Below are 57,417 nucleotides of genomic sequence, written 5' to 3'. Positions count from 1 at the left end.
CAAAGTTTAACTACTTTGAAGAATAAAATGTTAACAGCGTAAACATACATAAACAGCGAGATGCATCAATGGCCAAAGACATTTGTAGCATAGAGTGAATGCTAGAATGTGTCATTTGTGAACTAGATTGGGAAATTGGGCAGATTGACAAACCCAGTTTCTAAATGGATTGATGTGAACTGAAGACCAATGATGGACTTATGTTCAATGATATTGAAATAAAATATATGACACTTTTACAAATGTCCAATCAATATTTTACTCGCCAGCAAATTTTTTCTTAGTAAATATACTGAAATGGTTATGAGATCGAAGAACCAATGGGAGGAAATACAGCATGTAGGCTAAGGGTTTCATGATGTTTCTCAAATTCCATATAGTACAGAGCACTCTACTTGCCTTGCCCATTGTACCAACATTAACACTGATGGGAAGAGACTTGGAGGCACTCTAATGAGCATTTCATGTTAGGTCACAGAAACTGCAGTTTTGTTGCATTCATTCTTGGTGTTCTAGTTGTGCTGGTATTAAGTCCTCAATAACATTGTGTCATATCTTCTCAGCTATTTGCGGCACTATGCAGCAAGATTTGTCACCTCTCATCTCACAGCCCCGCTGCTTACGCTACATTTGATACTAATCACTGATGTAGAAGTGTTATTTTTATAATTAGATGATATATTAGTAGATATAACTAGCAAATATAGAGGCAAATATATATTTTTCTTTTCTTTGTGAGTATTTCCATGCACACTGTACAGAGTGAATAGCATGTGTGCATGACACCGTAGCATTTCTGTGGCCAGACAGTCTGACGTTGAGTAACGTTATGGCAAACACAGGTCAACTGGGTGGTTTTTCCAACCATTTGTGCTCTGTAATGACATAGTTGATGAATGCATAAATATTATGTTAGATTTGCATACAATCTGAGAAATACTAATCAGATGTCTGTGGTCATTTTGTTAAAAGGATATATACACTATATAAACGTTGTTGTTTTTACAGAACAGATTCTTTAAAAAGGAGAGGAAGAATTAAATATATATATAAATATGATGTATATTTTTATATATAGCACCTCAAGCTATTTTGTGGTAACACAGGTAACTTTGTGGTTTTAATAAATATGAATTGCATATTTCACACACTTTTTTCTCCAGAGGGGTCATTTGCCATAGCATGTTCATATGGAGCTCTGACAGTATTTCATATAGTGGTTAGTGTTTTTATGTTCATATTGAGTATTTACTATGTCCTTCTCTGATCATAACGTACAGCATTTTTACATAATTTTTGAGCATGTTGTAGAAAACTGGCAAGAACATTGTCTGACAACAAGGCAATGCTTGAGAGCTTTTTTGACAAGGGAGAAAAAACTTAATGGCAAAAAAATTATGAAATGAGGAACTCTCAATACAAAATCACATTTTTGCCATCGCAACCAAAGATAATCTGTTATGTATTTTCCATAGTATCTTTATCAGCTTATAGTTATATACATTTACACATTTTTTTTTACAAAACAATGTATTATACTCTCAATGATCCTACAGTAAAACAGACACTTTTTTATGTGATAATCATTTTTATATTTTTCATTCAAGACCAAATTATTCATTTCAGTATTGGTCAGAATGATTCAATGTTTGTGAATAGTCTAGTCCTGTATCGCTTTAGTTCATTTTTACATTCATCAATGACTACCTGAGAATCAGAACATATGATGCCATATTTTTCTCACCCTGCTCAGATTATCATCTCTTGTGTTGTCAGGATCATCTCTGTAGCACAGATATGTTATGAGTGTACGAAAAGAGCTCTCTTACCCCTGGACAATATCCTGTGCATTTCTTCCTGACATGTCAGTCACGCCCCTTAAAAATACCTGTGTAAATATTCCTCTTATTGTAATATTATCGACATATTCAATATATTTGTTTTTACACACAAATATCTTGAAGGTGTAACCACTGTGAATAGACCAAAGCAAATTAACGTTTAATCTTTTTGCCCTCATGTATGTGCTTGTGTATGTTTCCTTTGTCAATCTGTAGTCTTTGTAGTCATGTATGTATATTTTCTTGTTGTATATTTCTTGTAAAAGTGTGTTTTTAATTAAAGAAAGTTGCCTCATTCTGATTCTGGTGTTTTTGAAAATTTACCCAGTTTAATTTGTTAACAATTTTCTTTTGTTCTTTGTTTTTGTCGTTCCTCCTGGCATGTTTACGTCACATCAAGGAAAACAGGTCATGGCTGCTGTTGGTGGAAGGTGTTCTAGGCCCTGTTCCAAATGGCACAGCTCATGCGCTTTTATGGTCTTGTGGACTTACAATGGTGTGCGAGTGTCCCTTAAGTCCACAAGACCATAGGGATCTTGGCAACTTGAGAGCACATACACGCAACAGGAAGTAAGGGCGCAAGACTGTAGGTCTTAAAAACTTGAATACTGCTTCGGAGCGGTATTTGAGGATAAGCGCATCCCATCATGCATCATGTTCTGGAAATAAATCATAAGACTTTTTACTGAGGTCTCGCAAGAGGTCACGGAAACATTTCCAGTGAAATATTAATAATAATTATATATTACAAATAATTTGATAGTAAAACAAATTGTTGCATGTTTTATTGGTGCAATACTGAGTGTTTATTTTGTACAACATTTGCAACTGCTTTTTATCACATAAGTAGAAGGACCACAATTACTAAATTGTATTATCTGTTATAGGGACTATACAACTGAACAGACATTTTAGTTTATTTTAAAATACAAAGTATTGAAAAATCAAAATAAAGCTCTGTAAACACTTGCATTTTTACTAAAATTTGAGTGAATCTGAAAGTCAACAAACAAAAGACTAAAGAACAGAACAAGAAAGAAGAAAAACAAATACACAGTGTGGCATATAATAATAATACTTTATCGTTGTTCTGAAGTAAAGTACAAATACAAAAAAAAAAAACCTCTAGTAAAAACGCTAAAGAGATCCTGCAGTATTATATCATCATAAATGTCTTATTGGAGAGGGTTCTTCTAAAGACCTTCAGCTTCAACTGCACAGTGTGTGGTGATAGCAGGTTTGCTTTTGATAGCTTTTCATCTCTGAACACCAGAGTAGCTGTAGTGGGCATTAAACAATATGGCGCAAGACGTGAAAATGACAACTGCGTCAGGCTGAAACTAGCAAAAAAACACCTGTGTCGCACCTGGTGCCGCATTGCGTTAGGTGTTCCTCCGCAATAACTCATAGTTATTCAAACACTAGAGGGACAAAAGTTACTTAATGTATCTTTAATTCTTGCCTCAAATGATAAAATCCAAATTATTAGAGTCGAAAGAGCTTTCACAATGGAAATGGGCAATATTTAACCTTTTTATTTATAATCACACAATGACTTTTGTAATAAAACAAATTGCAAAAATGCAGACAAGATGCTTTTAACATGGTTTCTTAAGATGCATAGAGAGAAAAAAAAAGGTTAGTATATAACACTGATCCTACAATCATCACAATGTTTAGATCTTAATTGCACAGTCCATATGATAAAAAATAATAAACAAAAACAAAAAACTTAAAGCAAAAGCATAACTTAGAGCAAAGGATGTAAAGTGAGATTTGTAATAATCCCCCAGACATTCACTAAACCAAACCAGCAATTTAAAAAGAAAAACAGACCTACTGTAATCTCAATCCATACTGTGGCTGTGTGTAATCTCTCTCAGGCGTAACTGTGGAGACTGTAGGATGGAAGGGTAGTGTTATGACTTAAATAAGATTATCATCATGTCATGTCAGTGCATTCTTATAGCTCCAGGCTTAAACCAACCAAAAATAGAAACCCACAATATCTCATGTTTATACAGGGTGTCAGATCCTTTAACATTGGTAGTGGCAAGTTATGACTGTTTTATTACATTTCATAAAATATATTCAAATTAGACAAGGAATAGATTCAAAAGCAAATAACTTTCAACAGGAAGGGAAAAGGTCAGTATCTTTGAATGGCCAATAGCACTCTCTGGAAGCCCATTTTTTAATTCTTGCTCAGGGGTTTGCCTCGACCCCCATCAGTCATGATGTCATAATCAAACCTGTCATCCGTTTATACCCTGCAGCACTAAGACCCCAATATACTTCAAGCAAAATTCAAGTACTAACTGGTATGATGTAATTTTCAATAAAAAAAACCCCGGCCAAAAGTTAGTTAGGAGTTCATTTCAGGAAATCAAAGTGGTCAACAACAATTGGTCCGTGGCAGTTACATTATAGTAACAGTACATATCTGTGCTCTGGGGCTCTCCCTTCTTCAAACCTTGTGGTTTATTTCTTCTGATCAGTCTGTCGAGATCAGACATGAGTAAAAACGTGAACACACTGGAGAGCTGCTTTTCAGTAGAAACTGAAGTTGTAATTCTAACTGAAAGTGACTGACACTGTTTATTTCATGTTTAATACTGTAAATATGCTTGCTTTATCTATTGTATAAAGTGCTATATAATTAAGCGACTTGCCTAGAGTACCGAATTGCAAAACGTGTGCAAAGGTATCCACTTCACTATGATCAGATGCTTTCTTATTGGAATAGTTCGCCCAAAAATGCTGAAAATTTTTTTTTTGCCTACAGTATGTTGCGAAAAGAGGTATCCGGCCCTACTTGAGAGTAAAACTAAAGAGTAAATCTAAAGCCAAAAAATAAAATTCAAAATTTCACTTTTGGGTGAACTATTGTTTTAACTTCTGCTTACCGCTGTCATTTTTGTTCTATGTTTATTTTGTTTATTTTGTTATTGAGACATATTTACATATTCATCTAATCTCTGCTCTCAGCAGCGTGGGCGGCATCACAATGTTCACAAACAGTTTACCACTGCTCAGGTATTTCAAACTTCTTTTTATCCAAGTGAAGAACAAAAAAGAACTTCACCATAAGTATATTGGGGCCTTTACCAAAACTCATTGAGTTTCGTGCTGTTTCAGTCAGTTTCTCAGGTTCTTGGGAACTTTGACGATAAACTCCATGGGGTCTTTGGCCTTGTTGCTGAAAGCCCTTCGAATGGCATCCACTGCGTGCTGATGTGTAACACCTTGGAGGGACTCTCCGTCTACCGACACCAGCTCGAATCCAGCCTACACACACACACACACACAAAAAGAGAGATTTCTAGAAAAGTTCAAGTGTAGGACTTGATCATTAATGCAAATGTCTGTTTTCCTGACACATCCCTGAGTATTTCTGGCAGAACGCAGACAGGCATGCACTGTCGGAATGGCAGGAAAAAGCGAATGCTGCAGGCACAGGATGCCACTCGTTTCCTTTGTTCTCCTTTGTTAATACCTGTGAATGATCTCATCTGGCCTGCTTCAGACTGTGTGTCAAAGCTCTGCCAGTGGATGACATCAGCTTATTCTACTTCAGTTTTTCTCTCTGATTGTAACCTTTGGCAGACCAGAAGCACAGATGTTTGGGTCTTTCAGGTCAAAAACATGACATAACCATCAGCTCTCATCTAAACTCATTATCATACCTCTGACAAAACTAACAGCATAAAGCTAAATTAAATATAAGAGGGAAACAGTCAAATCAGAGTGAGCTGGACCAAATTATGTACACCAGTCTCTAGGTGTGCATAACCCAAAAGTTAAACACTCACACAGATGCAGGAGCGTGTCGTTGGAATTGTGTCTTTCCTGCCAGGAAAAAAGTACAAGTACAGCTGAGCTCACAAATGCACTTTAATTCAAAGTAGGCACATTTCCTCACTCACGATCTCTTACCAGGATGCACCTGTTTAGTGAACTCTCTGCACCTATCCTTAGCGGTCAGGGTCTGTTTTCATGCTCTTCATTGGTCAGAACAAACACTGTTGTCCTCTTATAGTGACATTCTATTTCTCTTTTCATTCTCACATAAATAAAACTGGAAATGTTTATTATTTTGGCTTATTTTCAGCTAAGATTGTATTTTTTTCTGTGAAACACAAAAGAAGATATTTTGAAGAATGTTGGTGACAAAAAAAAATCCACATTTCTTAAATGTGACATTTCTCAAAATATTTTCTTTTGTAATTGACAGAAGAAAGAAAGTCATGCAGGTTTGGAACGACGTGAAGATGAGTAAATGATAACAGAATTTTCTCGTTTGGATGAACTATCCCTCTTAAGCATTGCATTTAGTTCTATGTAATGCCCAGTTATATTTCATGTTATAATTTTTCACTGAGAAATGTCACGGTAAGGATATTAAATGGGATGAGGACTGCAATTCACGTTGACATTTATGTTCTTCATACAAGTAGGCTTACAATTTAGCCCACAACTTTACACGGAGACTATTCCAGTCATAGTGAGTGAAACACAAGAACACAAGAACTACTTAAGAGCATTATTAAGAGTATTTCAAAACATTATATTTAATGCAACACACTTTGTTTGTGTCCCTTAATGGTCATTTGGAAACCTAAGGTTTGTTTAAGCTGACATCCCCTTCAAACAGCACTTACATTAAGGAGACCGCAGGGACATCATCAGTCATTTTTGTATGCCATCTGCCTTTTTGACTAAAAATAAATCACCAAAGCATTCTATGGTTTTCAGAGGACAAGTGGAGTCATTTATCAGCGGATAGCAGAGTACATCACTGTGTGCGTGAAAAAGAGAGAGAAGGAGAAAGAAGATGACTCAGAGGAGAGTAGAAATCAATGTGTTTAGTGCTCCTACAGCTGAATAGAAACATATTTTCAGATTTTTCACCTTCTGAAACATCAAACCCAAATCCACAAATTTTGGGTCAGACAGTGCTTTTCAAAAGTTCCTTGCAAGTGTATTTATTTATTTTGATATATATATATGATATATTATATGATATATATATATATATATAACTTTTTGCATGAAAAAAAAAAACAATTAGGAATTGTCATCAACCGTTACTATAGCAACTACATAGCAATGTGATAGCGTGATGTGAATGCGACCAAAAGCATCATCCTAGCAATCACTCACAACACCCCATTGGCTTAGCAAATACCTGGAAAGTTATCAAGCCAACTTGAGGTGGCCAGTTTTGCACAGACAAAAGACCCCTGAACTTTTCTCCAGAAAATGTCTAAATAAAGTTAAATCTCTTTTTAAACTGAAGCCCTCTGTATTTATAAGCTGAAGAATGGCTATCAAGATCAACACAGCAGACTATAATCAAAATGGAAAAGAGAGTGCCAGACTCTATGGAGCCCCAACACATACACAACACCTGACCTCTGTCTGCCATGTGAGTCAACAACATATGATAAGAGGGATGTGACTTCAGACAATGTGTGACAGAAACATGACCTCCAAGGTGCTGGAGCATACTTGCCGCTCAAGATAATACAGTTATCAGTTAGACAAAAGGAAGCATGTCAACAGGGCGCTCCACACTTTCCCTCTTCAGGCCTGTTAATCTGCAGAGCTCAGTGAAGATAGCCGCTCTGAAGAGCCCTTTACGGCTTCAGGGTGAGACATCAAGTGAATTGAGTGGAATGTAAATTAGTCGTTCTTTGGTATGAATGGAATAGCCACTAGTCTTTCACACCATGTCCAGGTGGATGAGAGGCCAGAGATGAGTGGATGTTCTTTGCAACTGAAGGGTTTTGAGCCTGACACCAGATCTCCTGAGTGTGGCAAGTGCTGTTACCTGATAGGCTGTAATCGACAAGGATGTGGCTTCTTTTGAAAAACACACACAAAAGTACACATACACACATGGGATTCCAAGGTTTGAACCTTTTATGTGGGGTCACAGAGGTTCTGTTGGTATCGTGCCGTCACCTGATTTGACCTTTAGCCCTTATTCTGTCTCACTTCGTACAGGTGCAAAGACCTGGATATTGTTAAGACATGGTGGCAGATGATGTAATTCATCGATGATAAATGAGTTGCGCCATTTAAGCATATAAAAATGCCTCTGCACTCAGCTAACGTAACTGAGTGCTAGCTACAATATAACCAAAACAGAAATCAAAAGGCCTACAGCTGTTGATCATTACCAGACCCTCCTAATAATGACTGGGAGTCAAACACACTATTCAACTAATAATGTCAGGATGAATCCTACCAGCAATATCCTCATGCATTATTTGCAGCAATGGTATAAAATCTATTAAAAGAGTACAAAAGTAGATGTTAAAGTAGATGCTCCTCTTTTTTTTATTCCACTTTGTCTTGTTTGATTTCAGATTCAATGAGTCTATATGAAGTAGATCAGTTACCTTCAGAACATCACTAGTAGATGCCGCTCCTCCTGGAAAGATCTTCTCTATCTTCACCATTGGCTGCACCTTTGACTCAATCCCACCTGAGATGCTTATTCCTGCAAAAAGAATAAGAATCATCTAGCCATCCACATGCTAACGATGACTTCATCTCTCTCTCTCTCTCTCTCTCTCTCTCTCTCTCTCTCTCTCTCTCTCTCTCTCTCTCTCTATATATATATATATATATATATATATATATATATATATATATATGCAAGAAACAAACACTGTATAACCAATTAATCTACATTATTTATATTCTTATATTGTTGGAGGTTGTTTACTTGTATGCATGTAAAAAACAGAGCTTTTGATCGTGCCATAAAAGTAATAGATGCTGATTCCAGTCCAGACTAAACATATTAGAGATGTCAGCAGATGTCCACCAGCTGAGCAACTGTCATAAAGACAAATAGAAATAATAATGTTTAGCTTTCTCCCAGTCCATTATAGACCTGCTTGAATGGGACAGCACTCTATTACTGCTGGGTCACTTCTTGCACTGGGCAATTCACTGCCATCTTCTGGTGAGAAAAGAAGAAGAACTGAAAGAGAATCTCTTCTTTAATACTAATCTATCAGTAATTGTATGGTCTTTTTTTCCACAAAGTTCTTATTTCTTACACTGGCAGGTACACTACATTATCAGGAAAAGAAAAAAAACTAACACTGAGGCAGTATCTTTTCAAGGGGTACATTTTGATACCTTATTTTACCTCTAAAGGGTGCGTATTAGTAACTTAAAGGTACATATTAGTACTGAAAGTGCACATATACCTTTTACAAATACCTTTTAAAAGGTAACCACCCCAGCGATAGCTTTTGTACCTTTTTATTTTTAAAAGTGTATGGCATTGTGGTTCCAGAATGAATAGAATGCTCTGCAAATCTACTACATTTATAGGCTTTAGTCATACTATTATACTCATAAACAGAGATCTGAATAATCCCCTAACCTTAAATATTAAACAATGAAGGAGGGACCTAAACCATGTCTATGTATGGATCAAAATATAATACAGATATGAGTGTGGTAACATGATTTAAAAAACTGCAGAGCAACCTGGCAACCACCCAAAACACCCTAGCATTGTGGAAGCAACTGTTGGATAGGCAAGCTATATTAACATTTCATAAATTTATAATCAAGTTATTTTAGTCAGAGATAAGTGGGATGTCTGTCATTTGAGAAACATTTCCACATAAAGTCAGGACTCAGTGACTCCAAGTAACTCACCAAGGGACTGTTTGGTCTTAGAGATAGAAACCTTGGTTAATTCATACTCTTGCTCTGGTGGGGTTTCTTGGCTGTCTGAGTGACCATTCACTGGTTCTTTCCAGTCCTGATCTGAGCTGGGCGCAAACACCTGGGTCAGTGCGGTCCTACTCCGGCGGTGTGCACTCATTACAGTATACTTTACCTCTTTACCATTCTGGGATTTGTCCGGTTTTATTCTATGTCCATTCCTATAAGGGGATCTCCCTCGCTCTGGGACAGAATCACCTCTGCTGGGTAAAGAGTCATGGTGTGATGTCCTGGGGAAACTGTTGTCTCTTCTCTGGGGGGAGCGTGTGATGCGTTCCGTGCCGTGAGGAGACTCTGAGTGCAGCCAGCCGAGACGAGCAGGACTCAGTGAACGATTACGAAGCGAGTCTGTGATGTAAGTGTCTACTGGTACATCTAAGAGAGGTGTGAAAGCGCGAGGAGGAGGAAGTCGTCCAGTCGGTAAACCTGCCAAACGCAGCCGTTCCAAATCTTCAATGAGCTGCCGTTCTCTTTCCAGATCTTGCACTGGCTGAAGGTGGAATCCACCATGGTAATCTGTGATACAAGAGGATATTAAAACCATTTCTCACACATTCTCACACTTTTCACACTGAGTTTAACCCCAGGTTATCGTCCCTCTAAACCCCGCTTTTATTTTATGATTGATTGAGATGCCGTTTGACCAATGGTGGCGTGCGAGAAGGCAGGACCTAAAGAGAAAGGTCAAAATAGATAATGCAAAATAGAGGGCTCCCGCGGGATCCCCAACACAAATCTTGCAGTTTTACCTTTGTTGCGGGCGGGAGTGGGCGCTCAAAATATATAGTGTGGGTCCCACTATCCCTAGACTTACATATTTTACAGTCACTGTTATACACATTGATGATAAACACAGCTAAAAGACTTCCCGCCAGTTGCCATCCTTCACAAAACTTAACATCTAGCGCAGTTTTAGGTATGCAAAATGATTCAATACAAGCATTTCAGTCAAATGCAATTTATGCAATATTTCAAGACTTTAACCCACAGAGAAAATCATCCCATGGCAACAGTTTAAAAGTATGGTGACTGTAGAAAGCAAAAATCCCAATCCAGAAAAACCATCCCGACCAACAAAACCCTGCTGGACGCATTTTTTAAGGTCCAAAAAGAGTAAATGTCCGGGAAAAAGAGGACATATGGTCACCGTACCTTTTATGAAACCCTTCTCCAGAGGAGTGATTGCATTGTTTTTGCACTGTTATCCCTGCATCACGGTGCCAAACTTGTGCAGTGGGAAACATTGTGGTGTTACAATATCACGGTTAGATGCTTAACAATAGTCCTCTAATTACATGCCTCATATTTGAGTTTAAAGATGGTTTTGTTCTTACCTTTATAGTCCGAAAAGTCCATTCAGGGCAATATATAGGATTCTGTTTACACAAGGTTGAAATTGACCCCGGGTTAACTATTTCAAGTTTGAAAAGCCCTTTTTACACCAACTGTAAGTGTGGCTAAAATATCTGTAAAAAATTTGGTGCTGCTGGATGTCAAGGTACAGTATAAGGCATTGCCATTTGATATCATTATTTTACCACAGTACCACTAGACACAAATAAATTTATAGATACTATAAATAAATACAGCTGAGAATTCAGAATCAAAGTATTTATCATATAAATAGTTTAAAAGCTGAATTCGTTTACATCTCCTTAAATCAGTGCAGATGTTACGAAACCTCACACACACTTTCCCTTTCATCCAGAAATGTGAGCGACAATCACACATTAATATCCATTGAGTAAGCAGCGGTGTGGCGTTGCATACATGCACATCTCGCTCAGATTTCAAAGGCCCCTAGCACAGAGAGTTTTGAATTACTCCTCTGTGGACATTACAAAAGGAGCTGCCTTAAGCCTCAGACCTGCGTGGGTGGACGCTTGAAGGTTAAACAATGCAAGGCGCCTTTCTTGCATTTCAGAAACAACTTCCATTCAATAGTCAGAGACACATTGCAGCCCGACAGTATGGACAATGACAGCGGGCAATGTGCACTCCAAGGTTAGAGGTTAGAAGGTCATGCAGTGTCAGCAGCAGAAAGAAACAGGCAGGCTATAATGCAATAAGAGGCAGATTATCTTCTTTTGGCAGTGATGCATGTTCGGCCTCTTGCAAATGATGCATTTGTGTCCTAAATTGCAGCTTACAATGGAGAAAACTGCATAGGTTTATTATCAAAAAGTGATGGTAGTGTACAGTAACAAGGGTTTTAGAATGAGAGGGATTGTGTGTGTGGATTAAAATGTGTGTGTATGTGTGTATACGGTCAGACATTAATTTCAGAATATGAAATGGCTGGTTTAGAGGAGAATTTGTATCTTCTGGTTATATAATTTCCTACAGGGATCAGTTGAAGGACAATGCACAGCACTGAAAAATGGATGAGTAAAAACAAGAGAAATGAAGAAATAAGACATTCAAGTTCCCACCAGAAGGAGGTTACCTGGTATGGGAGTTATTAGATGGCGACGGGGTGTTCCACCATGACGAGGAGAACGCAGGACAGGAGACCTTACTGGGGACCCACAAAAACACTTGATAAATAGTTCACATTAACGACATCCCAGGATGCTGTTTGACAGAAGCTCAGTTAAAGTATTGTTGTGATTTCGTTTTTGTTATAATTCCCATGCTTTTACTTGAGTTGTCTTATTACTCTAATTTATGGAAAACATTAATAATACAAAATCAGTAGCTATCTAAACTTCTGACTGTTAGTGTATACTACTCAAACATGGCAGCTAAAATTTAAAAAGCTTAAGTTTCAAGTGAAACGTTTTTTTTTTTTTTACCAGAGCGGTTTTTTAGTATGTCATAGGCTTCAAGCTCAAAGGGCAAAACCATACTGTCAAAACGACCCAGATCTGTGGGAGGGATGATCATTCTAAATAAAAGAAAGTGAATGTTAAATTAAAACATTCCACACAAAGTAAAGTAAGTGACTGCATGAGTAGTGCAAACGCATGCAGGAGATACATGAATATATGCATTTCAGAGGCTGACATTTTAACACTCCTTACCTAACCTCCCTTAGCAGCAGAAGCTTCTCAGGCTTGTCCAAGATGGCCAGCAAGGGGCGCACCAGATCCTCAACCACACCTAGAAATAAACCAAGTTCAGTGATTTAGTCCTGATCATGTGAACTAGTCATCAGAACTGAGATTAGACAGTCTAAATAGAACAGGAGGAGATGCCCTAGTTCAGTGATTTAGTCCTGATCATGTGAACTAGTCATCAGAACTGAGATTAGACAGTCTAAATCTCACCAAATTTGTCTAAAGCAAGAACATTCATTCTAGCAGTTTAGGGTTTACAAACTGTCAATAAAGTACAGTACTACACAATTTTGAAGTAATGAAGTAATATGGTCTGCTAGTACTTCAAGAGCTTTATCAGTATAACGCAATGACTCCACCCAAAAAAAAAAGTTTTATAAACAAATTTCACTAATTTCACAAATAAATAACAAATAAAACAAACAAACAACAAATAAAAAGAATAAGTAAGCATAAAAATTAAAAATTAAATATGCAAACTTATAAAAGAAATCTTCATAAAGACAGAATTACTCTCTAAAAAAAATGTACTCAAGAACCAATAATCTTCTTTTCAATTACACCAAATAAACAATTTAAAAAAGAATAAACATGCAAACTCTTTTACAGTATCTCATGACTGCCGAAAAAAGAACAAAACAAAAATTACAAAAAAATGAATAAACCAATAAACCAGAACATATATAACCAACCCTGCAGACTTTTAGATGACTCACCCTTTTACAGTGTCTCATGACTGCCACATAAACTTTTTACAGTGTAATTTGCAACACACACCATGACTGCCACCACCTCATCCGTGTTGAGCAGCTTGCAGGCCACATCCTCCAACATGGCCATGGTCTCTGGGCTTGGGATGGGGCTGTGCTCCCTCATTCCAGGCCGAGTCTCTCTGGGAGAACTCAACAGGTTAATTATGGGTCGACCCCGCTCTTTACCTGAGGACACAAGTGCTAGAGTCAGTCTATAAGCTCTGATGACAGCAATTCTAATTTTAAGAAGTTTTGGCTTCTGTGGTTCAATGAGGAATCCATTGAAGCTTTCCATTACACAAAAGGTTTTTTATTTAGGAAAAAGATTAGATTATTAAAATGTTCTTCACAGAAAGAAAAAAAAATATTTTAAGGACTGTTTACTGTTCTAAAGGTTCTTTGGGGAGCTAAATTGTTCTTCTATGGTAGGGGTGTCCAGTCCAATCCTGCTCCTGGAGGGCCAACGTCCTGCAGATTTTAGCTCTAACCAGCTTCAACACGCTTGCCTAGAAGTTTCTAGTGAGTCTGAAGACCTTCCCTGTGTTCGAAATTGCCTCTATACTCTTAAATAGGGCACACATTTGAGGGGACAGGCATTTTTAGTGGTGTCTGAAACCTTAGTGGACATTATCAAATTCACTCATTCAATCCCACAATGCACAGCAATAACAAGTGTACAACTGATGTATGCTCAACAACTAGAGAATACCCATAATGCACTGTGAGAGTCACACGGCAAATGAATTGTCGCATTTTGCCAAAAGACATATTTCCATTGTGGCTCTTGATATTAGAAGAAAACTATTTAAGTGACGACAGGCATTTTTGGCATACATTTCATACTAATTACAAAAACAAATATAATTTACACACTTAAACACACACCACAGAAGCAATCTTCACAACAATATAATAAATCAAATCTGTCAAATTTAAGATAGCCTATCTAAAAACATTTTCTTCACTCTTTTACTAAAACCCTCATAATCTGTCATAACTATGGAGCCCCGCACATGACATGCAAGAAAAATCGTTAAATTGTGTGTTCCATTTACTAATTCGTTCCCTCAATGTACTAAAACGTGCACACTATTACTATTTCATTCCCTCGATTTGCTAAATCGCACAACATTTCACGTGCGAAATAGTAAATCGAGGGAACGCTGTAGTATATCATGTGCATGTTTTAGTACATTGAGGGAAAGTGCACACGATTTAGCCTACTATTTTTTCCACCCTACAAAGTCTTGAACCTGCATAAATTAAGATCCATAATCAAAAACCAAAAAACATCAGCATACACTAAAGCCCTTTGTTCATACAAAGTCTTGAACCTGCATAAATTAAGATCCATAATGCTCTGGCAAGTAAAATGACCATGTCTTAATTTAACCTGGGAAAAATAAAAATTGAATCTACACTGAATGTGCCATTTTTAGATTCAGAAGTGCCAATCTTTTTTCAATAGTTAACCATCCAAGCTGCTGAAAGTGTTTACTTTTCACATGACTAAATCATTGTAATCCTAAATCTAATCTCACCAATTTGTTTTGTGACTTTTGTAATTTTGCCATCCACTTACTAGATACATCAATCATCTAAGAGTTACGAGCATACTCAAAATGACATTGAACAAGTCCTATATCAAGCACCCTTAAACTTTCACTAGAAAACTAGTATATCTTGCAATGTATTTGATTTGAGCATTAACTTTCTGAAACACTTTCGCAAGCCATATTTACTCTGCTTAAATTATTTTCCAAAACACAGCCACAGATAATTAACTGATGTTCTATTTGCTAGGACACAACCATCAACCATCATTTGACTGCTAAGTCCTTTGCCTTATGCAATTTATAATTTGACACAAAGAGAATGGATTCTGATTAACCTATATATATTTTCAGTCAGTAATTCCTTCATCTTAACAAGCTCCTCACCTAATTTCTCCTGAATTCGTTCAGTCTCCATATCTGCGACTAAAAGAGCAGCATCATCAGCATATAAAAACATATTTCCCTCGCATGCAGCCTGAATATCGTTTATAATAAAACAATATTGGACCAAGTACACTACCCTGCAGAACCCCATTATTTACAATTTTACCAAACATATTCCTCCCACTTCTACTTTCAGCACTCTCCCTGTTAGATAAGAAGCCAACCAAGATTTTACTCTATGTGAATAACCCAAAACACTTAATTTGTCTAATAATATTGAATGGTTAACAGTATCAAAATCTTTCTGCAGATCCAGAAGAACTATACCACACGTTTCCTCTATCAATCTCTTTTCTAATAAAATCTGACAATATAATAAGAAAGTGTCAGTTGAATAAGACTTAAGGGTTGAAGCTAAACTTTGCAGGACAGTGGCCTTCAGGAACATGTATGGACACTGTTCTAGGGCATCACTGCGAAAACCCCTGAAAAAAGTGAACCAATTGCAAATATGTACAATAAATTGTAATGTTACCAAAAAAGACACTGGCAAATCTGACTGGCTGACAAGCTGTGATTAGCTTGGAGTTTTCAATGTGTTCTAAGTTTCTGACTCTGTGTTTTGTTGCAGTAGATACTGTATAGAAGGCAGCTTCTGTATGCAATTCATTATTAGCTGAGCAAAACAACAGGGGATGGACTCAAGGCTTCTCCAAGGGAATTAATGCAGAACAGTGTACAGTAAAGCAGCTCTCTGATTTAGCCTCTTTAAAAACTCATTATGCTGCTTTCTGACAAATATCTTCCTCAGCTACTCCCTGGTATCCACAGAGAGTGATCCTCATCAAAGTCTGATAAACAATTTGTGCACTCACCCGGTTCGTTATCTAAGTGTTTCGGGGATTTGGATCTTCCTCTATGTCCGTCCCCTGTCCCTTTGTCCTTCCTGTCTCTGGAGGATGACCTTTCCCTCCTGCGTCCACTTTTAAAAAGCAAGCTGACAAAGGTTTTGGAGCGCTGCAAGGTACTTCCCTCCATCTCTACCTTGTCCTTTTGATGCTTATTTTTCTTCTGCTTGTCCTCTGATCAACATTTCAAGCATAAAAATGTCAAAGAGTGATCTTATGACAAAGAAATTTGAGTTAAATTATATACTGAATAAATAAATGTTCATAAAGAAAACTTTAACATGCCCAAGTGATAAAATACATGTATTATTGGTGGCAAAGGTTGCCAGTTCAGCCCTGAGCAATAGTGACCCAGAAACTGGAGAGTTACTGAGATCACAATCCTGTTTCATCACTACTGTGTCCTCGAGAAAGTCATTTAACCCCAGGTCACTGCAGGTCGAGAGCACTTTTTGGTTGAAAAACAGCTACTCTCAATTCTCACAAAGTCTGTATATATACGCTGTATCTACTGTATAATGTATATTATCTACTGTATATATCTACTGTATATATATATATATATATATATATATATATATGGTATCACCTACTTTTAGGACCATATTGCAATTGCTATAATGTGAATGTTCTATTGCCTTTTATTAATAGTTTTTTTTTTTATACATTACATTTTAAATGTGATTTTTTTAGTACTGAAATTTTATGAGAAAACAAACAAGCAAAAAAAATAAAATAATAAAAAAATAAATACATCAGCATGCAGTACATTAATGACAATTGAGGAAAATGTACAGAGCCCCACGGATGACATGCTGGTGAAAAAATCAAGATATTGTGGCCAATTTGTTTCCACAGTTTGTTATTTGGTTCTTCTTAAATTGCATTCTCCTATCCACAATTTAACTAAATTAAAACAAGAGAACAAATTAGTTCAACCTAACCATGATTTAACTACAACGAGAGAACAAATTAAATAAACTTGGTAAAGAATTAATGAGTTTTGGGGCCAAATTCTTATTTTGTGGCCATGATATCTATTTTTTCTTCTACATGTTCTTTTCTTTCTATTTTTGATTTAGGGTGAAATACGACCTGGACATTTTTCCGTGAGATTCACCCAAGAAGAACTTATGTTAAGTTGTGATTGAATGTATTTGTTAAAGGCCACAAACCAAATACATACGGTCATTTATCTCCACAGTGTGAGGTATTAAGCCTGGATGATAAACAGGATGATATACACTTTACTGTGTGGATTTTTGAGCATACATTTCTAAAGGCATCAGATTCTTCAGTCTGAACCGTTAATCTTTCACGGGGAGATCCCATGCAGTAACGCTGATGTATTATGCATTCAACCAAGTTAATTTAAATGCAGAGATGCAATGGCAGAACACTGCTATATATTTGACAAACAGACCTAGCAGTGTGACTCTAAATGTCAACACATTTTCTATTCTGAGCGGAGCTTCCACAGCATGGTGTGTGCATCAAATAACCTAAGATCCTCATCACTAATCTGGTTGTGACCTTGGGCCCCAGCACTACAACTGGGTTATGAGTTACATCAGTGACACAAACAGAGGACGGCCTTGTGCAGCTCACCTCATTTTGATTAAAAGCCTTCTGACAGCCGTTTTTATCTCTTCAAACCAGCCTTACTGTACCTGACACAGTGATGTGACTCTGGGATCGGCGGATTGGTTTCCGAGGCTTGCTGAGAGCCATCAGGACTGCCGTTTTAGGGGAGTCCAGAGTCTCTTTATCCCCAGCAGAGAAGGTCCTTGTCCGAGATTTGGCAGTCCCACTGCGGATCACTGTGTCTTTTAACAGGACAGTTTCACCAACCGTTCGGCTGGTTTCATTGGTTATTACCCTACTATATTGTGATGTGGCGTCAGGCTCAAGCGGGTCAGTCTGCATGGCGGTCTCTATCCGTTCAGAGCTGGGCCGGCATGAGCGGTCCTCGGTGGAGATACAGACATCCACCATCTCTGAGCCGAATACAGAAAGGAACATGACCTGAGAGAGGCCACTGAGAGAGCTGACCGGCGTCCCAGAGGAGAGAGAGGAAGTGGACGAGTAGGAGTCTGAACCCTGGGAGGAAGAGGGCTGGCCTCCATTAGCCACTAAAGGGGAAAATAGAGACTTTCATTTAATATATCTATCTATCTATCTATCTATCTATCTATCTATCTATCTATCTATCTATCTATCTATCTATCTATCTATCTATCTATCTATCTATCTATCTATCTATCTATCTATCTATCACTGGGTCCACCTAAATACATTCATTTATACAAACAAAATGGTTTTTATGCATTAAATCAGATAGAAATAGCTTTTTTGGATAACAATTGCAATTTGCGAAATAAAATAAAAAAGCATAACAAATACAGCAACAAACATGGCAGCCAAAAGCCTCATAAATATTAAAGAAAGTCCTCATGTACTTTTACATCTTAATGAACAATATATCAATGTCACTAGTGTTAAATATGGACCAGAAATATATGAGCTTCTGTCCTGCAACCTAAATACTCCTGATTCACCATGATGTTACCAACATGCACAATCCCGGACGACTTATCTGAATGTGAACATTAAGATCTAATCTGTGGCTATTTTCAGACACTGCCATCCATATTAAACGGAAAACAGAGAATCAGAGAGCAATGAAAAAATCTGGCATGACATGTGGCCGGTTGGCATTCAGCTTTAATCTGGAGATGGACCGTCCCAGTGCACACCATCAATTTAATTATGAAAATTACGTTTCAATAAGATATAAGTGCAAATAAGTGGGTCGCACAAAACAAGCAATCTCTCCATTAATACTTAACAGATAAGATGTTAAATAGTGAGGTTTGCAGGTATCGTTTACATACATTTATTAAGCCAGCTGTACTCCGCCACCATCTCCTTATAAGCAGGATATCGGCCAGCCTCCTAGGACAGGATATTACACATGACATAATCGCAGTGAGGAAAGGAGCTACAGCCTTAATTATACTGCATGCAAGTTCAAAGTCCTATGTTAGAAAAAATTAATTGTACAAACTAAGTCTAAACAGCCTAAAATGACTTCAAACAGCATTTTCCACCAGTCAAGACAGGAGGATATGACCTAATTTCTGATGCCCCAAGTGTACACTGACCTCACTATGGGCTCTCATGAAGTCACAGTTAGTTTGTTACTAAACACAAAACATCATTAAGATGATGGTAGGAGGCAGTCTGATCTGCCTTGCAGGAAAGTAAGTCACTGTGAGGACAGTGACATCATTCAGGAGCTGGATTCGAACAGACTGCAGCACAGTTCAAAAAACATCCCTTTCTCCTTTTGTTTTGATCCTTGTCTGACATTTTCTCACATTGTCATTTCACTCATCACCAGCAGAGCTCATACTTACCACCACAAAGTGGCATCAATAGCTAACAAAGCAGGCATTTAGCAACCCTATATACTTAAAGCACAACTGCAGGCTGATAGAGCCTTGCCATGGGGGCAATGTGAAAAGGCCATAAAACGAGGCTTTCTGCTGATTATAACTTGATCCCCAAGGCCTGGTGAATAATGCACACCCGCTGGCTGTTTTTCACAGGTGGAACCTGAGCTCTGCCTGAGTAAAGCGAGCAACCAGGAATGTGACGGCTAAATGCCATCTGTCTGCTTTGCTATGCTTTCTCACTCCCAGACGTAATAAGAGGCTGTGTTGTTTAACATGCTGTGGTGGCAATTAATATGCCAAAGCAGTTTGGAAATTATTTGTCTTGCTTAACTAAAAACTAAAATTCATCTTCCTGATAAACTAAGATGTACACACAGATATAACATTTTTAATTTTGTCATTCAAAATGGACATTCCATACCAATTATTTGTAAAACTGGGGGAGGGGGTCAAATTTCAAGTCTATTGCTAATGTTTTGGTTATTCTCACCTTGATAGTCAGCATCACGTGAGTGTGACTCTTAAGCACTTCTACTGCATTGCTGTGTGTGATGTCTTCAAAACTCACTCCATTGGCTGCAAGAATCTGATCCCCCATTTTAATTCCATTTTGCTCTGCCAGGCCACCAGGGTCCAGCCTCATCACAAAATTAAACAAATCATCACATTAAAAAAGTTTAACATTTGATCATAGCATCTAGGCAACCATTGTCATAAAGTTGTCAGACATGGAAATGTATCCCTCAAATCCCCAGTCCTTATGTCTTACTTTGAGACGTAGATGCCCAGGCCAAACTCTTTGCCACCGCGGATGTTGAAGCCCAGGCAGTAGTCATCTGAGGTTGTGTAAAGGTGCACTATTCTGCGCAGGGCTCCATCTGAACTGGCCTCTGAAGGTGTGTGACCATTTTCTTCCACTACCATCCTTCGGTGGATCAGATCTACCTTCATTCGTTACATATATTCTTATATTTTACAAGCAGTAAACAAATAAGTGACAGGTTTGGGTTCAGTAAGATGTTAATTAATTTATGATTTTATTCAGTGAGAATGCAATCAATTATTTAAAAGTGGCAGTATATAGACTTTTAAATTGTTACAAAAGATTTCTATTTCAAATAAATGCTGTTCTTTAACTTTCTATTCAACAAAAAATCCTGATAAAACATCATGGTTTCCATAAAAAACATTAAGAAACACAACTGTTTTCAACACTGATAATAAAAAGATAGGATGAAGGATACAAGACGCTGAAAATTCAGCTTTGCCATCACAGGAATATATATATATATATATATATATATATATATATATATATATATATATATATATATATACATCTCAATAAACTAGAATGTCGTGGAAAAGTTCATTTATTTCAGTATTTCAACTCAAATTGTGAAACTCGTGTATTAAATAAATTCAATGCACAATGACTGAAGTACTTTAAGTCTTTGGTTCTTTTAATTGTGATGATTTTGGCTCACATTTAACAAAAACCCACCAATTCACTATCTCAACAAATTAGAACAAATTAGAATATGGTGACATGCCAATCAGCTAATCAACTCAAAACACCTGCAAAGGTTTCCTTTCATTGCCAAAGAAGCTGGCTGTTCACAGAGTGCTGTATCCAAGCAAGTTAACAGAAAGTTGAGTGGAAGGAAAAAGTGTGGAAGAAAAAGATGTACAAGCAACTGAGAGAACTTTATGAGGATTGTCAAGCAAAATCGATTCAAGAATTTGAGTGAACTTGACAAGGAATGGACTGAGGCTGGGGTCAAGGCATCAAGAGCCACCACACACAGACGTGTCAAGGAATTTGGCTACAGTTGGCGTATTCCTCTTGTTAAGCCACTCCTGAACCACAGACAACGTCAGAGGCATCTTACCTGAGCTAAGGAGAAGAAGAACTTGACTGTTGCCCAGTGGTCCAAAGTCCTCTTTTCAGATGAGAGCAAGTTTTGTGTTTCATTTGGAAACCAAGGTCCTAGAGTCTTGAGGAAGGGTGGAGAAGCTCATAGCCCAAGTTGCTTGAAGTCCAGTGTTAAGTTTCCACAGTCTGTGATGATTTGGGGAGCAATGTCATCTGCTGGTGTTGGTCCATTGTGTTTTTTGAAAACCAAAGTCACTGCACCCGTTTACCCTGCCAAAAGCAGGAGAACTTCATGCTTCCTTCTGCTGAGCAGCTTTTTGAAGATGCTGATTTAATTTTCCAGCAGGATTTGGCACCTGCCCACACTGCCAAAAGCACCAAAAGTTGGTTAAATGACCATGGTGTTGATGTGCTTGACTGGCCAGCAAACTCACCAGACCTTCTCTATTGGGTATTGTTAAGAGGAAAATGAGAAACAAGACACCAAAAAATGCAGATGAGCTGAAGGCCACTGTCAAAGAAACCTGGGCTTCCTACATCCTCAGCAGTGCCACAAACTGATTACTTCCATGCCACGCCGAATTGAGGCAGTAATTAAAGCAAAAGGAGCCCTTACCAAGTACTGAGTACATGTATAGTAAATAAACATACTTTCCAGAAGGCCAACAATTCACTAAAAATGTTTTTTTTTTTTTATTGGTCTTATAAAGTATTCTAATTTGTTGAGAGTGAATTGGTGGGCTTTTGTTAAATGTGAGCCAAAATCATCACAATTAAAAGAACCAAAGACTTAAACTACTTCGGTCTGTGTGCACTGAATTCATTTATTTTATAGTTTCACAATTTGAGTTGAAATACTGAATAAATGAACTTTTCCATGACATTCTAATTTATTGAGATGCACCTGTATATATATATCCATGCTCAAACAAACAGAGCCATATGTTGAATATGACACAGAACAACAGTGTTTCCACCTCATCCTACAAATGGTTTATAATTGTCTCTCCAGATTAAGTTAAGATAGTAGAAAATATTTTAATATAAATAATTACTCAGTAAAAACCCAGTGTTACACACAAGCACACAAAAACTTTCAGGAGGACCCACATATGCTTCTGTAATAAACTTGCTCACTCTACTAGCAATTAATGAAATGGCTGAGAAGACCACTGAGGTAACTCTACCACTGCTGTATGCTGAAACAGAAGCTGAAGGAAAAGATAACAAGTAAAGGCCAAGAGTCACAGGGTTTCCACCCTGTTAGTCAATGCAGGGGGAAAAGAGCCCAACACAACTCTCTGCTTATCTTCTTAGTTTAAATTAAACTCCATCATTCAGCAAATTTGCAACAAATAAATGCATAGAAAAACAGCATTTCAAACACCAAATGAAACTCTAAATGTTCAAGGACAAAACAAACTTTTCTATTATGAGTTGTCAAAGGGTATTTGGACAACCTCCAGGAGGCAGGCTTGTGGGAGACAGGTCAAGCTGCCATACAAACAGCTACTTTTCTTGCAGACTACTAAAGGTCATGTTGATGCTTTTAATTACTTATTTGTATAGCTATGAAAATAAAAATAATTGATTTTTTAAAACTTTTATATGCACAGATATACAATATCTCATGAGGTATGAGATATAAAATACACAAAAAAACTGTAATTGTGTTTGACAGCATACAGGCCTGATGATGCATCAGCCACAAAATCATCAGCATAGAACAATGGTTCTCAACCAGGGATCTTCAGCAAACTTCCAAAGGATGACTTAAAATTCTCTATAATTTAAAGTTTTTTAAAAATGTAACAACCTGGAAAAAATAAAAATGTAAACTGAGAACAGATGTATTTTACCCTTTAATAAATATTGTTTTTTATTGAAAAACAGTAATCAGATTTTGAATTAAAAAAATGAATCATGATTAATTCATTTTATTAACAGTTCATGTTAATAAAAAAGTTTGAAAACAAACAACAGTAAAGAAAAAAGCTTAGCCAATATCAGTGTCTTCAAATAAATGTGAACAGTGGTGCAGAAATAACATTAAAAATTATGTTCAGCCTGATAGAATGTGCTTAGCCTGATATAAAAACAAACAAAACAAAAAACTCCAGTTCAAATGAGCACATAAAATCTTTACCCACTTACCATGTAGTCTTCTCTTTTGAATAGCGGATACCAGGCACCTTCCCCACACGTCTTACTACCATGCGCAGACGATTATTTCCTGTCAGGACTTTTACTGCACTGCTCATAGTGATGCTCTCCAGACTTATGCCATTCACCTCGACCAGCTTATCCCCAACACACAGGCCTGCCAACTCTGTAGTGTGGAATGAGGAAACATTCACTTGAAACTCACCAATAGCTTATACATATATACCTTGTTGTAAGATGTAATAAATCTTAAATCTCAAATGCAAATCTCAGTCCTGTGAACTCATCAGTTGTACCTGCAGAGCTGTCATCCTCCACCTTGCTGACAAAGATTCCCAGGCCATGTTCAGACCCTCCCCGCACACTGAAGCCCAGCCTGCCATCCTCACTTTTGTCCACAGTAATTGTGTGGATGTCTTCACTGTCATCCCCACCTATAGTGCCCCGAAATCAAACACAAATGGAAAGTTCCTCTGAAAATAAATTCCTGCAAAGCACAAGTTTATAAATGGATTCTGTCAATGTTTTTGCTCCTTAGCAAAGTTTTAAATTTTTTTCTTTTTTTTCTTTATATAATATAATATAATATAATATAATATAATATAATATAATATAATATAATATAATATAATATAATATAATAATACATTCTTATGTAAGAATTTCTTTAAAAAACTAAACATTATTTTTTTTATTAGGTGTTTTACATATTTTTAAATGGAAGGAGAACTATATGGCATTCAGCAACCCCTTCAATTTTGTTTAAAAAGCATCACAGGATCCTGTTTGTGTAATTTCATTGTTTGATGACACTGTATTGTTATAGATATGGATCTGGTTGATATAGTCAAGCAGATCATTTTCATGCTATGGCTGATAACAGATACTATATAGTTTATAACTATATATATTTTTTTAATCTAATAAATAAATAAAACACTAAGAACTACAGTTAACCATTTTTAAATATCCAATATCAACTGATACTACTTACTTTTTTAAGTCAAATATTAGCCAATAACAAATACAGTACCATTATATTGTAATCCTTAAATGGAATAAATATGCTTTAGAAAATATTACATCAGCCCGATCTCATACAAAAAATATTTTATGATTTGGCGAATTTGTGTGTATTTATATCATTTGATTCTTTTGACAAATTGCTTTGTTCCTCTTTTGTATGACTCTTTGGATAAAAGTGTCTGCTAAATGCATGCATTTAAATTTACGAAAACATATCATTTTTTTTAAATAAAAAAAAACAAAACTAAGCCTTCATGTCCACCCCTTAACCTAAAGTGGCATAGGCAGATTGTACAAAAATGTACAAATGAGAGCGTACCAAATTAAACATATTTCCCACCAATTTGCCAAAACATAAAACAGCACTGAATTGCCATGAGAATGTGTTGGTTACCCGCATCTAGAACATGTCAAGGTGCAAATTATTGTAGAAGACTCACCATCGACAGGTGCATTGATGAGGATGACCCTGCCCATAGGAGAGGAAGATCTCACTCCTCTCTGGCGCTGCTGCTTCTTGTGCAGGTAGCGTGGTAGTGAAGAAGTGCCTGAGGGCCCTGGCTGGGCACTGGGATGAGCCCCATTCGTCATGTCTTTGTGTGCCGTGTCAGACGAATGAGCCATGGCAAAGTGCCGACCTCCCCTCTAACCCTCATCCAGGGCCCGAACTTCTAAAGGGAAGGAAGGTGGATTGGGAAAACTAGAGGTCCAGTGGGTCAATACCAGTCACGAGGATTACACTGCTGCAGCGGAGCAGGAAGAAGCTGCTATAGATCCAGCATTGTTCATTTTAGATTACAAGCCATATTGTGACTTGATTTCACAAGTAAACTGATCCAGAGGACACCGACATAATTATAATCATTGCATGAAGTAGCTGACAAACAAATTCTATTATCCAAGAAGTGGAAGAGCAAAATGTATCCTTATGTGCATTGTTCGGAAGAGAGCCTCACAAAAACAAAGGATGCATAATAGTGCCTCAGGTCTTTTTTTTGAGTTGAAAGTCTGCTGGTTAGAATGGTCCATTGGGCCGGAGTCCCTCCTTACTGCCAGTGGAGCTTTGCTTGGCAGAAGTCAGTCACTGGTCCTCCCAGGCCTCAGTGTCTCACCTTTACCTGCCAGTGATCCAAGACGACAGAGAAAGATCTGTGAGAACCCAGACGCCCAATGACTAATTTCCCATGGGAGGTAAAGTGATATCAGCAATTATTGCTTTCTGGAAAGCTAAGGGTTGCACTGTTTCCACAGCAAGAGATACTGAGCCGATGTGGAACACTGATGTGTTAAGATCTACTTATTAAACCTTTGAATGCATAAAGGGTGTTGCCTCACCAAAGTCTTTACATATATTCGATTACTGGTTCAGAAAAAAAAAAAAAAAAAAAAAAAAAAAACCTGAAAGTTTTTCTTAATGGATTAATCAAGAGAATTACATTAAATTTGGTTTGTGATTCTTTTATTTTCACTTTCAATTCAATTTCAATTTTGTTTTGAAAAGACATTTCTATATGACTAAAAGTGTGTTCCATCACATAGAGCATCTCTCATGTGTTACCAATACCAGTAGCATTTTTTTTTTAATTGCGATAATAAAGAGTCAACAGGTGTGTCCAAGTGACCAGTATGAAAATCTATTTCGCTCAGAAGAAAGCAGTACAGAATCTCTTTTGAATGAGATCTGCTGGTTCTGTCTAGGATCATAGTTACATATTCTGAAAAAATTGCCAGCACATTGAAATTTCCCATGTAAACAGATAAGTTATAGTTACCAATATAAATTTAATTTTCTACTGTATTTGTACATGTAAACAAACCAATACAACTATTAAAAAAATCGAAACGTATATAATCAGATTCTTCAATTATTCCTTTACCCTTAAAATAACGATAGAAACAGGATCCATTTTCTTTAAAGAAATCCATTGAATCAAATGCGCGTCCCCTTGACCCCTTATGTGTTCGTCAAGGGTTTTGGGTCAGGCATTCTATAGTCAAGATTAAACTGGTGTTGTCCTTTTAGTCTAAACAGGAAGTTGGCGCTGCCTCGTCATCAGCACCTCGGACAGCGCTCAAGCAACAGGTTGCATAAAGCGCGCCGAAACGCTTCAGTGAACAACATAACAAGACAACATTCTTAGAGATGAAGTATTGTCTCATTTCTCCAGAATAAATAGCCTAGTTTAAATGAATCAGGGCGAGAAGATCTCAAAACTATACAAAGATCATCCTCTATGAGATCCTTAAAGCACAGATGCAGTCAACAATTTAGTAGGAAATTACTTGCATAACCAGTAAGAATCATCCTAAATAAAAGCTATTTTACCTTATTTACTTATCCCACTTAGGCTGCTGTTAATGAGATGCATAAATGCAAGAAAAACACAGTTTGATGAAGTAAAATGCCTTTACCTGTCTCCATGTTGTGCCGCATGACCTCACCTGAGGCAAAGACAATATTAGACTCCTTTAAGCCCGCCTCTCAGAGCATGTGATTGGATTATGTGGAGCAGCTCAGAAGCACACTGCACAAACTCATTTGGTCCAGTGGTGGACAATCGTCACTCATAGCATAAGAGTATTATATGAGCAGTTGTACAGATCCAATTAAGTCTCACAACTCCATCAAACACTAAATGAAGCGCATTTCAACAAGATGCAGCATGCTTCTCTTCTCATTTGGGGTTATATTGTCTATCATGATTAAATGGTTGCAATTAGAAGTGTGTTAGAATTTATTTTGACCAAATGGTGACTGTGAATTCGTCTTCAATTGAACATCTTTCATGACTATGACTATACTGCCATGTAGTGGTCATTCAACGACATTTCTTTTCTGTGAATTTGGTTTTTAAGTGCACTAAAATTGCAAATTGAATCCGCCACTGAAAATTGATAATTAACTACCTTTAATGTATCTATCGTACATGTAAATTTCAGCTTTAGGCATCTTTTTCACTATAGTCATATTCCTTTATTATAAATGCAAACAAGACCAATAATTGTTTGTAACATCCCAAACTGCAGCTTGATATTTAATGTTGCTCATCTTAAAGGTCAAAAGTGCTGAAAGCGTTTATTTTGATACTACAGGTAGCCTACATATTTGATATGACGGAGATAGGTGTTTTTCACATATTACACCTGTCTGTGGTAATCATATGTTTTGTAAATGTATTTAAAAAGAGAGTTAGCAGAGTGGATATCTGGCTGAAGTTTTGCAAAATGGCTGATATCGGCTTAGAACACCTTTAATACCTTTTTCAAAAAGCTAAAAAAACCCCATTAGAGCAACTCAAGGCCTGTAATCACCTATCTCAGGAAAATCACGAATCAAATAGCCAATCATAATGCAGCTCTCATCTAAGCCACACCCTCAGAACGAGCCACCAATCACAGAGCAGCTCTCGTCCACGCCCAGTCTCACGAGCCAACTGTAGATCTGTGTACTCTGCTCTAAACACCGCCTTTTCACACAAAAAGTGCGCGTTCATCATTTCAACCCCCTTCACTCAGATTTTCAAGAGAAGACCGGAAGTGCGTTCAATCCTGTCATCACGCAGAGGAAAGCAGTCTGCACTGAGGTCATCTGCTTCAAGGTGTACCTGAACACTAACGTTACCTGTGGCGTTTTAGCAAGGTCTGTGTCAGATATTTTACTGAATGACTCTTCAAACAAAAATGCACGTTTGTCTGTTTTGATATGGTTGTTGTTTTCATGTAACAACGTTACGCGAGATCACGCTGAGGCTAGCAAACGGTATTTTAGCCCGTTGAAGGAGATTTGAGTTTGCTTGTAATTAAATTGCATACTTTTATATGTGAAAATAGCACATACATCTCAGCTTAACAAGGTGACAGCTTCGGTCAAATTAAATTAAATGAATTTCACGTGAAATGTTGGTATTTTGCATGTCCTTGTCAGTTTACATCGCTCCAGCAGAGCAGTTAGCTTTAGCTACAGTAGCAGTAAATATGCGGTTTATATCGCTCGCTCTCCATGGTAGATAAACAATAACATTTTCTTTTGTTAATAAACAGTTCAGTTACGTTACATACTTTCTACAGTAAACAGCTGTGCAATCTCAACAGCCCCGGCTAAGCTTGTCCTTCCTCTTTTGATATGCATGGCTAATCTCACATGTTCATCTGTCTGGAAGTAACGTTATTGTTTACAGGCGTTTATTACAATAAGCGAATTAATAAGCATGAACATAAAGAAAGAGGGTCCTTCCTGTTTATTAGTGAATATGGTTTAAGAACTGTTACTTTTAATGATCCCAGTCGTTCATTTTCTTAGTTTTACTTTCACCTTTGAAACCATTTCCACTGTTATGTCACGCGCAGCTATGTTGGCATAGATGCAGTTCAACATGACAGAGATGTCCTGAGAGATGATCATTTGTTTTTAAGGCTACCAATTACCTTGTTCCCACAAATCGGGTTTAAACAGCTACTAAAACATCTTATGTTTCTCAGTCTCGCTATAACCCAGACTTGTTTATGATCTTCACAGAAATCGAATAGGATGTCTGGAGATTTGCCTCTGAATATCAACATTAAAGAACCACGATGGGACCAGGGCACGTTTATGGGCCGAGCTCAGCACTTCTTCATGGTGACGGACCCCAGAAACGTGCTGATGTCCAGTGAGGTTTTAGAGGATGCCAGAGTTACTGTGGAGAACTACAGGTCTGTGATCCCTCTGGCCTGTTTTTAATGCTGTATCTGTGAACTTTAGGAGTGAAATCCTGTACTTTAATATAATGTAGTAACTGTAGCCATACCAATCACCAGCGTTCTTTTGAACACACTTTTGAACAGTGGTATGAGGTATTTTTATCATAGAATCCTCAAAAAAAAAAAAATGTGTGTGTGTATGTGTGTATATATATATATATATATATATATCCTATATATATATAATAAATATGTATGTAATGTATGTGTATGTATGTATGTATATATATATATATATATATATATATATATATATATATATATATATATATATATATATATATAAATATATATATTCATTAAGCCTTTATATTAAAACCATTACGCCTTTAGAGACTACCCACAAGGACAGTAAACCAGACTGTGTGTGTGATTTTTACCTCTTCTGATGCCCTGTGAAGTCTTATTAATGTCTGTTTCCAAACACTCCCCCATCTCCCATTGGTCAGTCAGACAGATGCCAGTCCCACCCCAAATGCCATTGGTCAGTGTTGCTGGTTGAGATACTCAAACAAAAATAGCAATGTTTTGAAAGTGCCACAGAGCTTTTCAGAGGAATCAACCTACGAATGGCTTTCTTATGTCTCTCCAAATTAAGCTGGGATAGGAGAAACTATTTTAAAATCCCAAAATTACACACTTCACCTAGGGCTGGGCGATATGGCCAAAAACTCATATGTCTGTATTTTTTGGCTGAAATGTGATATGCGGTATATATCTCGGTATTCTCTACATTTTCTATTTGAATTTTATATATATATCTCATTGATTTATGTCCAATAAAACAATGTTTATATTAAAGGCAATGAAAACAAATATAGTGGAAGTAGGCTATGTTATCCATTATGTGCAAAAAAGGGTCTAAAATCACATTACATTCTAACATTGATTGTAACATTACAATCTAATAACAAAAATAGAGCTTTTAAGGCAGAAGTTCAATTCATTAAACTAAAAAAGAAAGTATACTGTATATACACATGACCACAGATTAATTGCATTTTATTTTTGATGACCCCATTACTGCCATCTGCTATCATAAAATACACTTACTTGTAGGTTTAAAATTCTACATATGACAGTTATTGAGCTCTTATTCTATTGTGCTCCATCTGTTTGGCGTGCATGCGCAACTCTATAAACCGCTCAGCCCTAACTTTACCTTTAAATACTATTTCAGCTCTCCATGCTGTTGTCAGTTTATCATAGGATCAAGCTATTATTGTTTTTATGTGTTACTGTACTGCTGTGCCCTCCTTTTCAGGTTGGGAATCATGAAGCCTGGGCTAACAGAAGATCAACTATGGAGGGCCAAATACATTTATGACTCTGCTTTCCACCCAGACACAGGAGAGAAAATGCTTCTAATCGGACGCATGTCTGCACAAGTGCCCATGAACATGACCATTACGGGTTGCATGCTTACCTTTTACAGGTAAGCACACTGCCAAACTGGATCGCTTATTGTTCTGGACACCATATGGGCAGGACGTGTATATAGACCTGAAAATGTCATACATTTAAAGCCAGAAAAGGAAACTGAGTAAATCTTTCCATGGCCTGGGATAAATATCCCCGCTCAGTTCTGTGAATATTTCCTAAATGAGTCATCATAGGAAAGACAGCACTTCTACTGAATAGCTTAGTTTGGAGGTTTGAGTCAGGGTTAGGAGGTTGACTGTTTTATGGTAGTATTTTGTGCTCTCTTAAAACATTGACAGTAAAAGAACATTATGACTAAGATTGAAAAAAATATATATATATTTCTCTTTTACTGGTTTTGTGGACACTTTTTTTTTTTTTCTTGGATCAGTGAGTCATCTGCAAATGAGTCATTTTGAGCAAGAACAACATGCAACTCAAATTACAGCCTTGTGTGGGAGATTCTTATGATTACAGCATTGTTTATCAAAGGGTTTTAATTAGAAATAGTCTGAAATAGTTAGAAAAATGCTTTTTTTTTTTTAATTGAATTTAAGTCTCTCTCATTGTTATCAGGACAACCCCAGCAGTGGTGTTTTGGCAGTGGGTAAACCAGTCCTTCAACGCCATTGTCAACTACACTAACCGCAGTGGAGATGCGCCAATCACCGTGAAGTATGAAGGCTAACATCACTACTAGAAACAATCTAGATGCAGGTTTCTATATGGAGGCCTCATGGTAGCCCCTTTCTTGATGGTGTGATGTGTTTTGCCCACACTATGTTGGTATATTGCACAATTTAGTTTCCTGAAAGCTGTTGCATGAGCCAAACAGTCATGATGACACAAGTGGTGGAACGTTTCATGGAGCAGAGATGTCAGTGTTTCATGATCACTACACATTCTGAATACAGGCAGATTCTGACCGCATGCTCAATTATTTATGCTTCCATTCGGATCATGTGTTTATTGACAGTTTATCATCTTACATCCTAAGTGTCTGTATACAGGTCATGCAGTGAGGCTTGTATTGTTTTAAAATTGTTTATGATGCATGCTTTAGGGATGAACACAATACTTCAACATCATAGCTTTTTCTAAACCCAAGTCTTGAAAAAGGAGAGTTGTGCATTCTGTAATATCAGTAATTATGAGCTCCATGAGAAATATCAATGGTACTGATCTGCTCAGTAATAATTAAGACTTATGTATTTTATTTGAACTTTTGCAGTCAGCTTGGAGCAGCCTATGTTAGTGCTACAACTGGAGCTGTAATAACAGCCCTTGGACTGAAGGCTCTGACCAAGGTCTGTCCTTTCACTAAACTACTCTATTTATAGTTAATTACAGAGTGAATTTAAGCAAACAAAACGTTTTACCATTAAGATATCAGTTTACTACTCACTATTGTTTTAATTTATGTTTTCATATATACACTTCTGTTCAAAATCAATTCAGTGACTTATGCTTACCAAGCATTTATTTGATCAAAATTCTGACATTTTATTACAATTTAAATAACTTTTTAATGTAATTGTTTTAATTAATGTGTTCTTAGCAGCCATTACTCCAGTCAGCAAACAGCTAAATATGTTTCAAAAAAATAAAAACATTTAGACAGTGGTTAAATATTTTTATCTTTATTACCCTGTGCAAAAAAAAAAAATTGCCTTAATTGTTGACTGCTGTTTTAACATCTACACAATATATACCAATAGTGACTTGAAATATCTGATCTTTTCTCAGCGCTTGCCAGCTATTATTGGGCGTTTTGTTCCATTTGCTGCAGTGGCAGCAGCAAACTGTATCAACATACCCTTCATGAGACAAAGGTAAGTGAGAAAACTGGTCTTCAACATTTTAATTACTAAAATGAGCATATGTTGGTGTTGAACCATCCATCGAATCAATTTTCTCTTGTCTCAATTCTTCTACAGAGAGCTGAAGTGTGGTATTCCTGTTACTGATGCTGAGGGAAAACGTCTCGGAGAATCAAGTACAGCTGCTCAGCAAGCCATCGTACAGGTGGTGGTGTCTCGTATCGGCATGGCAGTGCCAGCCATGGGTAAGCTTTTATAGATGTTTTTCATTTAAATATTGGAGTTCCTCTATATTTTGCTAAAAAGTATTCAACCACTAAACTGATTTTATCTACCTCTTATTCACAGTCAAATAAAGTAGTTAAAAGTCAAATTAAGAGAGTGTTGTGAATTTTTCTCAAACAGCTATTCCTCCAGTTATCATGAATGCCTTAGAAAAGAAGGCCTTCATGAAGGTACGGAATCCAAATCATAGACTCATTTCAAGTATCTCTCTGAATCTGTGTGAGAGGATGTGTTTTTAAACTGCTTTGTAAAATTTCTGTTTGTTTTTCTCAGCGGTTCCCGGTTCTCAATGCCCCTGTGCAAGTTGGACTTGTTGGACTCTGGTGAGTTTTTAAGGCAGTGTTTAATTGCTTTACAATGCAATCATTGTTTAAAACAATGAATGAATTAATGACTTATCCATCTTCACAGTCTGGTGTTTGCCACTCCACTGTGCTGTGCTCTGTTCCCACAGAAGAGGTGAGTGCTTCTAATTTAGAAAGGCTTTTGCCGTGGTTTGATTGACATGCTGATTTAGGTTGTTGTTCTGTTTTTGTCTTTGAAGTCTATGAAGGTGAGCAGCCTGGAGCCGGAGCTTCAAGAGAGGATACGACAAAACAATCCTCACATCACCACTGTTTATTTTAACAAGGGTCTGTAATCAGGTCTAGGTTGCAGCCCATGTTGATACCCTCCACTGCACTGGAGGTTAGTGGGCACAACTTGAAGAGTAGAACATATTTATTTTTGTTTTGTTGTTCTGAGTTATATATTTTTGTCAGTTTTACCCAAGTTATTGTACTATTCAAAATGACAATATGTAGTGTGAAGGTCAGAACTTGCTGCTGGATTTAGTTAAAGATGCTTGAAAGTTAACTGCTGCATTGCTTTACGCCTCCATCTAGTGTTGACTGCACACACATAGACTTATTTACCAGTATATTAATTTCCAGATTTGTGGCTCAAACGTCTGACCAACTTCACTCTCCCATGTGCGTTTTACTAAAGACAGTTACAGAAATTGGGTTTTCAACTTTATTCTGCCAGAAGGAGTATTTCCACCTTTCATGCTCCACTATGTGCCTATTAAGTGCACTTATGCAGTGAATGCAGTGTGCATGCACTCTATGTACTACAAAAGAAACCCTAAGATGTGCAAACACTCCTTCATGAGCACATCAATACGCTAATTATTGGGTGACTTTTACAGATATCACTCCCTGCAGGTCATACTTCTTTATTTCTGTTTAAGCCTTATAGACGTGTGGTTTGAAGTCATCACAAATGTCTCCGAGACATTTGGTGTGTGGATTGTGGTTTGTGTACTGAATGGTCAAAATTATATTTATTGAACTCTTCAATACTTATTATTAGCATTTGTGATTTGTATGAATAACTTCCCCAAATAGGACAGAATGTGTCTGGGCTAAAAGAAAGAAGCACTACATATCTCAGGCTGCAAGAGCAAATGATAAGAACAGAGTTTCCTCATGTTTGATAAAGGAAAAATGCTTGCTTGGAGTTTGAAGAAAAAGTTGCTTCATATGCCCTGCTTTGATCATGTATTACATCTCAGACATTTATAATTATGGGAACAACAATCAGATTTATTTATTGTTGTCATGGGGTAATCTATTATGTTATATACATACATACATACATACATACATACATACATACATACATACATACATACACACACTGTATATACGATGATGTCAGTCGTAGTGTCTGTAGTATATGATATAACTATAAGTAAGTTCAATAGCCTCTGGTCCTGTAACCTGAGCACAGAAGATCAAACTTGTTTTCCCTGACGTATTGTGGTAATGTTATGGTTCCTGTTGTTTTTGTGGATGAAGTTAAACCTTTACAGTGTTTTTTTGCCATCAGACTCTAACAACACTGTTGTTAATCTCATCATGTCCTCTAAGAGGCGGTAGAGATCAGTTGTTTTTGATTTGAGCACTCTCCATTGTAGGCAAATAATTTAGCCTTACATCGAAGCACATTATATGTTATGTAAGTAAAGTTGAAAAAGGTAGCCCAGGTGAAAGCAGTCAGTGACTGATGCTTGCTTTATTTAATGCACAAATTCCCTGTTACTATGATGATAGTACAAGAACATGTCTAGATTTGATATAGAAGTGTTGGATATGTTATGCAAATATGCCTATTTGATTGTGATTTATACAGAACTGTCTGATTTCTTCCCAGAATGTCCTGTTACACAAAGTATCACAGACTAGTGTCAAGACTTGTTCTTCCTTTCAAAATGCACAGTGCACCAGCAGATAAATCTCAGTTGGTTGTGTAATGCTCACCAGCATCACAATGCTTTATAATGATGCTCAACATAATAAACACAGAATTCCAAACTTAAATCGACAGACATTATACTGTCTGTACTGTCACTGCATCCTCAAGCACACTGACCCAGCTTACTGTCTGTAATAGCAGCAATACAACAAACTATTTAGCAAAGGTGGTGTTTCAAGATCTTACAGACATTTTATGATTGTAAATTGCACTAGACCACTGACAATGTTTATTGGATGTAAACCCATAATGTTATAATTAACAATATTATGTTAATGAACCTAAAGTGGTCATGTATCATTTTCTTTATCATTATAAAATTATGGTTGTCCATCAATTAGTCATATATGGATAGTAAAAGATTAAATCAAAAATATAGTCACACCAAATTCATTTGGCATTTTACGAAAATCAGACCACGCCAAAGAAAATTAAGACTGGCTGCATAAAACGCTTGATGCTTAGAGCACATATTGATAAGTCTCCTATAGTGTGGAAAGTGCAGACAAATGCAAGTGTAATAATTTTTGTGATGTAACGTGCATATAAATGTTGCACCAGGAAGACCCACTTCAGCACAATTATTATGGTTATTATTGGTGCTTATTGTTTTATTTTTCCAACATTTTATATTGTTTTGTTACATCCTTGTGTATTTTATCTGGTACAGTGTAATAAAGATATTAAACTATGTCTGAGACTATATTTTGTTTGTTAGCATTTGCTATTGAAGGACATCATAGAAAAATCAAAAAAAAAAATTGACCTGTAAAAGTCGATTTAAAAGAATAGTAACATTTGGATCCTCTGCAGTGAATGTGTGCCATCAGAATGAGATTCCAAACAGCTGATAAAAACACAAGTAATCCACACGACTCCAGTCCATCATTTTATGTCTTGTGACGTGAGAAACTGTGTTTGTAACAAATTCAGACATTTTTAATTTCAAAACATTTTTTTCCACCTGAAATGAAATCCTTTTCTGAATGAGGAGATATATACACAGATCAAGCAGCATTTAGAAGCGAAAAGAGTTTTAAACATTTTGACGTGAGGATAACAAGGGATGGACCTTTCCACCAGATGAAAAGTTATGGATTATTGAATAATTTGGGCCAGAACCAGTGCTTTAAAGTTAAAATGCCTTGACGAATTTACCTACACAAACAGCTTTTCATTTCACAAGATGTTAATTTATGGACTGGAGTCATGTGGATTATCATGATGCTTTTATCAGCTGCTTCAGTTCTCATTCTGAAGGCACCCATTCACTGCAGAGGATCCATTAGTGAACAATTTATTGAAGGGGAGAACATTTAAATTTTTGGGTGAACTATTCCTTTAATCAGAAATTTTCTGAAATGTATGACTTCTGATTAAACAACAAGCAAAATGCTATTATTAGGGCTGTTTCAAAGTCCTCTGCCTTTAAAATGCAAGCGTAATAGTAGGTGAACAGAGAAAAGCTCTTTGTTGCATGTGCAAATATACTAATCACAGATTAGAGCTGAATGTCTCAGTAGCAAGTTGTGTTGTGGAGAAATTCAATGTAAATGACTGCAATACATGCAGTTTCTCACGTGGATAAACAATACTCAATAGAATGTCAAAAGAAGACAAACTGAATTTTTGAAGATGACGTTTATTTTTCATTGTGTCCACCCCTAGCTGAACCTTTGGCTGCTCACTGACCAGAATCCAGCAGGTTTGTAAGCATGTGTTTGCATCAAATCTGCTCTTTCAACATGGAGTTTGGAGACAGACTTTCATTAATACACATACAACAAAAAAAAACACCAGTGTGGCAGCAGGCAGCCAAAGGAATGCAGTGAAAAAAAAAAAAACAATAAAACAACACAAGACATTTCTTAAGTTAAAAAAAAAAACAATATTACTTAATTACACTACATTAGACTTATTTGTACATACCAGAATTAAAATGTTACCAGTCAGTGCTAACAATTCAACATAACCTGAGCTTTTCTCTCTTTTCACAGCATTAGTATGAGATAGGAAGTGTGATGAGGTGGATTGTGACTCTAGACCAGGGTTATTCAAATCTTACCCTCGAGGGCCAGTGCACTGCAGAGTTTAGCTCCAACCCTGATCAAACACACCTGAGCATGCTAATCAGTGTCTTCAGGATCATTAGAAAATCAAGGGTAGGTGAGTTTGATCAGGGTTGGAGCTAAACTCTGCAGTGCACTGGCCCTCGAGGGTAAGATTTCAATAACCCTGCTCTAGATCAAGGGAGAACTTTCCTTAATCTCTTTTTTAATCAAACTTGGCAGCTTTGCTGCACCTGACAAACTTAGACAGCATCTACTTTTCTACCACAATTTTCCTAGCGGCTTCCAAAACCGACTCTATGCTGACTTTATCTCCAAACTCTTTTTCTCTATGCTCTAGAAGAACCCCCTGAAACAACAAAGAACAGGATGTGTGAGGACAAGCACGTGGCTGTAGCTCTGAAATGCACTGCAAAAGCACTCTCTTGGGTGCTATGAAATATATAAATGATTACCTGTTCACCAGATCCAATGACAAACACTCCTCCCAGGACGAAACCTTCTCCGTTCACGTTGCCCTGGTAACCTGACCTCCAGGCCCTTATAAAGTTTTGCCATACTCCCAAGCGAATGAAACCAAGCCCACCCATCTTCCTTTGTTGTGGCCCATAAAAAGCTTGCTGTGCACAAACAGACACCCAGGCAGAATAATGAATGAATAATCAATTACTGGTAGCTTTATGCTCTATTTGGTAATACACATCATGCAGGCATGACTGAGCTTCTGTTTACCATATTTGATGTGCTCTATGCATGGGCTACTTTTATTATTTTCTTTATGAATTTTTTGAAATGTCAAAGTTTTGTTTTTCGTGGACTTACAGTGGAGGCACAGAAAACTCCTAGGTTTCATTGAGAACATCTTCATTTGTGTTTGGAAGATGAACAAAAGTCTTATGGGTTTGGAATTTTCCTTTTTGGGCAAACTATCCCTTTAATGTTTACTAACCTTTTCATCCAGGAAAATCTCCCCTGCAAAGTGAGGCCTGAAGTCCTGAATCTCTGTACCTACATTCTCCTTCACAACAGCATACAGAGGGACCCCGAGCTCATCCAGCTGGGGCTTCAGAGAGGACAGCTCAGAGGCCTCCTGTAGATAAACAATCATGTTATCAGCAGCCTCACATGTTCATGTTTTCATTATTTAGACTACTGTGTTTATTCTTTTTGCAACTAATAGTAGTGTAGTATTGCTGGCTTATTTTTTAAGGAATACTTCACCCCAAAATGTAAGTTTGCTGAAAATGTACTCATCCTCGGGCTGTCCAAGAGGTACATGAGTTTGTTTCTTCATTAGAACAGATTTAGAGAAGTTTAGCGTTACATCACTTGCTCACCAGTGGATCCTCTGCAGTGAATGGGTGCCGTCAAAATGGGAGTCCAAACAGCTGATAAAAACATTACAATAATGCACAAATGTCTCCAGTGCATCAATCAGCATCTTGTGAAGTTAAAAGCTACATGTTTGTAATTGTAAAAAGAAATACATCAATAACACGTTTATAACATCACACTGGCTAACATACGAGTCTCATCTGAATATGAGAGAGAAATATGCACAGACCAAGCACCACTTACAAGCAGAAATGGTCCAAAATGGTTTGCAACAAATATGTTGGTTGATTTCGATGTGAGAGGACAATCAGGGATGGACTGTTTTTACTGGAAGAAGCATATTCCTTAGAAACAATGATAAAAGTTAAAACACCTTGTTTTTGTTTTTTTCTTACAAACATGCAGCTTTTCACCTCACAAGACATTTATTGATGGACAGGAGTCTTGTGGATTATTGTGATGTTTTTATCAGCTGTTTGGACTCTAATTCTGACGGCACCCATTCACTGCAGAGGATCCACTGGTGAGCAAGTGATGTATTGCTAAATGTCTCTAAATCTGTCCCGAAGCAAACTCATCTACATCTTGAATGGACTGAAAATTAGTACATTTTGAGAAAATTTTTATTTCTAGGTAAACTATTCCTTTTTCACAGAATTTCCTCAGAATCTGTCTAGGCAATGAATTAGAGCATCTGACCGAACTTTATTATAGACATGATCACTATACCTCTCTGCACAAAAATCATCCAGGTCGCCGGACAGCCATGACCACTGCACCAGATTTCTCCCAGAGAGTTTTTCCTTTTAAAGTCCTCTTATCTGAACGGATGCAGATGAACAAATATTCAGTAAATAATGTGATTCCTCTTAATTTTGACAGCAATTGGTAAAAAATCCCTAGGCTCACTTCCTCTCTATTTCAGTTCATTTCTTACCACTGTTGATGGTTTTCAGGTCAGCATTCCCTAGATACTCTAGAGTGGCAGGTGCCGGTTCAGTCAGCAAGAAGTCAGTGTTTGCAAGTATTAAGCCAGCAATGGCGGCCCCCACACCACCAAGGCCAAGTGACCACATGCCCATGGCAAGCGTCTCTCCCTCCAGAGCAGATGATGACACTGCAGTGAAAATATTTATGGCAGGTTACACAAAAAATTATATGTTGTAATATTCTTCTATGTTGTAATATTCTCCTCACAATCAACCCAAAAAAGCATTGAAAGAATACCATTGCATGAAAAAGTTTTTTTTTTTTATATTTGTATTAAAGGCAAGCATGTAATTGGTATAACACCTCTATACCAAGACATGTTGGGGCAGGAGCAGTGCCTTTTGTCATTCTAAAGGGAGACTGGCTGTTCTGGCTTTCCCTCAAGAAGTGGGAGCGCTACTGTCTTTAATTCCAGTCGGCATGTAATGACAGTCAGTGGGGGATACTTTGGAGGGAGGTTATGAGTTATGACTGTCTTATCAGAGGCTAGATGCTGGGGGGACTGGGACACAGAGACTCTGAACTTAACATCAATATTCACACAAAGACAAAATGTCACACCCTCTTGGTGACATTGCTAACATCCAAAAAGTGAAGTTGAGTGAAAAGCTCTGGAGAGGAAAGGAAACCTCCCAATGTAGGTATTACCTCTTTTTTTTTTCTTTCAAATTTAAAATAATCCTAAAACAAAAGAGAAACACAAAAATAAGGACTTTCTGGGTGTACACACTTGTGAAAAAGAAGTAAGCTTTTATTATTACAGAAATAAAATACTTAAAAAGAACAGTAAAAAGAATGTTTTTGGGACATTTAATTGCATGTTAGTTGCAATTAAATAAAAATGTATATTAAATGCAATTAGCTAAAGGACTTAAGTACATCTTTATATGTAATTCCATAATTCTTTGAAATATGGTTAAATTTTACTGTCGATTGTACTGACAAACAATTATGGTAAACTGAAATGTACTTGAATATATTTTCAATTAAAATGTGTATGTTATGTAATTATATAATCGTCATGATTAAGTTGCAATTTGCAATAGTGTATAACACTACAGTTAAAACTATGATCAAGTACTTTACATGTGTACATTAGTAATACAAAAATAAGGGTATTTCTTTTTAAAATTGTACTTAAGTGTGTTAAGAAACAGTCATGAAAGTGTTCTGTTTAAGTACACTTAAATGGCAACGACAGTTTTTAATTTTCAGGGTTTGAAGTACACTTCCAAGTCCACATACAATTAGTGCACTTCATTTTCACAAGGGCATACATATACTGTACATCTCTGCAACTTGCTCTTAATTACAGGTATGATTTACCTTATTAAAGGTCTGCACAGCTTCTTTTAAAAATGTTTATTCTCCTCCCAGAATGCATATTTGAGGGTTTCCTGATTAGAAAAACTGTAATTTACCTCGCGAAAAGGGAAAAAACAACAAAGTGGGAACTGCAAAATTCATTTTTAGATAGGCACATGTTAAAATGATATTTAGGTTGGGATTATTGCCAATAAACTCTGTTTATCCTAGACACTTGTACTGATTTCTGTCACTCGTTACTTTGCTGAACTCCAGAAACAAAAGTAGTAACACAACACAACAGAGTAACACAATCCTCTAGTCTAACCAGCTTACATTTGGGCTGGAAGTGTAGAGAATTAAAAATAATGGGTACGTTATAACGTATTGCTTGCTGACGTATTAGATAACCCGATGTTAAATCGACTAATTAATGCTAATTAAACGTAAGGGTACTAAAAGGATACTAAAGCATGGCTGGGTCAGCATGGAGATGACTTTATACTGTGCACTGCTGGCACAGGAGGCTAATCAGGTACATTGCGCTAACACCTGCTGGCTAGCTTGTTTGACTAGCCAGATAGTTAGGTTGTTATTGCAATGCCAGATACAAGCGTTGACAATATAAGAATATTATAAACATTATTATCTGCATTAATGCACAAGGGTTGAAAACAGATCCAACCGAATAATACTTACGTCTACAGACAGTTCAGCGGCTCTGTGTCAGTCGGCTGTTAAACTCCGATGTGGGACAGACGCGTTCCGTTGGAGGAGGACTAGCCTGTCTAACCTCTTAAAGAGACAGGCAACACAAAAATATGTAACGTTACTGCGCAAAACTTTAACAAATCCTTCACTGTCGTTCATGCAGTTTAATATACAAATAAAGGCACCGACTGTGAAAATGATCAAATAAAGGTTCTACATTGAGAGACTTTACTATTGATGCAGAAATTCTAACAAGCCCATCTGTCACAGACAAGAACTGCAGAAAGAAAATAATTTCATTTTTTATTAATGACATCAAAAGTGATTTATGAATGCATCTTAAATGGCAGCCAGCAATGACAAGGTTCAAATATTTTAGTCATGCATTTAAATCAAAAGAATATATTTTTTAGCATCAAGTCACATGTCACAAGGTATGCCACAAGTCACAAGGTATGAGCATCTGAGGCATCTGCACCTGCACATCCACAAAGATTTCTCCAGTGAAGAGCTTCTTGATGTTCTGTATTTCTGTGCCTGTGTCTTCCTTAACAACAGCATACAGAATGATCCTAAGTTCATCCAGCTGGGGCTTCATAGAGGAGAGCTCAGAGGCCTCGGTGATGACACAATCACACATGCAGACTATATGAGTTTACAATAGACCTAAAAACGGAATGATACAGAAATCAGATTGTTTTTACCTCCTTACACAATAATCATCCAGGCCTTCACACAGTCATGCACTGCACCACACCTCTCCTACTGTGTTTTGCTTCTCATCTAGTGATGGGTCATTCTTGAATGATTCGTTCATTTTGAATGAATCTTTAATGTGACTCGGGACGAACGAGTCATCTCAGGGAGTGGTTCGTTCAGTCGCGCATGCGCAACTTCCTATGGGTTCTGTACTGAAATTAGTTCACCTGTTCACCGAACTTCCCATCACAGAGTAGCTCGAAAAAAGATAATGACATTTTATACACAAACATACACAGGTGTTAAAAGAAGTGCCAGATGAAAATAATAATGCTCATTGAAATTACAAACAATCCATACTGAAATCACACTACACTATTGATCTAACAAATTTATGTAAATTATATAAAATGGTTGCAATATGAAGGCAGTTACACATGTTTATGTGACCTCACCAACTCTGGTCTGGTTCAGATCAGATCTTTTCTAGGACCTGTCTTGTTTTTTTTTGTTTTTTTTTTTTTCACTGCAGAACCAAGCCAATATGGCATACAATAACTATATACAAACCAGGGTTTGCATAAAAAATTATATATAATATTTAGGATATTGAAATATCATTACATAATTATATGATAACTGCTTATGTTGGTTTATAAAATGTAACATAAATAGGGAATTCTAAACAAATAATCATATTTTTAATTATAATTTTAAACGTTTTATTATAATTAACTTATTTTTTTAAAGACTATGAAAAACTGCTATTCACAAATGTAACAAAGGAAAATAATCACGGTTTATTAGATTGGAATTTAAACTAATATGAAAACATATACAGGGTACAGTTTCTCCAACTGAATCATATTTGTTACATTTTCAATTAAATACGTTTTTTATTAAAAGAGAACTGCATTATCTAAACACATTTCAATATTTTTTATTTTACCTCACCATAGACTTACAACTCTAATATTGCAAAGAATTCATCCTCTGTTTTCAGCAGACTGATAATCTATTCCTTCCCACACGGACCACTCACATTTAAATATATATACTGAGGAAATTAACCTGACCAGCGGTTTATAGAACACAGAAATTAATAGCACAACCACAAAATCCAACTAATCTTTCTCATGGAAAAAAAAAAACACTGAGAAAAACTTCTTGTTCCAGATTATGCTTGTATTTAAAGTAATTTGAAGAAAGCTTTCGCAAGTCATACTGTACACTGTATATTTGTTCTTACAATAATTAATGACTCAGACAGAATGCTTCAATGACTTTAAAAATATCTACTATATTAATGAGATTAAAAATGGCACAATTAAAATAATAGAAATTAGTTTCTGCTTTTCAGACTGTGCCTTATCAACATAAAGTCATATCAGTATTATTGGAAAAACATGGAGTTGGTCATGACTCATGAATAAAGTTTTTATGATTAAAAATACTGACTTAAAATATGACTTGAAATTAAAATATGACTTAAAGTGTACTGAAGGTGCTGAATTCACTGGGCATATCTACAATAGAAAAATAGTAACGTATACTACAATATCTATACTGCTGATGTAGCACAGTACTGCCCTCTACAGGCTAATGTACAGCCCTGTACCTGGAGCAGCTGGTATTATCTATATAGCATTTACCTTCTGTACATTACACTCTTATGGGTCAAAGTCAGACTCTCTGCTCTGAATACTGATGATCTATCCATCCACATCTGTTGATTGTTATTTCATGCAACTGTTATTGCTTTATATACAAATATGTCACTGTGGTCCTGGAGAAGAAGTGTACCAAGAGAAGATGATTTTTATCTTTGTACTCATGTTTTGAGGACATTAATATAACCACGAGAGTCCTGTATACACTAATAAAATTGCATGCACAAATGATTTATGTGACAACAAGGACATATAAACAAGGTATGTTTGTATACATTAATTTTGTGTTCATACATTGAGGCTCTCATAATTATTCCAGCCATAAAGTTATATATTTCACAAATAAAGTAAACATCACACCTTTCTGAAAATTCAACACATATTTGCAAAATAAGTTTGTACTTCATGAGTTCTTGAGCTCTTTCTACTACATTAGCACATAGCCAGTCCCATGTGTGTTTGCTTACAAGTGTTAAGAACTTAATTACGCAAGATGATACAGTTAGGTTAGTGGATCTGGGCCAGCTCTGATTTGGTGGTAATAGTTATTTTTAGGGGAGAGGGGCAGAGGCCAGTTGCTTCGGGCTGCTGTAGGCTGGAATGTGCTGAGATGAATGTTGTCCCATCATCCCACCCTCTCCTGCAGCTGCTGCATTCCAGCCGACCGCTGAGCCAATGTGGGACACCTCCTTCATTTGTTATAGCAGCAATAACGGTTTCAGTAATTCAAGCTGATTATTACAGTAATGACAATGAAGCAGTAACACAGAACATAGTATATGTAGTACACTAAATGTAGTATACTTCATCTGTGTTCCATGCTTCATGCACAGTGACTTCAGACTTAGTTTGAAGGCTCTAAACTGGCAATGAGATGGCAGTGAGTATTGGGGTGGAGACTACATGTGTTTATTGATCTACTGTGCTCATAATGAAAGTTCATAAATAGATGGCAGAGTTTCAAATCAGAGACTCAGCTTAGGTTTCATACCCAGCACCAACTATAAAGTTCACCTAGGTCCACCTCATTGGACACTTTCAAGAGTTTCTGTCTTACCCATGTGTCTGGGTTACAGGCCAATCAGCTGTAAGCATACACACCCCACCTACTAAACGTCCTCATCTCAGTTAGCCATTGGCTGATGCACTTCACTCCTCCATGCTTATCAAAAGAGTTTACCTTTAAAAAAAATGGGGAAGGGTAGGTGAGAAGTTGTGTTTATCACCATACACCAATCAGCATCAGCCACGTACATTTTGTACCAAGAGAATGGTAACAAAATATAAACAGATGTTTGTCACCTCAACTAACATCAACCTTTTAACCTGTGCACTTCTGCCACAATTACATCATCATCTTAATACAAAAACTGACTTGCCTAACATAAAGACATAAAACACATGTTATATCCACATAATGTTTTATGTATATTCTATTTCTAAGCACTGAAGCGCATAATATCATGTGTTATGCATTATACATTGTTATTATTATGTAAAAGTATTAATTCTCTCTCTTGCATGAAGCAGAAGCAACAATAACACCTTCCTGATAAAACTAAAATGATGCACCTTATCCACACCAACTGGAAACATATTCTGGATAAAGAGATAAAGATTAAGTGCCCATTTTCAATGAGTGAACCTGGTCGACAAGAAAGATAAATTAAAAGAATTAAAAAGAATGAAACACACAGAAATGCCTTAAAATTTCTGAAGAGTTCAGAAACCGACTACCTTAAAGGTGCACCAGTCAACAAAGCTCTGCATTACAGACCTCTGTGGGTGAGTGATACAAAATAAGTGAAATTTGAAGTTTGCCAAAAAGCTCATTAACAAGCTGTTGTGGTAAAACAACCACAAAACCAGCTTTTTTGTAAAAAGAAAAAAAGAAGAAAAAAGTCCAAATACAAACAATGGCCATGCTTTAAAATGTCTAAATTGCAATATGATGATGGCATTCCCTAGTAGAATGATTATATGTCCTGTTGAAATCAAACAAGAATGGATGGAATATCATTGGAGAATGTGTTACCATCTGCTGAAACTAAAGCGTAGGAGAAAGTTAATCTTTTAGCTGGACAATGATCTCAAACACAAGGACAAATAGAAGTGACACATGAAAAGAGGTGAATGTCCTACAATTGTCCCCATTACTGTCCAGTTGAGAAATCAGCTTTTTTTTTTTTTTTTTACTGAGTTGTGACATCCCACTTAACTCTGTTTGGAGGAATGGGTCAAAATCATATCTTAGTTTCAGTACTTAAAATATTATTGTACAGTAGGAGTTTTAGGTATGATGAGAGAACTTGGTTAGAATGCTGAACATCCTCTATAACTAAACATTTGTTAACACTTTTGTTTAGACACCAATTCTCACTATTAACTAGTTTCTTGTTAGCACGTGTATTACTATTAGCTGTTTATTACTACTTAGAAAACACATATTAATGCCTAATTCTGCATGACCATCTTTTAGATAGCTTAACCCGACCCAATACCAAAACTTAACAATTACCTTACTAACTATTAATAAGCAGCAAATTAGGTGTTTATTGGTATTGGTCTTGAAATCAGCATAATGGATAGGTCTATATTTCTTTCCATTTGATTTCAAAAAACAGCAATAGCTGTGGATTATTGGACATGAATACTTCTGTCATATGTGTAGACCAGGAATGGACCAGCCATACACACACACAGTACACAGGGCTAGTGACTATCAGAACTTTTAAACCAGCTAATTTTAGACCTGCCGGCATCTGTTCAATTTTCTGATCCTGTTTAGTTGGCTTTGTTTTCTGACAAGATTGTTGGGCCATTTCTAAACAGCTAGTACCACATATCTACTCACAGCTGAAGGACCATAGTCCATAAAGTGTGGTCTCACGTGCTCACCTGTTTGTCCATGTGTAGTTTACACGACACAAGTAATCAATTCTGATTTTCAGTAAACTTTTTTGTAAATATGTTTCTTTACAATTAATTTAATAATTTTCATAATAATTTGTTCAAATTGCAATGAACTTAAATACCAGTGTTTTTGCTGTTGTTGTTGTTTATCAGAGTTCATCTTTTATGCCACATGTGAGAGTTCAACAAGAAACTGACCTTTGTCTCACCATCTCACTTCACTGACTCATTTATTCACCATTTTGCATTTAACAGCAGGGAATTAGACTGGGGAGGGCCTGTACTAAAAGTTTCTTTGTAAGCATCTACTAAATGACAATAAACTTGCCTTTTATCAAGTCAAGTCACCATTATTTATATAGCGCTTTATACAAGACAGATTGTTTTAAAGCAGTGTCACAGTAATAAACAAGGAAATAACAGAATCAGTGACGCAGACTTAAGTGAGACAAATTCAAATTCTGCTGCAAAGCAACCCAAATTTTGAGAGAGATTTAGTGGTATGCAAATCAATCAAACGCCCCAGATCAGAGAATGAACAACAAAATAAAACATATAACAATAAATCATGTACACTATTACAATAATTACATTAATTTTGCTAAGTTGTGTGATCCAGTGGGTCTTCCTAATTGGACATTTCAACCCTTGGTCACATCCTGGCTTGACTCATATTGCTCCGTTGAAGCTTTGAAAGGGAACATTTAATTGAGAATGAGGAAATCTTCAAACTACAATTGACAGCAGAAATAGAAATAAGAAGTGGTCATATCAAGATACATAATAATCCAAAACCTGCACATTATATGCACAATCTAAGCAAAGACAGTTCAAACAAAGATCAGGACAACATGTCTTGGAACAGATTTGCAATGCATTTATTACACAACCACAGAAAAATAAATTTTTTGCCAAGCACATGTCCTTTTCAAATGAGAGGAGTGCTGTATCATCCAATGACATCTGCAACTTCATCACACCCCTTCAGATTATATATTACTTGACATAACTTTACCACAAAGTTTATCATAAATCACCCTCAGGTCTGTTTGTAAAAGCTGATACTTAGTGTGATGTGAGGATGATTTCTAGCCCACATGTGTCCACTGTGTCCACTGACAACAGCAACCCTCACCCCACAAAGAAAACCCTCCTCTGACCGAGCTGAGCGCACAAGGGGTTAACAGAGTGTTTCTGAAAGTTTGAATCTCCTCCCCCCAAACAACACCCCCTGGAATGGTCTGCCCCACTGGTTCACATGACATGTGTATATGTGTGTATATTTGTGAGTGAGAGAGTGAGTAAAGCTTAGTGTGTGTGATTTCTTTCTGCCATATATAGGGGCAAACTTGCTTTGAGACCAGGTTGTGTGTCACATAGTCTGTGATCTATCTGTAAACCACACTTTCTTTCTATCTTTCTTCAATACCCTCGGGACTATAAGGATTTCTGCATACTTGCCCTGCTTTAACCACAGTTGGAGGAAAATTATTAAGCATTTGATAGATTACTTTGTCCTGTTGATTTTGAAGATCTGTTCAGTTGCTGGCAAACATGGAAGGACTGAATGACGTTCATGATGACGGATCCTTCATGTTCACCTCAGAGTCTGTGGGAGAAGGGCATCCAGGTGATTTTCAATCTGAACTTTTCAATTAAACTCTCAAAAATTTGCTTTTTAAAACTTTGTAGTATGTACAACATAACTTTTGTATTCTTTACCTGGGTGCTTGCTTGGAGAAAAACCCTAAAGACATGTACCTATAGACAAACTCACCTGCCTCAACAAGTCACTGGAGCACATAGAAGTGGTGAGCTGGTTAAGCAACAGTTAAATAGGGTTCATTCACACTTTCAGTAACAATACTTCCACAGTACCATGTGCTTAGCTGGTATTTCATTGAGTGAAAGTCTAGTAGACAAAAATAGTCAATTAGTGGTCATGACTTTTACAGGGGTGTTCCTGCCTATCACTTGGTGGCTTTTCTCAGTTGCATTACTGATACAAAGAATGATTTGATTATGACACCATCCCATGGCTGTATAATGAGTCAATTATTGGCACACCTGTATGCCAATAGATTTTGCTTCAGTAGTTATTTCTGTTTCAGGTGGGAACTTGCCAGACCTCACATTTCTTATCGGCCATATTGCGGTTCTCTCATGTCATGCTACAAGGCCAAAGTGCTATAGACAGTTTCATATGCTGCACTCCTGAAATATGTCAAGTCAGTTTGATTTACATAGTGCATTTCACATTACATATTTCAAACCTTTTAATCTAATCTGGTCTGGTTCCTCCTAGACAAATTTTGCAAACCTGTCTGGTTCACATGAACAGTTTTTGAGAGTCTTGCTTAACATCTCACATCAGATCAAACATTTCAGCAGATCAATCAATAGGCGTACATGTGAAAGATGTAAAAAAATCTATTCCATAATGCTCCAGACTGAAGCGACCTCATAGATTTGCCTTGTTTGTCTTATATTATCACCTGAGATGTTGTTTTTGAGAGTGTAGTTTCTGATGTAACTCAACTACACTGTTGCCTCAGCTAGCAGCACAAATATAGACTGACTGAATGGTTCTGAAAGGAGAGTACCACCGGTATTGTCCTCCAGCTGTTCAGCTGGGGTTTTGCTTTGTCGGGATTCCTATGTCCTACAGTCTTGCTATAGGACAGGCATTTCAACTCTTGAACTGAAACTTTCTGGTGTTATAACTTTAAATGCACACTTGAACCTTAATCTGACCCATTACATAACTTTTTTATATAATGGTGTGATTTTGTTAATAGATAAAATCTGTGACCAAATCAGTGATGCAGTTCTTGACGCACACTTGAAGCAGGACCCGGATGCTAAAGTGGCCTGTGGTGAGTGAACGTTTTTAATCACACACAAAATAAACACGTAAAATCCTTCTGTATAAACACAAGTGTCAATATACTTTTTGAAAAAAACTGAAAGTTTATAATCCAACTGCTGGTCACTTATCTTGACGCTTGTTCAGTTATAGAGTGACCATTTCTTGTACTCTTTCAGTACCTAAAGTTTAAGGGCAATTAAATGGATAACATCTTCATGTCTAAATTTAACCTAGCAATGGATTATACAGTGGCAACTTCCATTTTTTAAGGGTCGTTTGACTAATTAAGGTTGTTTCATCATCAGAAACTGTTTGTAAGACTGGCATGGTACTTCTCTGCGGTGAGATCACATCTCGGAGCAACGTTGACTACCAGAAGATTGTGCGTGACACCATTAAACACATTGGTTACGACAACTCTGAAAAAGGTCAGGAGCAATACATATTTTGATTTTAAGCATACCGCCTGGAACTGTAGATCTATACTAACTCATCCACCATTTTTTCCCACTCTTTGCTCTTTCCTCTGTTCAGGCTTTGACTATAAAACCTGCAATGTGCTGGTGGCTCTCGAGCAGCAGTCTCCTGATATAGCGCAGGGTGTCCACGTTGACAGACATGAAGAAGACATTGGAGCTGGAGACCAGGTCTGAAACCAACGAATGTGTAAAAATGTGTTTGAGCACGTAATTCGTGATAAACATCCTCATTTTGCATTTCCGTTGTGTTTGGGGCTCATGTTTGGCTATGCCACTGATGAGACGGAGGAGTGCATGCCACTCACAATTGTCCTTGCACACAAACTCAATTCTAAAATGGCCGAGCTGCGGCGGGATGGCACCATCCCATGGCTCCGCCCAGACTCAAAAACTCAGGTAAGCAAAATAAAGATGAAAAAACTAAATGTTATGTTTAGAAGAAAAAACAAAAAAAGTTATTTTTGCACTCTTGCATTCGAAAGTTTATATAATTGAGTTTTTAAAGCCACAATGCGCAGGTTCAAAGCCCCTGACTGACATTGACCATGCTATCTTATCTGACAAGTGTTCATTGAACCAACACATTGGCCAATAGGTGTGACGCCTGTTGAGCAAGATAGTGACCATGAGGCGGTCTCTTTTAATGCTTGAGAGAAAATTACCCCCAGTATGACATCCAGGGCCCCCGGTCCTTACTTTTTGCAGTGGGACAGAGGACACGGCTGTGCACACGTCAATCTCAGAAGCATGCCAGCAACTCAAGCTGGACAGCTTTCAGGAAGCTGAAACCTCTGGTCTATTTTAGAGTTCTGCCATTTTCAGATGTACAGAAGGAAATGTTCTGCAAATTCCCTATGTCGAATAAAATTATGACTTCAGATGTTTTCCTATATGATTTTCACAACTCTAGGTCACGGTGCACTACAAACAGGAGAATGGCGCTGTGATTCCTTTGCGTGTCCATACAGTGGTCATCTCCGTCCAACATGACGACTACATTTCACTGGAGGAGCAACAGCGTATTCTGAAGGAGAAGGTCATCAAAGCTGTGGTGCCAGCAAAATATCTCGACGATAAGACTGTGTACCATCTGCAGCCAAGTGGACGCTTTGTCATCGGAGGGCCTCAGGTGAGCACCTTCTGTCAATTAGCTGTATGGAACACTCTTGTATAGTGCACTTTTAACATTGACACTAAAACAGCACTGGCTCTGACGTTGTAGCGGAACATGGCGAGCCATGGCGAGCTTCACTAAGATGAAGAATTGTTTCGCGTTTCTTCATAAAATTCTCCCTTTGTTTTCCACAGGAAAAAAATAAGTGCCTATTGGTTTGGAATGACACAAGGATTGTCATTAAACCATAAAACAATCTTTGCTTTTCAGGGAGATGCTGGTGTCACAGGTAGGAAGATTATTGTGGACACATATGGTGGATGGGGGGCTCATGGTGGTGGGGCCTTCTCTGGAAAGGACTACACCAAGGTGGACCGCTCTGCTGCCTATGCTGCACGCTGGGTGGCTAAGTCTCTGGTGAAGGCCAAACTGTGCAGAAGAGTGTTGGTTCAGGTGAGATGAAAGTGTAGACACCTTTAATAACATCTTACAAGTTTAAAAATTGTGAACAGTGTATAAGGTTGTGTCTAGACAAAAAAGTTGATCCACATTATTGAACAATTTTATCTGGTATGGATTTAAACTAGGTGTCTTATGCCATTGGAGTTGCGCACCCTCTCTCAATCTCCCTCTTCACCTATGGCTCATCGGAAAAAACAGAGAAGGAGTTGCTACAGATTGTCAACAAGAACTTTGACCTCCGACCAGGCGTCATTGTTAGGTAAACAATTAATAAGATAATACGTTGTTATTATGTTCTTCTACTTTAGGAAGAGAAAACAATTTCTGTTTTTCAGCCTTAAAAACCAAATGGTTCATTTCAGTACTTTGTGTGGGTGAGTTAAAATAGAGGGAGACGTTATTTACATGGAATTTCGTTCACTAAAATAAGAGGGAATTATTCTCTGCTATTAGATCTGTTCAATAAGTGTGAAGTGATGTTATACCCATCCAATCAGGTTTATTTAGAGTAAAATAGCATCTAGCCTACTTTTGGTAGATGAAAACAACATTTTAGTCAGAGTAAGCAAAAAATAAAACCAAATTAACATGGTCTATATTAATTTAAACATATATCAATATTTAACAAAATCAGCAAGTGTAAAACTGTCCTTGTGAAAGCTCTTGAAATAATGAGGACACTATTGTAATACAATATTGTAAATTCTTTACACTTTAGTCATTTAATTTTGGTTTTACTGTGTTAAGTGTATTTACAGCATGTCTTACACATTCTGACTAGCATGTAACTTAGTTCAAGTTCACATGTTCGCACCATTTTGGGGAGATTCAAAGGCGTAATATTATGAATATGTGTGTGTGTTTGTGTGTGTGTGTGTGTGTGTGTGTGTGTGTGTGTTTGTGTACCTGGTATTCCTTACATTACTGGGACCAAATGTCCCCAAAAAGATAGTAATACCAGTCATTTTTGACCTTGTGGATACATTTTTTGGTCCCCATGAGGAAAATAGGTTATAAATCACACTAAATTAAGTTTTTTTTGAAAATCTAAAAATGCAAAAAGTTTTCTGTGAGGGGTAGGTTTAGGCCTACAGTTTGTACAGCATAAAAACCATTACATCTATGGAAAGTCCCCATAAAACAGTGTGTGTATACCAGATCTTAAAAATATGTGGCATGAAGAAAAAAAAAGAAGAAGAAGAAAGAATTACACTGATTATGATCCTGCTCTGTCAACATAGTAATATACAGTTGTGGCCAAAAGTTTTGGCAGTGACATAAATTTTGTGTTTTGCAAAGTTTGCTGCTTAAGCTGTTTTCATTTTCATCCACATTATTTCTATATAATTATCAAAAGCAATCAAAATAATTTCAAAAAACTTCTAAAACCTTCATAAAAAGAAAAAAAAAGTCAACTTTTCACAAAAAAACTAGTTTCACTGTTTTTTTGATCCTGACACAAATTGACCAGCTAACATTAATTGACTAATCATATCAGTAGCTCATGTGAAAGTGTGTATGAGTACAATCATACTAAATATATTGTAAGTGCAGACTGATGGAGGGAAGAAGCGCTTCCAATCAGTGTTCTTGTTAGCAATGGTTACCTCCAAAGAAACACATGCAGCTATCATCGCTTTGCATCAAAATGGCCTCACATAAAAAAGGAAATTGCTACAAAGAATATTGCATCTAAAAGAACCATTTACCTGATCATCAAGAACTTCAAGGAGAGAGGTTTGACTGCAGTGAAGAAGTCTTCAGGACGTCCCAGAGTGTCCAGGAAGCGCCATGACGTCTCCTCCTGAGGAGTCAGCTACAGAATCGTGTCTCCAGCAGTGCAGAGCTTGCTCAGGAATGGCAGCAATTTTATATCATATCAACTCAAAGCAAAGCCAAGACAATACTACAACACAACGGTCTTTTGCCAAGAACGGCAGCAAAGAAGCCACTTCTCTCCAAGAAAATCATCAGGGACAGACTGAAATTCTACATGAAGTACAAGGATTGGACAGCAGAAGACTGGTGCAAAGTTATTTTCTCTGATGAAGCTCCCTTCCGATTATTTGGGACATCTGGAAAATTGATTGTTCAGAGAAGAAAAGATTAATGCTACCATGAGTCCTGTGTTGTACCAATAGTGAAGCATCCTTAGACCATCCATGTGTGGGGTTGCTTTTCAACCAAGTGAGTGGGCTCTCTCACAATTCTGCCCAAAAACACTGCCATGAATAAAGAATGGTATCAAAACGTCCTGCAAGAGTGACTTCTTCCAGCATGATGGAGCATCATGTCACAAAGCAAGAGTGATAAAGAAGTGGCTCGAAGATCATTACATTGACATTTTGGATCCGTGGCCAGGCAACTCCCCGGATCTCAATCCCATAGAGAACCTGTGGTCAGTCCTCAAAAGGCGAGTGGACAAGCAGAACCCCACAAATTGTGATCAACTCCGTGTAGGCAAGAATGGATCGCCATCTGTCAGGATTTGGCCCAGAAGCTAATATCCAGCATGCCAGAACGATCTAGAGGTTATGAAGAACAACGGTCAACACTGTAAATTTTGATTAATTATATATTTTTCCAGTAAAAGCCTTTAAAACTTATGATATCCTTATCATTGTTTTTCAGTATGCCACAGAAACGTGGAAAAATAATCTACAAATACTGAAGCAGCAAACTTTGCAAAACACAAAATCTATGTCACTGCCAAAACTTTTGGCCACGACTGTATGTAAACATGGCATTTCCCAGTTTTTGCTCCAGGGGGAGTATGACAACCACCAATGTACTCGAAATGGCGGTTCTACTTTGTATTAGGTGTCTCTTAATTCAAATTAATTCACTTTGCATTATACAGTACATAGTATAACATATAAATGATTTAATATAAATATTTAATAAGTACCGATGTACATAAATTAGATAGCCTACATTTCATTAAATAAAGAACAGTTTTTGGTTCAAGTAGGATTCAGGTGTGGGCTGTTTGGTGAAAAGCTAACTAACTCAATTTCCACTGACAGGGACCTGAACCTGAAGAGGCCGATCTACCAGAGCACCGCCTGCTACGGTCATTTTGGCCGATCAGAGTTCCCCTGGGAGATGGCCAAGAGTCTCAAGGTATAGAAAGAGAGGCGTGCGAGTCCTGCCTGCAGTCATTCAGTCGCTCTTTCCTCCAGCTCTCCTCTCTCAGCAGATTTTGGATCTCTTCCCGCATATGCTACATTTCAGATTAGATGAATATCCTGTAAATGTCAAGATTGATAAATTAATAGCTGTCTGTCGACTCCCTCACATCACAACTGTTTCATCACGTCGACACTCATGACAATCAATCATTCCTTAAAGCCGAAGTGCGTCATATCCCCAGCTTGCCATAGAGAATAGTAATCAACTTTAAGTAATCAGATTAATTACTTTAAAAAGTGTAAGTACTGTGATTCTGTGGTGCTATCAAGGTATTACTCTGTCAGCAGCAACACTGGTGGGAGTTTTGGGCGGGAAAAACTGGGGGGGGGGGGTGCAGTTTTGTATGGTGCCACTAGTACCTCAAAAAACAACAACACACATTTCAGCTTTATACTTAAAAATATTTAAATCACAATTATTCAGTATTTACTACATTGCAATTTCTTTTCCGTTATCATGAGTCTAATAGCTACTAGGCTATTTAATTGGTTTTTCATTGTGTGAAGAGTTATAAGCATAATGTGGACCATTGGGAGTTTGAGATTTTATACGTTATACAATCAGAAAATCATATTCCTTGCATCATATTTACAGTCTTAAAAGGGTCTAATTGTGTGACTTTTTCTTGCATCATAAGAATATTTGCGTTTTATGCTTCATTTGTGACTGCATTAATCTCATTAATATTTGATAATGGCAGAGGGATATTATTAGAATATTGTTGTTTATGTGTACAGATCCTGTGCTGGTCTTACATTAATTGTCATCACTGGAGAGTGAGCATGTGTATGTGTGTTTATGTACTTCAGCTATGAACAAAGCCAGATAATGTTGCACACTTGAGATGCGTGTGAAAGCCACTCATTTGTTTTCTTTAGACTTCTGAGTTCAACAGAGGCATTAACCCTTAAAAACACTTTAAACCATTTTACTCTTACTGTTTTCTTTCAGATTTTCAACTTTTGTCTTTAAGATTGAATTTGAGGTCAGACATGTAAATAATTGTGAATAATTAAAGTGTGGAAAATTCTTCATATATGTCTGGTGTCAGAATGGATGTCTTTAAACACGATGAATGACTCATTTATTGGTTAATATGCCAACCAGTCATTTCATTATGTGCAAGGATTATGTTTATTACACAATTTTGAAATAGGTCACCAAAATCTGAAGCAAAGCGCTTGATAAGTCAAACAAGAATATCAAATTCAATGTGTTTAAATAAACTCCAAGGCCATGGTGACCACTAACAGGAATTGTGTGATACAGTCTACATGACTTAAGCAAACTTCATTCACAAAGATAAGAGAAAAGTTAATGAGACTAATGTTTGATTCTACTTTATTTACATACCTTTTAAGGAAACTTTACAGCACAATCAAACACCCCAAAACATTTCTCCAATGAGTGATTCAATCTTTGGTTGAAACAAAGGCACATGAAGATATTTTTGCTATCTGGTATGTCATTAAATGCTGATGTGTGGCAGAGTCTTGTTGAATGATGACAGCATGTTTGCAACAGTACAGCTACTGACCATCAGAGTCCTAGTTTAAGCAAACTTAATAGACAATACATGAAGGAACACAAGTCTAGGCAAAAGGTTACGTGGGGAAATGACTCTTTTAACAGGTTTCTTAAAGGACCCCGTGAAACACAAAATGAGAATATCTGAAAACTTTTGAAGGTGCTGGTTCTTTGCTTGTTACTTTAAAAATTCATCTCATGGTGACCATGTCTGTTAAAGGGATACTCCACCCCAAAATGAGAATTTTGTCATTAATCACTTACCCCCATGTCGTTCCAAACCCGTAAAAGCTTTGTTCATCTTCGGAACACAATTTGAGATGTTTTGGATGAAAACTGGTAGGCTTGTGACTGTCCCACAGACTGATGAGTCTACACTGTCAAGGTCCAGAAAAGTTTGAAAGACATCGTCAGAATAGTCCATCTGCCATCAGTGGTTCAACCGTAACATTATGAAGCGACCAGAATACTTTTTGTAAGCGAAGAAAACAAAAATAACAACTTTATTCAACAATTCCTTTGTCAACAGTCTCCTCTGTGTCTCTCCATATCACTGTATGCTGCGTATGTTCTTCTGTATCATCCGCGCCACAAGGTGCGCTGTTTCTACGTGTATTTAGCTTTGATTTGAAAGAAAACAACGCATCCTTTTCTGGACCTTGAAAGTGTAACTTACTTGGCAGTCTATGGGACAGTCACAGGCCTCCCGGTTTTCATCAAAAATATCTTAAATTGT

At 37.1% G+C, this 57,417-nt stretch overlaps 4 protein-coding genes across 5 annotated transcripts; 2 read left to right on the top strand and 2 right to left on the bottom strand.

The window, feature by feature from the left end:
• Positions 1-3,588: 3,588 nt before the first annotated feature.
• Positions 3,589-26,040, bottom strand: LOC109109563 (PDZ domain-containing protein 7-like). The gene is given in 15 exon segments (XM_042768667.1): positions 3,589-5,129; positions 8,249-8,349; positions 9,531-10,115; positions 12,046-12,117; positions 12,395-12,486; positions 12,623-12,701; positions 13,408-13,596; positions 16,226-16,432; positions 17,929-18,390; positions 19,153-19,213; positions 20,207-20,354; positions 20,486-20,661; positions 23,743-23,921; positions 24,052-24,189; positions 25,222-26,040. Coding segments are annotated over 15 exon segments (2,823 nt in total). The 5' UTR covers positions 25,406-26,040; the 3' UTR covers positions 3,589-4,979.
• Positions 26,041-28,264: 2,224 nt separating this feature from the next.
• On the top strand, positions 28,265-36,039 carry LOC109062917 (sideroflexin-1-like). Its single transcript, XM_019079987.2, has 11 exons — positions 28,265-28,421; positions 29,298-29,473; positions 30,786-30,956; positions 31,520-31,618; positions 32,175-32,250; positions 32,690-32,775; positions 32,881-33,008; positions 33,169-33,218; positions 33,322-33,371; positions 33,460-33,507; positions 33,593-36,039. Exons 2-11 carry the CDS (start codon positions 29,310-29,312, stop codon positions 33,597-33,599), a joined length of 879 nt encoding a protein of 292 aa, XP_018935532.2. The 5' UTR covers positions 28,265-28,421; positions 29,298-29,309; the 3' UTR covers positions 33,600-36,039.
• A 1,176-nt stretch (positions 36,040-37,215) lies between these two features.
• prxl2a (peroxiredoxin like 2A) lies at positions 37,216-41,835 on the bottom strand. Its single transcript, XM_019083132.2, has 6 exons — positions 41,745-41,835; positions 39,688-39,867; positions 39,480-39,571; positions 38,365-38,505; positions 37,871-38,035; positions 37,216-37,764 (listed from the first exon to the last, which is right to left on the bottom strand). The coding sequence occupies exons 2-6, from the start codon at positions 39,830-39,832 to the stop codon at positions 37,669-37,671; spliced, it is 639 nt and encodes a 212-aa protein (XP_018938677.1). The 5' UTR covers positions 39,833-39,867; positions 41,745-41,835; the 3' UTR covers positions 37,216-37,668.
• A 6,482-nt stretch (positions 41,836-48,317) lies between these two features.
• Positions 48,318-56,192, top strand: LOC109066125 (S-adenosylmethionine synthase). 2 transcript variants are annotated; one of them, XM_042768665.1, is made up of 9 exons: positions 48,318-48,668; positions 49,837-49,914; positions 50,213-50,335; positions 50,442-50,554; positions 50,639-50,782; positions 51,297-51,515; positions 51,771-51,953; positions 52,088-52,221; positions 54,989-56,192. In XM_042768665.1, the coding sequence occupies exons 1-9, from the start codon at positions 48,593-48,595 to the stop codon at positions 55,089-55,091; spliced, it is 1,173 nt and encodes a 390-aa protein (XP_042624599.1). In that variant the 5' UTR covers positions 48,318-48,592; the 3' UTR covers positions 55,092-56,192. The 2 variants fall into 2 exon arrangements, with proteins under 2 accessions (XP_042624599.1, XP_042624600.1); XM_042768666.1 differs by lacking the exon at positions 54,989-56,192 and having other exon boundaries at positions 52,088-52,225.
• Positions 56,193-57,417: the final 1,225 nt, after the last annotated feature.

This window comes from Cyprinus carpio, chromosome A13 (assembly GCF_018340385.1).
Source record: "Cyprinus carpio isolate SPL01 chromosome A13, ASM1834038v1, whole genome shotgun sequence".
NCBI classification, from domain to species: domain Eukaryota; kingdom Metazoa; phylum Chordata; class Actinopteri; order Cypriniformes; family Cyprinidae; genus Cyprinus; species Cyprinus carpio.
This window is presented reverse-complemented; position numbering and strand designations above follow the sequence as displayed.

Bases quoted from the DNA above. Each gene is read 5' to 3' on its own strand.
- LOC109062917 (XM_019079987.2), top strand. From the start codon at position 29,310: ATGTCTGGAGATTTGCCTCTGAATATCAACATTAAAGAACCACGATGG. The intron at 30,957-31,519 runs GTAAGCACACTG...CATTGTTATCAG, and splicing joins TGCATGCTTACCTTTTACAG to GACAACCCCAGCAGTGGTGT. The intron at 33,009-33,168 runs GTAAGCTTTTAT...TTTCTCAAACAG, and splicing joins CATGGCAGTGCCAGCCATGG to CTATTCCTCCAGTTATCATG.
- LOC109066125 (XM_042768665.1), top strand. From the start codon at position 48,593: ATGGAAGGACTGAATGACGTTCATGATGACGGATCCTTCATGTTCACC. The intron at 49,915-50,212 runs GTGAGTGAACGT...TTTCATCATCAG, and splicing joins GGATGCTAAAGTGGCCTGTG to AAACTGTTTGTAAGACTGGC. The intron at 52,222-54,988 runs GTAAACAATTAA...TTCCACTGACAG, and splicing joins CGACCAGGCGTCATTGTTAG to GGACCTGAACCTGAAGAGGC.